Genomic DNA, 72089 nt, shown 5'->3' with positions numbered 1-72089 from the left:
TTATATCTTATAATTTTTGTATGTATTTGTGCACCAAAAAAAAAACAAATCTCTTCAGCACACCTGCAAGTAAATGATAAAGGTGGAATCTTTATATAACAGCTGTGAAGAATTGCAGGTAATGAATTCAGCTGGTGGATAGGAAGTCTTGTATGTCAGCCCTGGTTCACATTGGTGCGAATTGACATGTCAAATCAGTGGCAATTGCACCGTTCTAATTGGTATGGCACCACAATTTCCAAAAGTAGTTTCTGTTCTACTTTTTAGCAACTTCGGGTGTGATTTTTATTGATATCAGTGCAGAAACCTGCACAGATCTCTCTGAAATTCCCCCCGCAGTCTGGACTGAACTTGCATGATTTCTCCCGCTATTGGTGTGAACTAAGCCTCAAACTTGGCCTTTGTAATTTAGCTTCTGCTGCAGGGACACCATTTTCTATTGAACTCCCTTAAGTTTACCTTCAAATATCATTATATGTAGTAATACAGATTCGCATATCTGCAAATAAACAAAAATTAAACAATTCTAATCATGGTTGCAATCAAATATTCACAGCTGTGATCAAAAGAGAGTGGGTTCACCTTCTGACCCAGAAATTAGTCATTGTAATCACCCAAAAGTTCCTGTGCTAGTCAGGATCTCCATCTAGGTGGACATAGCGAGGCCCCCCTTTAGCAAAGAGGAGGTGCTGTTCATTTGCTGGGTAAGTGTGGGATATGTAATTGTGCTTACTCAATGTGGTAGTCAGATTTGGTGTGTGTGGGGTTCATTGATTTGTTTGGCATCACCACACATTTGTACACATCACTTCCTGAATTTGTTCTGCTGATGTTAATCAGTAAGGATGAGCTCTGGGGTGTTCGCACACTCCATGTGTAGAGCCCGCCAGGAAGTCGGCACGGCGCTGCGATAATCACAGGCAGTGAGACATTTTCCCAATGTGTGGCTGCAGAGATCGGGAAATGTCTCACTGCCTGTGATTAGCGCAGCCCCGTGCCGACTTCCTGGCGGGTTCTGCACGTGGAGTGTGCAAACATGCCGGAGCTCATCCCTATTAGTCAGTAAGGACTATGCAAATATAAATGAGAGCTCCTTTCTATTAAAATATATATATGACTTGTTTCACAGTTGGGCGACTTTTCCAGCAAGTTTGGACCTCCGAGTTGCATGACAAGTTGTACCCCATGATTCTCAATGATAACCATTCATATCTGTGCTACTTTAAGTTGCAACAACTTCAAAGTAGTCCCTATACTATGGTGTGACTTTCATGTGACTTGAAATACATAGGGCGCAATATTACACAGGCATTCCCAGAAGTTGGGGCCAGGTTGCAGCAGCAAAGTGGCAGCAAAATAGTGTGACTTTTAGGTTGCAGCAGTGTGAATGAAATTCATGGATAATACCTTTGAATTAGGCCTTATTCTCACTTGTGCATCCTGCAAGTGGGTCAAATTTGTCCCTGCACAACTTTGGTTTGACTTTGATGCGACTTGAGGTCCATATACTGTCAGATTACACAGGTATTGGTTGCACAAGTGCAAATGGGGCCTAATCAAAGGTGTTATCAATGAATCTTATTAGGTTCCTTTCACACTTGGCCGTCTTTTCATACAACTTAAGGTCCATAAGGTCCCTTTCACACTTATGCGACCTGAAAGTCCCGCGATTATGCAGCACTTTTTGCCACAAATTTGATGCAATTTGAAGCAATGCCAGTGTAATCTTGAGGTCCATGAATGCAGGAGTAACAGGACAAGTCGCACAAGTGTGAAAGGGGCCTTGTGGACCTCAAGTTGTATGAAAAGTCAGCCAAGTGTGAAAGGAACCTAATGAGATTCATTGATAACACCTTTGAATTAGGCCCCATTTGCACTTGTGCGACCAATGTCTGTGTAATCATGCGGTATATGGACCTCAAGTCGCATCAAAGTCAAACCAAGGAAGTTCAGGGATGAATTTGACCCACTTGCAGGATGCACAAGTGAGAATAGGGCCTAATTCAAACTAATTCACACTACTGTGACCTAAAAGCCACACTATTTTGCTGCCACTTTGCTGCTGCAACTTGGCCCCAACTTCTAGGAATGCCTGTGTAATCACACTGCTGTGCTGTCTGACACTGGATGTGATTTGCCCCGCACTGAAAATCACATGCGATGTCTGTGTGATGCAAACTCAGCCACACAGATTGTATGGTTGAATTTGCATCGCATTCGGACCAAACTCACACATGACCCTTTTTTTGGTCTGCAGCAGAATCAGATCACATGGGTGTTGTCTGAATTTGCAATTCACTCTGCGATATGCGAACTGATTTGGGGTGTCATTAGCTTTCTACTGACACTCCCAGCAGTTCTCATATGGCAGTGTGAACTGCCTGCGAGTTGTATGTGTTGCGGGAACCCGCACTGGATTCGCAGGGTACCCGCATCGATCCAGTGTGAACTGGCCCTGACCCTAGGTTCACACCTATGCATTTTTTAGTGCATTTTGCAGTTTGCGGAAATGCTCTACAGTCCATTTAACATGGTTTCCTATGGTACTAGTTCACATCTATGCATTTTGCGGCCAGTGCACTTTAAAAAATTGTAGAGGACTTTTTCTACAGCACCAGAAACACAACTGTTGCATTTGTGATGCAATTTTTTATGTGTTTTGTGGTTATTATTTTCACACTGTATATAGCTGGTTGATAACCGAGGGGGCGGGAAGCCAGCCACCGCGTCCTTAACAACCAATGAGTCATCAGCTGTCAGCGAGTTCCCCACTGAAAGTAAAAAAAATGGCAGCCCAAAAAACGCAAAAAAAGCATAGGGTCTAGTATGGATTAGGAGGGAACCCCCACACCAAAATTTTACAAAAATGGCATGAGGTTTCCCCCAGGTCTATACCAGGCCCTTTGGGTCTAGTATGGACCCAGAGGGGACCCCCTCACGCCAAAAGTTTAAAAAAATGGCATGGGGTCCAACCTGGCAGGCCACAGGAAAAGAGGGGGGACGAGAGAGCACCCCCTCCTGAACTGTACCAGGCCACATGCCCTCAACATGGGGAGGGTGCTTTGGGGTCCCCCAAAACACCTTGTCCCCATGTTGATGGGAACAAGGGCCTCATCCCCACAACCCTTGCTCGGTGGTTGTGGGGGTCTGCGTGTGGGGAGATCCCCAGATCCTGCCCCCCATGTGAATGGGTATCGGGTACATTGTACCCCTACCCATTCACCAAAAAAAGCAGTGCCGGTTTTTGACAGTTCCTTTATTGTAAAATAGCTCTGGGTGGTCTTCTGCCCCGGGCCATGTCTCTCGCCGTCATCTTCTCCTGGTGCTGTCTCTCCCACTGTCATCTTCTGCCGCCGTCTTCTCTCGACATCTTTCCCACTGCTGGGTTCTTCCTCCATGCTGCGTTCTTCCTTGCCACCGTCTTCCTCCGTTGTGTTGACCCCATTGTCTGGAGTCCCTTACACAGCCATTGGGCGTGATCATCCGTTGACGTCACATGGAAAGCTCGCCCCCTTTTTTCCAAAGATAAAGAGGGTTGGCTCTCCATGTGACATCAACAGATGGTCACGCCTTATGGCTGTGTAAGAGATGCCAGACAGCGGGGGACAACACAACAGAGGAAGACGGCAGTGAGGAAGAACAGAGTGGCGAGGAAGAACACAGCAGCGGGAGACGTAGGCGGTGGCGACAGTTAAAGGTGACAGAAGACAACGACAGAAGATGATGGCGGGAGTCACAGCACCAGGAGAAGGTGACAGAAAGAGACACGGCTTGGGGGAGAAGACCACACAGAGCTATTTTCCAATAAAGGAATTGTCAAAAACCGGCTACTGTCACGTTTCACTGCTTTTTTTTGGTGAATGGGTAGGGGTACAATGTACCTGATACCCATTCACATACGGGGGCTGGGATCTGGGGGACCCCTTGTTAAAGGAGGCTTCCACATTATGATAAGCCCCCCACCCGCAGACCCCCACAACCACTGGGCAAGGGTTGTGGGGATGAGGCCCTTGTCCCCATCAACATGGGGACAAGGTGTTCTGGGGAGGACCCCAAAGCACCCTCCCCATGTTGAGGGCATGTGGCCAGGTATGGTTCTTTTCCTGCAGGTTGCGTGCTCGGATAAGGGGCTGGCATGGATTTTGGGGGGACCCCCACGCCATTGTTTTTTAAAACTTGGGCGCAGGGTTCCCCTTAATATCCATACCAGACCTGAAGGGCCTGGAATGGATTTTCGGGGGGCCCCAATGCTTTTTTTTATTTTGATGTGGGGTCCCCTTAATATTCATATCAGAGCCAAAGAGCCTGGTAATGGACTGGAGAGGGAGACTCCGTTTTTTTCAATTATTTTTATCTATATTGCCAGGATCTGACAATACATTAAAGCCGCAAGCAGTTTTAAAAGACATTTTAAATTGGGAAAGATGCGCTACTTTACAGGCATGCTAAGGACACCCCCAGACACAATATTTAAAGGAATATTTCATTTTTATGGTTTCACTTTATGCATTATTACAATCACTGCTCCTGAAAATATGTCCATTTTTAGAACTTTTTTTTGCATTGATACCTGTCCCCTGGGGCAGGACCCAGGTCCCCATACACTTTTTATGGCAATAACTTGCATATAAGCCTTTAAAATGAACACTTTTGATTTTCATGTTCGTGTCCCATAGACTTTAAACTTTAAAGTTTTGGCCTGTTCGCAAGTTCTGGTGTGAACTAAACTGGTGGTGTTCGGCTCATCCCTACCCAATGGCACATGAGCATGGTTGGTACCATAATATTAATGCCTCAAATGCAAAACATTATTGTATAGAATGAAAAGAAACAAACATTAGTAATAGTATTTTCTATGTATGATTGTGCTCAGATCCATAGTGTAGTGATATGCCCTGCTACCTTCAAAGGTTCGAACCATGGGTTTGAATCCCACCAATGGTATCACCTCCTGAAAACATACATTGTACTCAACAGCATAATTAGCGAATGCACATCAGTTTGGTTTATTCCATCATTTTAACTCTTAAATGTATGCAATAGTATGTATTTATTCAATAATATTATTGTGTGGAAGTCCAGCTATTTGAAAATTAAGGAAAAAACTGTGTAGGGTCCCCCCAGTGCATACCAGGCCCTTCAGATGGATTTTAAGGGGAACCCTGCGCCAAAATAATAAAAAAATGGCATAGGGGTCCCCCCAAAATCCATACCAGACCCTTATCCGAGCACGCAACCTGGCAGATCAGGAAAGGGGGGGACAAGTAAGCGCCCCCCGAACCATACCAGGCCACATGCCCTCACCATAGGGAGGGTACCTTGGGGTCCCCCAAAAGCACCTTGTCCCCATTTTGATGGGGACAAGGGCCTCATCCCCACAACCCTTGCCCGGTGGTTGTGGGGGTCTGCGGGTGGGGGGCTTATCGGAATATGGATGCTCCCTTTAACAAGGGGCCCCCAAATCCTTCCCCCGTGTGAATGGGTATCAGGTACATTGTACCCCTACACATTCACCCAAAAAAACTGTGAAATGTGACAAAGGACAATATCTGTTTTTTGACAATTCCTTTATTAAAAAGTCTTCTTTCCCCCGCTTCTTCCTCCATCTTCCTCCGGTCTTCCTCCGGTCTTCTCCATCTTCCCCCGGCTTCTTCTTCCCCACTTCGTCCTCCGGTCTTTCTTCGCCGCTTCTGCCACCAACCTGCTGAACATGAAAACAAGGAACTTGCTCCGATGCTGTGGCCAGTCAAACTGTCCGCTTCCATAGCGCACATATCATATATAGCTATGGGGCGAGGCCACCGGATAACATCAGCAGGATACCCCGCCCCCTTGTGACATCACTGAACATCATGCCCTGGGCGGTGAAGTCACAAGGGGTGGGGTCTTGGAGTGACACCATCCGCCCCATCAGAGGAGGTTCCTTTTCTGAATGTTTAGCGGGAGCGGAGGAGGAGGAGAAGGACTGGAGGACGGACCGGGGGAAGAAGAATCCAGAGGAAGATGGAGAAGAACGGAGTAAGAAGAAGACAAAGATGGATGAAGAAGTGGGGAGAAGAAGCTTGGAAGGATGAGAAAACAAAAGGAAGACCGGAGGAAGATGGAGTAAGAAACGGGGGAAAGAAGACATCTTTAATACAGGAATTGTCAAAAACCGGCTATTGTCTTTTTGTCACATTTCACTGCTTTTTTTGGTGAATGTGTAGGGGTACATTGTACCCGTTACCCATTCACATTGGGGGGGCGGGATCTGTTAAAGGGGGCTTCCATTTTCCGATAAGCCCCCTGCCCACAGACCCCCACAACCACCGGGCAAGGGTTGTGGGGATGAGGCCCTTGTCCCCATCAACATGGGGACAAGGTGCTTTGGGACCCCAAAGCACCCTCCCCATGTTATAAATAAAACAATAATGATCTTAATTACCTAAATAATGAATATCCTAACATCCAAACATAAGTGGTAGGTAAGTGATAAAAATGGTAATAATAATAATACAAAAATTAGGAAGTGTTCTAAGACACCCAGAGTATAATATGATTATAAAGAAGTCCATGTAACAGTCTATTATTTCCTCTTCTAATCAGGCATCTTTCCAGGTGGTAATTTCTCAAAATGATGCTCTCATATATAAATCAAAGATATACTAAGTTGCCCATAAATCCTTATGAATAAGAGAAGAGATATGCACAATCCAAAAACAAGCTCACAGAACTCTCACCTAAACTCCTTGTATCATCAGCATAAATATGGTCTTTTCTCCTATTCCGATAACCGCCACCAGGGTGTTCTCCGTCCCAATATATGTTATAACTGTACGGATGTTCTGCATCCAGGTCTATACACCTCCGTGATATTCCAAGACTCACAGGGGGGGGGGAGGAAAGAAACCTCCGATAGTGTAGTAGGTCAAAGTAAACAGCGAATTTTATTAAATATAGTAGACTGGACTCTTACATCAATAACAAGATTTAAAAGCAGAAAAAAGCGTAACTATGTGGCGTTTTCTCGCCGTTCTCACGACACTTCCGGTATTCGATCTAAAGCCACTTCCGGCCACTCCCTACGCGTTACTTCATCCACGTGACTTCATCAGGGAAACCGGATTGGCTGCAGTGGATTTCCTGTCAGTATCCGGGTACCAAGAGCACGTGATGTCCCAATGGAGCGCTCAGTCTCCTCCCGCACAGACTTCTCCAATCCAAGCTGAACACTCAGACTGACCGGCAACACAAATCTCCCGGTACAGCACCGACCAGAACACAGCGGTCATCATACGGGACACGGAAGAACCCAAGCATACACAGTAGCCATGTTTACTCCCTATGTTGAGGGCATGTGGCCCTTTCCTGATCTGCCAGGCTGCTTGCTTGGATAAAGGTCTGGAATTGGATTTTGGGGGGCCCCTACGCCATTTTTAAAAAAAACTTGGTGTGGAGTTCCCCTTAATATCCATACCAGACTTGAAGGACCTGTTATAGACTGGTGGGGGGAACCTACGCTGTTTTTTATTTGATGTTTACTCTATATTGCCAGGAACCAGCAGTTCATTACAGCCGCGAGCAATTTTACATTTTTTTTCCCTTTAGAAATGTAATTTTACTGTTGTACTGTAATAAACATGGGAAAGGTGCGCTACTTTACAGGCATACTAAGGACACCCCCCAGGCATGATATTTAATGGAATTTTTAATTTTTATTGTTTCAATTTAACCATTATTAAAATCATTGCTCCTGAAAAAACTTGGAAACGTGGACATTTTTTCCAATTGATACATGTCCCTTGGGGCAGGACCCAGGTCCTTATACACGTTTTATGGCAAAGAACTTGCATATAACCCTTCAGTGAGAACTTTGGATTTTGCAGGTTCGAACTGCATTAGCGCCCAGTTTTTGAGAGTTAAAGGTTTAATTGGCCTTATTTGGGTGCTATTTTCTGGGACTGCAGGACCATTTTTCAGCGCTATAGTAAATGACCCCCATAGTCACTCACCACTCTTGTTTAACGTCCATGCCAAAAAATAGATATTATATACACACAGTAAGAATCCATAGATATATCTCTGATTTTAATGAAAATGTTAGCGTATTCCTGCACTTCCTCAATGAAAGATCTTGGGATTGATCCATTCAGAGCATGTGAAGGAGCAAAGCAACAAGGATGCAGGAATTAGTTGAAGCTATGGGATCTGACATGGGTTAGTTTAACCAGTTGCCGACCACCGCATGCCGATGTACGTCGGCACAATGGAACGGGCAGGCATAAGGGCTTGCCTGTACGTCCCTGCCTGCCCATGGGCAGGGGGTCCGATCAAACCCCCCTGGTGCCTGCAGTGGTCAGATTAGCTCCAGGAGTGATCTGTGCTGAGGGGGAGGCCATTGATTCATGGCCACCCCCTCACGATCGCTCCTGGCAAATGAGGAGCTTCCTCTGCTTCTGAACTGTAAACAGAAGCGGAGGAAGTGTTGTAATCGCTCCTCGTGAAACCTTTTCATTCTGGCTCCCAAGGAGAGAAGACATCAAGTAAGTTTGCACCAACACTACACATTACAGTAGAACACGCAGGCACACTATTCAGGTGGAAACAGTTGATTTGACGTCACTTGATTTTTATTTGCTGTTTTTCACAGAAGATCTCTATAGATCTATTGTGGACCAAAGCAATTTGTATGCTGGTCAATACATCGCCACTAATCCCCAGTCCTCCCTTGCCAGAGATTGGGAACTAATTATGGTTTCCGAATTTAAGATCTTTCTGGGCCTATCCCTCCTCATGGGCATAACCAAAAAGAGTGAGTTGCGGTCATATTGGTCCACTGACCCAATTCATCATATGTCCTTCTCTGCTTTCATGGCCAGGGCACGATACGACCAGATTTTGCGGTTCATGCACTTCAACAATTAACTCTGCCGTCTTCGTGGTAGACCCTGGATATGATCGGCTCTACAAAATTTGGCCCCTCGTAAACCACCACAACCAACGTTTTGCAGACTTGTTTACTCTCCATCAAGTTGTCAGCGTTGATGAGTCCCTGATTATGTTTTCTGGCCGCTTGTCATTCAAAAAGTATCTTCCCAGCAAGCGTGTCAGAAACGGGGTCAAGATGTATAAGCTCCGTGACAGAGCCACAGGCTATACATGTAGTTTTATGGTTTACGAGGGAAGAGATAGTCACGTAGAGCCGACAAACCACCCTGACTCTAAATGTTGTGCATAAAATGCCAGGACAGTTCAAAACCCCCCAAATGACCCCATTTTGGAAAGTAGACAGCCCAAGCTATTAGGCTCCCAAAAAGTCCCACACGTGTGATATCCCCGTACTCAGGAGAAGCAGCAGAATGTATTTTAGGGTGTAATTTCACATATGCCCATGGTATGTGTGAGCAATATATCATTTAGTAAAAAACTTTGTGCAAAAAAAAAAAGTTTTCATTTTCCCACAACTTGTGGGAAAATATAAAATATTCCATGGACTCAACATGCTTCTCAGCAAATAGCTTGGGGTGTCTACTTTCCAAAATGGGGTCATTTGGGGGGGTTGTGCCATCTTGGCATTTTATGGCCTTCAAAACCTTTGATAGGTAGTGAGGAGTGAAATCAAAAATCTACGCCCTTAGAAATCCTGAAGGCGGTTCTTGGTTTTTGGGGCCCCGTACGCAGCTAGGCTCCAAAAATGTCCCACACATGTGGTATCCCCATACTCAGGAGAAGCAGCTAAATGTTTTTTGGGGTGCAATTCCACATATAACCATGGCATGTGTGAGCAATATATCATTTAATGACAACTTTTTGTAAAAAATTTTTTTTTGTCATTATTCAATCACTTGGGACACAAAAATAAAATATTCAGTGAGCTCAACATGCCTCTTAGCAATTTCCTTAGAGTGTCTACTTTCCAAAATGGGGTCATTTTGGGGGGGGGTTGTACTGCCCTGCCATTTTAGCACCTCAAGAAATAAGATAGGCAGTCATAAACTAAAAGCTGCGTAAATTCCAGAAATACCCTAGTTTGTAGACGCTATAACTTTTATGCAAACCAATAAATATACGCTTATTGACATGTGGCTGAATACATTTTGGCCTAAATGTATGACTAAAATTGAGTTTATTGGATTTTTCTTATAACAAAAAGTAGAAAATATAATTTTATTTTCCAAATTTTCAGTCTTTTTCTGTTTATATCGCAAAAAATAAAAATCACAGAGGCAATCAAATACCATCAAAAGAAAGCTCTATTTGTGGGGAAAAAAAGGATGCAAATTTCGTTTGGGTACAACTTTGCATGACCACGCAATTACCAGTTAAAGCAGTGCAGTGCCAAATTGTAAAAAGTCCTCTGGTCTTTGGCCAGCCAAATGGTCCGGGGCTGATGTGGTTAAAAACAATCTTCACCATGAGTTTCTAGCTTTCAATGAAGGAAACAAGTTGAAGCTGTATGACATTTATTGACAGGAAATATCGTCACTGACATAGAGATTGCCTGTGTCCAGCTCAGGGTGCAAGAAAAGGATGTTTACAAAACTCGAGGGATCCCATAGTGAAAACACTAAAATCTGCAAGCTTCGGTAGCAATGTCGCAATACCCACCAGAGGAGGATAACAGCTGCCTGAGTCTACAGTCATTTTCCATGCACAGCATCACAGGGATGGGTGGGTGGTGACATATTTCAAGGGCTCTGCCCTCTTTGTCAAGCCTGACCAGGGAAGGATTCTGCTAGATATTTGAGCTCAGTGTGCAAGGGGAGGTAAGCCCTGCAACCAGGGCATAGAGATATGTATAAGGCAGACTACAAAGACATTGGTTGTTGAGAAGCAAGAAAAACAAACAATTAATTATGTTAAGTCTGTAATAAGGTACAATTGTACTGTTTACCTACTGGGTTCCATTCATGTAGAAATGCAGTAAAATACTGCTTAGCGTTTTTTAAAAAGTTTTTTGCCATTCCCTAAAAAACACTTCTAAAATACCATATGCAGTAATTTTCAGAAATGTGCAGTATTTATCTCATTTGATATCCAGTGGAAGAAGAATTATAACCACTGTCAGTTGTTATTGCTAATAAAGAACTAAAATGGTTTAAGCCAGTGTGATCCCTGCAGCATATGTATTAATATAAAAGAAAAAAGGTGACTACAATACCAGTCAAAGGCAAGCTTCTTTTACAGGATGCATGTGGTGTATCAAAAACAACAAAGTTAAATTAGTAAATACAAAATATTCTTATAAATGTTAAATATTGAATGAAAATTGTATCAAAAAATCACACACTTGTATAAATACCACTCTTCTACAATGTTGTTTTTTTTTTGGTGGAAGAAGGGTATTTGTATACAGTGCCTTGCAAAAGTATTCCCCCCTTGACTTTTTACCTATTTTGTTACATTACATCCTTCAGTTCAATGTTTTTTTAATCTGAATTATATGTGATGGATCAGAACACAATAGTTTAAGTTAGTGAAGTAAAATTAGAAAAATATATACATAAAACTATTTTTCAGAAATAAAAAACTGATAATTGACAAGTGTGTATGTATTCACTCCCTTTGTTATAAAGCCCACAAAAAGCTCTGGTGCAACCAATTACCTTCAGAAGTCACATAATTAGTGAAATGATGTCCACCTGTGTGCAATCTAAGTGTCACATGATCTGTCATTACAAACACCTATTTGAAAGGCCCCAGAGGCTGCAACAACTAAGTAAGAGGCACCACTAACCAAACACTGCCATGAAGACCAAGGAACTCTCCAAACAAGTAAGGGACAATGTTGTTGAGAAGTACAAGTCAGAATATAAACAAGGAAAAGGGTGCCTCTGAGTATGTATCATAAAACAATTTATTTAAACAACAATATCCACTTACATGAAAGAAAGAGGAGTTGCATTCAGGTCCATAATCTTGGCTGGGGAGATGGTGTGGGACTGAAGGTCACAGCAGATCCTGTATGGCTGGCACTCCATCAGATCCAGGCAGGAAAGGGTGAAAATGGCTGAGCACAGCGCAGTGCAGTCTCCTTCAGTGCTCCCAGCTAAAATGCCTATCACAGTCCGGTGGAGTCCATCAGATAAAGATAGGGGTTCCAGTGAGGGGAAGATGGATGTCAATATGAATGGCTGAGTCACGCTGTTTCTCCACAGCGTTCGTTCTGCCTCTATGGTGTAGAGAGAGACACGGGCATGTATCCAGATCGAAAACTAGGCTTGGGGAGCAAACACAGGATGGTGCCCAGCCGTGATGTCATTCACATGCGACGCGTTTCAGAACTAGCTGGCCATAGAGTATACAAGCACATGGGAGAACTTTTATAGGCAAACAGGGGGCGGGGCCAAAGCGTACATAGAAAAAAGGAGGGAGGGGAAAAAGGCCAGCAGTGCTATAAGGAAAGACAATATTAGGCAGACACAATGCTAGAGAAGTTAATACATAATGCATATTAAAGAGATATACATATAAAATTACTGCAATCAATCAATTAGAAGCAATGCAAATTAATTTAGCAGATATAAGCCACTATGCAACTATTACTGAGAAAAAATACAGTAGGATCATGGATCATGGGGGCTAGACGTGACATCACGCTACCTCCAGAGTTACCAATACTTACTGAAAACATGAAGAGCGAACCCGCCACCCCCATATATTAAAAAGAGAGATAAATATAAAGAAACCTGCAATAAAAATGACAAAGGTATGTAAATATAAATGGGTAAAAAGTAATAATAACATCAGAGTTCATAATATTAGCAATAATATAAGATATACTGTAGAGCATAACAAACTATAGTACTGTAGCTATCGCTATTCCTTCATTGAGGCCACCAGGTGAGAGAACATCAAGACAATATATCCAAAATGTCTCTCTCGTGCACAATTTTTTTAAATGTTCGGCCTCGGTCATTGATTTGGGAATTTCCTCAATGACCCAGACTTCAAGACCAATGGTAGATTTTTTATGGTGCTCAGCAAAGCGCCGAGGGACACTATCCATATCTTTGCCACCCTCGATAAGTCGTCGATGCTGGCCAAATCGTTGCCTTAAAGGGCAGATGGTTCACCCAACATAAATCAACCCACAAGGGCACGTAAGGCCATATACAACGAACTCAGATGAGCAGTTGTAGAAGTGATCTAGTGGGTATGTTTTGCCCTTAGAATAAAAGGATTTTCTACTATGCTGAACAAACGAACAGGTTTTGCAGCAGGTTTTTTTGCATTGGTACATGCTCACCAAGGGTATGAGGGTGGTGGGGTTGGAAGTGATGTGGTCAGTAGGAACGTATACAATAATAATTGAAGCGCTTCACTCAATGATCAGTAACAATTATAAAATAAAATGCACTGCTGTGCATCCCGCACATAAAATCCAAACCAGTGTAAAAATCCACTACTAATCCAAATGTTTCAAAAAACTCAGAAACTAATAAATAAAAAAATTATATAACGTGATCTTGCTCAGATAAATGCATAAAATTGGAAATCTATAATGTGTACATACAGGAACAATCATCCATCAAAGTGATATAAATAGTGAGAAAAAATATATAAGTAGGCAAGTGTTGGTAATAAATTAATGATGTGATTGAACAGGGAGAAAAACAATAAAAGACTATTATAGTAGAGATATAAAAATAGTCCCAATAATTGTGGTTCTTTGATTGCTTAATTGAAGTATCTGCTTGTACTTTTTTCATCAGCCTCCTTTTTCATCAGGTACAGCTTACCACACCGTTGATTATATGTAAACCAAAAAATGAACAAGGAAAAAATCATTGCGCAATGAACTCCATATAGTACACCAGCAAAACACACTCAGAGATTCACTCACGTGCTCCCAGTATTAGAGAAGCATATGAATCAACAATAGCAGTCAGCCGCTGTGGACGAGAGAAAGGATCGCTGCAGTACATCGCTCTGTGTCAGACTGCAGAGTGCGTCCTAGGCTCCTCCCACGCATTGCGTCACCGTCATGTGACTTTCTCAAGGATTGTTTGTATAATAAAATGTACTCAGAAAGAAACATATGAACATATGCAGCAAGCAGGATGATGACTTGAGCAAACAACGCTGTAGCCATGGTTACTTTGAAGCCAGTGTGCTTATAAACTGAGACCGTGGCACCTCGAGAGTATCCTTGAGAAAGTCACGTGACGGTGACGCAACGTGTGGGAGGAGCCTAGTCTGACACAGAGCGGTGTACTGCAGCGATCCTTTCTCTCGTCCACAGCGGCTGACTGCTATTGCTGATTCATATGCTTTTCTAATACTGGGAGGACGTGAGTGAATCTCTGAGTGTGTTTTGCTGGTGTACTATATGGAGTTCATTGCGCAATGATTTTTTCCTTGTTCATTTTTTGGTTTACATATAATAAACGGTGTGGTAAGCTGTACCTGATGAAAAAGGAGGCTGATGAAAAAAGTACAAGCAGATACTCCAATTAAGCAATCAAAGAACCACAATTATTGGGACTATTTTTATATCTCTACTATAATAGCCTTTTATTGTTTTTCTCCCTGTTGTATCACATCATTAATTTATTACCAACACTTGCCTACTTATATATTTTTTTCTCACTATTTATATCACTATGATGGATGATTGTTCCTGTATGTACACGTTATAGATTTCCAATTTTATGCATTTATCTGAGCAAGATCACGTTATATATTTTTTTTATTTATTAGTTTATAAGTTTTTTTAAACATTTGGATTAGTAGTGGATTTTTACACTGGTTTGGATTTTATGTGCAGGATGCACAGCAGTGAATTTTATTTTATAATTGTTACTGATCATTGAGTGAAGCACTTCAATTATTATTGTATACATTTTTATGAAGGGATATTGAGCACCTTATATTGATAGCAGCCTTTCTTATATATATGATTAGTTTCACTTTTGTTTTTTTGGTTTCATTTTAACCATCACAGCGCTTTGTTTTTTCACATTTTATCATTGGTCAGTAGGGAGTATACTCTGAGCGATTTTATTCTTAAGAGAGGGGGCTTTACGGTAAGTAATTTTAGGTACTGATGGAAGAATGGTAAGCCGTAGGGGTTGTGGTTGCAGTGATCAACAAATGAGGGAATCAAGTCAGAAGAGCCATCCCAGATTACAATTAGGTCATCGATTTAATAGCCAAAAAATACAATATTCACAGAGTAGGGATTGTTTTGTGAGATATAGTTCTTTCCCCAGTATCCCATGGCTAAATTGGCATAAGATGGAGCGAAGTTAGCTCCCATGGCGGTCCTTTGTGTTTGTAAGTAGAATTTGCCATCAAAGTCTAAGTAATTATGGGTCAGGCAGAAGTTGGTAGCCTCCAGAATAAATGTGGCTTGTCTGGGGTTGATAAGGGGGTCCTGTGCAAGGAAAAATTCCAAAGCTAACAAGCCAAATTGATGCGGAATAGAGGTATAAAGCGAAGTGCAAGTAGTTCCAAGAAATATGTGCCATCTCTAAAATAGGATGGTAGTTGTTGGACAATCGGTTGTAGGTATTGGTCAATGTACTGACTGAAACCAGTAGTATCCATGGCAGCCACAATGGGCCTGCCAGGAGGGGAAGTAAGGTTTTTATGGACTTTGGGCAAATGATAAAAATATGGGGTCTGATAAAAACTTTTTGCTAATCAATCCACGTTTTAGAGCTGATTTAACTAAAACATTAACCTCAGTAGCAAAATCAGTGGTGGGATCTTTCTTAAGCTTGTTGTATGTGGCCTTATCAGAGAGTCTATGAGCTTCTTTAATATAGTCTGCCTTATTTTGCAAAACTATACCTCCCCCTTTTCAGCGGATTTAATAATAATATACGACGTGTGGATTAGGGAGTCTAAAGCATACGTTTCGGAGAGATAGAGATTATATTTATGTGGTAGTACATGGGAAGATGTCTGGCAAAGCTTGAGGAAATCAGCATAAATTACTCTGTAAAAACTTTCAAGGTTAGGGCCTTTAGACTGAGCGGGATAAAAAACTGACTTAGGTTTAAAAGATGAGTGTACTATTGGTGGTGAGGTGACAAGGTGCTGTGTGAAGAGACTTAAGGTGTCTTCTTCATCAGTAAAATATTTTAAGACGCCAATTATGTCACCATCATATTCAAATATATCTTGAGGTGGGATGACTGGAGGGAAATCCATGCTATCTGTAGTGAGTGTTTAGCAAGGAAAAACCTTTTGAGGGTCAGGTTGCGAATATACCTGTTCAGATCTTTAAACAAAAAAAAGGGGTTGGGCTTATTTATTGGAGCAAAATTGAGTCCTCTGCTAAGTAAACTAATATCTGCAGTGGAAAGCTGGAGGGATGATAGGTCAAGGTTAGGTTATAAAAAAATATCCAAATCTTTGATGATCCCTAGGAGCACCCTCAAATCTCTCATAACCAAATGGAAAGAACATGGCACAACAGCAAATCTGCCAAGAGATGGCCACACACCAAAACTGACAGACCTGACAAGGAGGGCATTAATCAGAGAGTCAGCACAGAGACCTAAGGTAACCCTGGAAGAGCTTCAGAGTTCCACAGCAGAGACTGGAGTATCTGCATAGGATGACAATAAGCCGTACACTCCATAGAGTTTGGCTTTATGGCAGAGTGGCCAGAAGAAAGCCATTACTTTCAGCAAAAAACAAAATTCGCTCATTTTAAGTTTGCGAAAAAACATGTTGGAGACTCCCAAAATGTATGGAGGAAGGTGCTCTCGTCTGAGGAGACTAAAATAGAACTTTTTGGCCATCAAAGAAAACGCTATGTCTTGCGCAAACCCAACACATCACATCACCTAAAGAACACTATCCCCACCGTGAAACATGGTGGTGGCAGTATCATGCTGTGGGGATGTTTTTCAGCAGTCGGGACTGGGAAACTGGTCAGGGTTGAGGGAAAGATGGATGGTGCAAAATACAGGGATATTCTTGAGCAAAACCTGTACCACTCTGTGTGTGATTTGAGGCTAGGACGGAAGTTCATCTTCGAGCAGGACAATGACCCCAAACACACTGCTAAAGAAACACTTGAGTGGTTTAAGGGGAAACATGTAAATGTGTTGGAATGACCTAGTCAAAGCCCAGACCTTAATCCAATAGAAAATCTGTGGTCAGACTTAAAGATTGCTGTTCACAAGCGCAAACCATCAAACTTGAAGGAGCTGGAGTAGTTTTGCAGGGAGGAAAGGGCAAAAATCACAGTGGTAAGCTCATAGAGACCTATCCAAAGTGACTTGGAGCTGTGATAGCCGCAAAAGGTGGCTCTACAAAGTATTGACTTTAAGGGGGTGAATAGTTATGCACATTGGCTTTTTCTGTTATTTTGTCCTATTTGTTGTTTGCTTCAGAATAAAAAAAAATAAAAATCTTCAAAATTGTGGGCATGTTCTGTAATTTAAATTATGCAAATCCTCAAACAATCCATGTTAATTCCAGGTTGTGAAGCAACAAAACACGAAAAATGCCAAGGGGGGTGGATTCTTTTGCAAGGCACTGTATGTGTTTAATACTGTTTAATACTATTTTCAATATTTTCAATATTTGAAATTTATAAATATATTTTGCATTTACTTAAAGTATGACTAAAGGAAAAACTTTTTTTGTTTTAGTTTTGGATAGGGTGGAGAGGTATTAGAACACCTATTAGGTCTTTACTGCTGTCTGTGCCATCATTAGGGAGATTCACCCTCTCTATTTGTCCTGTTTACCATTATCATTGAAAGTGAAATAAAAAGAAAATCCCAAATGTTGGGTTGTCCCCAGAAAATTAATAGAGAGGGATTTTCCAATGGGGACACTAGCTCTGGTGACCTGGGGATCCAACGGGATTCCCTTAATTGCAGGAATTTACTCTCACTTCCAGTTTTGGCAATGGGACAGGGAGTGAAGGTAGATCTCCCCAGTTGAAAAAAACTGACAGGGGTTCTAACCCTCCATTACACTATCCAAAATGAAAAAGAAAGTTTTGCCTTTAGTTACACTTTCAAGCAGCCTTTCTCAACCATTTTAACAAAGAACCCCCACTAAAAATTATTATATCTACAACTCATGATACATTAGTGTGATGGTTAGTGGGAAGAATGCTCCTCATACTTGTTGTCACTGGGAAGAATTACCTCCTTATAGAAGGCTAAAATGATCAATGATGTCAGTGGGGAGATAACTCTAAAAATAATTCTAAAAAAGAAACGTATCCCCATTACATATGACATAGGTTCTAAGAAGAGATTAGACCATTGTGTTATGCATGTACATTGTATTATGTTTGGAGTGATTGGGAGATTTTTTTGCAGAAAATGGTGTACATGCTTGCAAATACACAAAAAATGTCTCTGAAAATCTGGAGAAATTACAAGAGAAAATAGATTTTCCTACATGTAATGGGATGGATTTACTAAAAGTATTGGGGTGTATCTGCTAAAGGAACATAGGCTGAGCACTGCAATTTAAGTTATTCCAGAGCTTACTAAATGAATGGGAGTTCTACTGACTTCCATCATCCAATCATGTGCAAGCAAAAATGCTGTGTATTTTTTTCCTTGCATGTGTTTGTGTATTCTTTGTAAAGTGAAGCTTTACCTCATTTACTACATTCTAGAGCAACTTGCAAAGTGCATTGTCTATTTGCTCTAAGGCTGGGTTTACACTATTGCAAATTGGATGCGGGTTTCCTCACAGCAAATTTGCATGATAGGAGAGTGTGACTGGCTCTCAATGGAGCCGATTCACACATCTCCGGGGCAGCCGTGGAATGCACAGCAGAAGAGTCCTGTGCATCTTTGGCATAGATTCAGGTCCAAATATTTGGACCTAAAAACGGTGAATGTGGACACACTGGACCCCCTGCTGCAAGCTGCTCTGCACACAGTGTGAACCCAGCCTTAAGTACAATTATAAGCAAAACTTTTTTTTTTTTCATTTTGGATAGAGTAATAGAGTGTTAATATCCCTGTAAGGTTTATAAAAATTAATTAAAGATAATGTCACTGCCCCACCTCTCCACCTTATCCAATCAGAGAATGCTTTGCTTTCATTCAGAAAATGCTAAGAATTCTCCAAATGGTGTCCATACTTAGTGACTGACCTCCTGTGTTCACAATGCATCAGGCCAGCCACTCAGCACAGGACCCAAAAGCAAGTGGATGTCACTGAAATAGCAGTATCTGCTTCAGTGGTCCAGCTCCCAGGAGCATCAGACAAGTATGGTATATACATAGTTACATTGGTCCAAGGTAGACCAAATGCGACTATGTAAAAATATACCCTGTCTGGAATTCTTAAATGATTTTAGCATACCTCAAATAAATGGTTGATAAAACCCATGTCTTAGCCATGTTTCATAGTAAATAATAATTAATATATAAATATCTAAGATCGGTGGTGGCCAGCATAAGAATTATAGCGGGCCTCCATCACTTCCACCAATACAATGGCAAAGCTTTTTTGTGTGCTGAGGTGCTATGAATCAAGTTAGGCAGCCTAATCAACATTAATGGTCTGTAATGCACTTGAAAATGTTGGTCCTGCAGCATTTTTTGCACCATACACCAATGTACACAGAAGAGAAAATGGTAGTAAAATAAGCCCCTGTGGCAGTGGCAGTATTAGTAACCCCCAGCAATATTATCAGTGGCTGCAATAATAACCCTCAACAGATTTAGTAATATTACTGTAACTTCCATCATTATGCCAAAGGCAGAAAAAGTGTTGGTGGCTGGTTTAATAAATCCCAGCACTGGTGTCAGTGTCTGCACTAATAACCTACTGTATTGTAGTAAGAAAATGTAATCAAAACCCCCAGCATTAGTGTCAAAGGTTGCAATAATAATCCTCAACATTTGTGTTAATGGCCACAATAATAACCTCCCCCCAGCATTGGTTTCATACCCTCCAGGACTAATGTCAGGGGTGGCAACAATATCACCATCATCAGTGTCAGTGATGCAATGATAACCCTTAGCATTTGTGTCAGTGGCAGTTATAATTATCCCCTGCATTGGTGTTAGTGACTCTATATATGAACCCCAGCATTTATGTACTTGTCAGTACTATTAAACCTGACTATTGCATTTATAGTCAGGGCCAGTATTATTTAACCCCCACCCCCACTTTGGTGGCCAGTGGAAGTATTATTTAACCCCCCAATTAGTGGTCAATATCAGTATTATGTTATGTCCCTTATTAGTGTAAAGTAAAAATGTTTTTGAAAGCAGTATTAAACCCAAAATTAAAAATAAAATATATATTGCAGCTTACCAATTATTAAATGTGGTGACAGCACCAGTTTTCTTTTTTTGGGCATTTGTTCCTCTGTTTTCACCCAGTGATCTGGTCAGTAACACACCTCACAGCACAGCATTGTCAGTTTGGGGGAGGATATTGTTAAATGTATTAGCAGATTTAGATACACTAACAAATTGAAGCCAAACTTCAGCTCACACATTATAAGCAGTTGCAACAAAACATTTTTTTCCTTTTGGGTTAATGGTTTTGCATGAATAAATAAAAGGTGATCATTTTAATCACCCATGCCAGTGTTAAGTAGTTTGTCTCACCCATGTAAATGGATACATTCTGCTGGAAAGTGTGTGCTTTTGAAAAACAACAGACTTGCTGGTTGGATCACCAGATGAAAATAGAAGAAAGAAATTCTAAAATCGGAAACAAATCCAGTCATCACATCTAAGAATAGGTAAGCTGCAATATATTAAATGTTTTCTTTTGGGTTTAATACTACCTTAACTACCCCCTACCCTTGCATTAATGGTCAGTGGTTGTATAATCTAAAAATATATCCCAAAATGATTCAGTAATAATTAATGCACAGTGCTATGAGTCAATCAACTTTATAACTGATGATTTTTTATTGATAACTTTATCCCAACGTATGTTTTAAATTAACTTTTAAATTAATGTTTAGTTGTACTTATATTAAATTCAGGCTTTGATTTACTATCAAATATATATGATTATAAATATAAATTATTGCCTAATAATTAATATATTTCCCCCCCTAATGGTTTTACACCATTAAAATAATAATTTAAATGAATATTTACATGCTATTACTAAAAATAATATTTACATGCTATCATTAAAAATACTGATGATATGCTCCTCTTCCTCTCAGAACCCCATATTTCTTTACCCAATATTATACAAGACCTAGAACATTTCCAATTACTATCAAATTTAAAAATCAACCACTCAAAATCTAATGCCCTCAACATCACATTACCCCCAAGTTCAGTAGAATTATGTAAGAAAAACATATCTTGGAATTGAAATCCCTACAAATTTACATTAACTATTTAAAATTAACTTCTTACCCATCTTAAAATAAACTTACGAAAATATAAAAAGATGGAACTCTCTAAATGTATCTTGGTTTGGAAAAGTTTCCCGATTTTTATGTCATGCAAACAATTACTGTTCGATTGCCATCATCATTCTTTGCTTCCTTCCGCAAAGCATGCTCTAGCTTTATTTGGAGGGGTAAACCTCCCAGAGTCAAATTCACTAAACTAAATCTACCCAAAAATAAAGTGGGGATAGCATTATCTGATTTATGAAAATATCATCAAGGAGCTCTCCTAGCACGAATTGTAGACTGGAACATCCACCATACAGTTAAGGACTGGGTATCCCTAGAGCAAATAAAAATCTTCACCATGGATAAATCCAAAACATCACCCTAAAAATATTAAATCTCACCCCTTCATAGGTCCTACACTAGAAATCTTTCAAAACACCTTCAAAAACTCTAATCCATCTCATTGTCTTAGCCCTCTCACACCACTAAGAGATAAACCAGATTTCACCCCAGGTCAGAGCAACATTTTCTGACTAATACCTGGCCACACAAAGAAATCCTGGTCAAACATTTCTTTAAAAATGGGAAACTTTTATCGAGAAATGAAATAAATAAGGAAACTAACCCAAACCTGTTCCCACAATGGAATTATATACAAATCAGACACTTTCTGACTAGAAGTGAGACAGCTCAATATTGGATAAGACCCCTTACAACATTGGAAGATCTTTGTACAAAAAAAACCTCACAAAGACACATAATATCTACTTTTTACAATTCGCTATTTGGGGGCAAAACGGAGTTCTCCAGTGCATCATGCCAAGCATGGGAGAAAGAAACCTAACAGAAGAGAACTGGGAAACAATCTACGTGTACACACATAAACGGTCTCTAAATGTAGCCACCCAAGAGTGTGGCTTCAAAGTAATCACTAGGTGGTACAGAACCCCTACTCTATTACATAAATTTTCTCTCCAGATCTCTGACAGATGTTGGAGATTAGGGATGAGCCGAACACCCCCCGGTTCGGTTCGCACCAGAACCCGCGAACGGACCGAAAGTTCGCACGAACGTTAGAACCCCATTGACGTCTATGGGACTCGAACGTTCGAAATCAAAAGTGCTCATTTTAAAGGCTAATTTGCATGGTATTGTCCTAAAAAGGGTTTGGGGACCCGGGTCCTACCCCAGGGGACATGTATCAATGCAAAAAAAACTTTTAAAAACGGCCGTTTTTTCGGGAGCAGTGATTTTAATGATGCTTAAAGTAAAAAAAAAAAGTGAAATATTCCTTTAAATATCGTACCTGGGGGGTGTCTATAGTATGCCTGTAAAGTGACGCGTGTTTCCCATGTTTAGAACAGTCCCTGCACCAAATGTCATTTTTAAAGGAAAAAATCTCATTTAAAACTGCTTGCGGGTTTAATGTCATGTCGGGTCATGGCAATATGGATGAAAATCAGTGAGACAAACGGCATGGGTACCCCCCAGTCCATTACCAGGCCCTTTGGGTCTTGTATGGATATTAAGGGGAACCCCGCACCCAAATTAAAATAAGGAAAGGTGTGGGGCCACCAGGCCCTATATACTCTGAACAGCAGTATACAGGCGGTGCAAACAAGACAGGGACTGTAGGTTTGTTGTTAAGTAGAATCTGTTTGTAATTTTGAACATTTTTAACGTGTTTAGCTCCAGCCAAAAAATCTTTTCTAAGCTTTTTGGAAAACATAGGGAAGGGTTATCACCCCTGTGACATTTGTTTTGCTGTCTTTCCTCCTCTTCAGAAGATTTCACCTCACTTTTTTGTCCCAATGAAAAATGTTTTTTGAAAATTTGGGTTTTTTTGTGGAACAAGGATTGGAAAGCATCAGTGGAAAGGAGAAATTGTTTTCCCATATTAACTCTTACAGGAGAGAATTTCCCTTCCTAGGGGTAGATTTCATCTCACTTCCTGTTGTCTCCTTCCGTTTGCAAGTAGGAGTCGTTTGTAAGTTAGATGTTTGAAAGTAGGGTCCTGCCCTATATACTCAGCAGAAATTTGGGCCTTAGGTGTTGCTGTGGCCACAACACTGTAAGCCCTCACAGGGCCCTGCTGTGAAATATTAGATCAAGAATTGTAATTACATGCCCCTGTTGAACAGGAGCTGAAAAATTAGGCCTTAGGCACTGGTGCTGGTGCCACAACACTGCAACCCCTCACAGACACTCTAGTTGGAACGCAGGAACGAGCCCTGCTGCAAAGTATTGCTTCAAAAATTGTACTTACACGCCCCTGTTAGACAGGGGCAGAAAAATTGGGCCTTAGGCACTGGTGCTGGTGCCACAACACTGCAACCCCTCACAGACACTCTAGTTGGAATGCAGGAACGAGCCCTGCTGCAAAGTATTACATCAAAAATTGTTATTACACGCCCCTGTTAAACAGGGGCTGAAAAATTGTGCCTTAGGCACTGGTGGTGGCGCCCAGAACCAAAAATGTTCTTACAAGCTATCAGCGTGATGATTGAGGAGGAAGAGGATAATTACTCAGGGATAGTCACTCAGCATCAGCATAGGCAGTCTTTGAAGGGATCTGAGATTTCAAAAAAAATTATTCGGTTACATCAGCATCAGGTGCTTGGTAGCTGGTGGTGATCCAAGACTCATTCATTTTTATGAAGGTCAGCCGATCGACCGAGTCGGTGGACAGACGCACCCTGTGATCGGTTACCACGCCTCCAGCAGCACTGAATGTGCGTTCCGAAAGAACGCTGGATGCAGGACAGGCCAGTAGCTCAATTGCATACTGTGCAAGCTCTGGCCAGTGATCCATCCTCAAGACCCAGTAACCCAGAGGATTTTCGGTGGGAAAGGTGTCCAAGTCTGATCTTGCCCCTAGGTATTCCTGCACCATGTAAAACAGACGCTGGCGATGGTTGCTGGAACCGATCATACCTTGGGGCTGCGGACCAAAAAATTGTCTGAACGCATCGGTCAGATGGCCACCTTCTCCACCGCTCCTTCTTTGACTGACCGAAGCCTCAGCAACACGTTGTCCAGAAACAGGAGTTTGTAACCTCCCAGTCTCTGGGAACGCGTTGCACAGACCTTTCTGCAAGGCCTCCCGAAGATGTTTCATCCTCTGCTCCCTCTGCGATGGCAAGATAAGGTCCGCAACCTTACCCTTGTAACGTGGATCAAGGAGGGTTGCCAGCCAGTATTGGTCCTTCTCCTTGATACCACGAATACGAGGATCCTTACGCAGGCTTTGCAGGATCAGGGAGGCCATGCAGCGTAGGTTTGCTGAGGCATTCGGTCCGGAGTCCTCTGGGTCACTAAGAACGACATGGTCCGCAGCCACCTCCTCCCAGCCACGTACAAGTCCATGTGTTTCTTGGGACTGATCCCTTAAAGACTGCTGCTGATGCTGAGTGCCAGGCTCCACCTCCATACTGACACAATCTTCCTCCTCCTCCTCCTCCTCTTCCTCCTCGTCCTCTTCCTGTGTGATCGGCGGGCACGCAGGAACACTGTCTGGATAAAGGGGGCTTTGAGAGCTAAGGAAGTCCTCCTCTTCCTGCCTCTGTTCTGCCTCAAGTGCCCTGTCCATTATTCCACGCAGCGTGTGCTCCAACAGGTGGACAAGGGGGACAGTGTCACTGATGCATGCACTGTCACTGCTCACCATCCTCGTGGCCTCCTCGAATGGTGACAGGACAGTGCATGCATCCCTGATCATGGCCCACTGGCGTGGGGAAAAAAAACCAAGCTCCCCTGACCCTGTCCTGGTGCCATAGTCACACAGGTACTCATTGATGGCCCTCTGCTGCGTGTGCAGCCGCTGCAGCATGGCCAACGTTGAGTTCCACCTGGTGGGCATGTCACAGATTAGGCGGTTCTTGGGCAGGTTAAACTCCTTTTGGAGGTCCGTCAGCCGAGCACTGGCATTATATGACCGGCGGAAATGCACACAGACTTTCCTGGCCTGCCTCAGGACATCCTGTAAGCCCGGGTACCTGCCCAAGAACCGCTGCACCACCAAGTTAAGGACGTGAGCCAAACAGGGCACATGGGTCATTTGTCCCTGTCGGAGGGCAGAGAGGAGGTTGGTGCCATTGTCGCAAACCACCATTCCTGCCTTAAGTTGGCGTGGCGTCAACCACCTCTGAACCTGCCCCTGCAGAGCTGACAGAACCTCTGCCCCAGTGTGGCTCCTGTCCCCCAAGCACACCAGCTCAAGCACCGCATGGCATCTTTTGGCCTGCGTATTTGCGTAGCCCCTTGAACGCCTACGGAGCACCGCTGGTTCCGAGGAAGAGGCCATGGAGGAAGAAGAAGAGGAGGGGGTGGAGGAGAGAGGTGTGTCACAATCAACATTTTGGAGGCGTGGTGGCGGAACAACCTCCAACACTACTGCACCTTGTCCTGCATCCTTCCCAGCTGCCAGCAGAGTCACCCAATGCGCCGTGAAACTTAGGTAACGTCCCTGTCCATGCCTGCTGGACCATGAGTCAGCGGTAATATGCACCTTACCGCTGACCGCCCTGTCCAGCGAGGCATGGACATTGCCTTCCACATGCCGGTAGAGAGCCGGAATCGCCTTCCGTGAGAAAAAGTGGCGTTTGGGTACCTGCCACTGAGGAACCGCACATTCCACAAACTCACGGAAGGGGGCAGAGTCTACCAACTGAAAAGGCAGCAGTTGAAGTGCTAGCAATTTTGCCAAGCTAGCATTCAACCGCTGGGCATGTGGATGGCTGGGAGCAAACTTCTTTCGGCGGTGCAGCAGCTGGGGCAGGGAAATTTGCCTGGTACAATCTGACGTCGGTGTACCAAAAGCAGATTGCCCACAAGTACTTGGCTGTGACACACCTAATTCTACACCTTCATTCCTCTCACTGCAGGTCTCAGAGAGGACTGAAGGTCTAGTGGGGTTGGAAATCTCAGCTGATGAGGAGCAAGGAGAGATCCTCTTTGTTCTTTGGTGTGGGTCTTTTAGATACGCTTGCCAACGAACTGCATGGCAGGTCAACATATGTCTGGTCAAGCATGTGGTACCCAAGCGGGAGATGTTTTGGCCACGCGAGATACGCTTGAGACATATGTTGCAAATAGCAGCGGTGCGATCTGATGCACTCGTCTCAAAAAAGGCCCACACCAAAGAACTTTTTGAATAACGCGCAGAGACTGCAGCGCCCTGCACATGTGGAGCTTTGGGGTGTGATGCAGTCAATGTGCTGCCCTTAGGCTGGCCCCTGGAGGGCATCCTGCCTCGTTGGTGATGTGCCGCCGCCTCCTCCTCCTCCTCCTCCTCCTCCTCCTCTCTCCTATCAGGCACCCACGTTGAGTCAGTGACCTCATCATCCCCTCCCTCCTCATCACTGGAGCAAACCTGGCAGTATGCTGCAGCAGGGGGAGCATGACTGCCAGATTGCTGTCCTTCTTGGGCACCCCCTCTGTCCGTGCTCATGTTACTGCCTTCATCGAGCTCAGTATCGTCATCAGAGCCTTCCAAACGCTGGGCATCCTCCTGGAGCATGTACCCAACACTGTGGTCAAACAGTTCGAGGGAATCCTCATGAGGACATGGTGGAGCTAGGGAAGGAGTCACTGATGACATTGAGCTGAGGGAAGAGGCCGCTGCTTTGCCAGACAAAGCACCCTGGGCATGGGTGAGAGAGGATGAGGAGGATGAGGACGGCTTGGTCATCCACTCGACCAAGTCTTCCGCATGTTGCGGCTCAACACGGCCAGCTGCCGAAAAAAAGGCCAAGCGTGTCCCATGGCCACGTGCTGATGAGGATGCACCGTCTCCACGACCAGCACTAGACACAGAGCCTGCTTGCCCTCTCTTATTGGCTTGTGACTGTCTGCCTCTCCTTCTTGGCCTTCCAGACATACTAATGGCCTGTAGCTGCACTAAGCTGGGATAGAACACCTGTAATTTTCTTCAGGTAGCTTTATATACTGTAACCAGACAAGCCTGCCTGTCAGTAGGAAGATAACAGGAACGGATCTAGCTGAACACTGTGAGCAGGACGCACTGTACTAAATGTAAATAGTCTAGCTGCCTGACCGTGGTACTAATAGGATCAAATAGAACACCTGTAATTTTCTTCAGGTAGCTTTATATACTGTAACCAGACAAGCCTGCCTGTCAGTAGGAAGATAACAGGAACGGATCTAGCTGTACACTGTGAGAAGGACGCACTGTACTAAATGTAAATAGTCTAGCTGCCTGACTGTGGTACTAATAGGATCAAATAGAACACCTGTAATTTTCTTCAGGTAGCTTTATATACTGTAACCAGACAAGCCTGCCTGTCAGTAGGAAGATAACAGGAACGGATCTAGCTGAACACTGTGAGCAGGACGCACTGTACTAAATGTAAATAGTCTAGCTGCCTGACCGTGGTACTAATAGGATCAAATAGAACACCTGTAATTTTCTTCAGGTAGCTTTATATACTGTAACCAGACAAGCCTGCCTGTCAGTAGGAAGATAACAGGAACGGATCTAGCTGAACACTGTGAGCAGGACGCACTGCACTAAATGTAAATAGTCTAGAAGATAACAGGAACGGATCTAGCTGAACACTGTGAGCAGGACGCACTGCACTAAATGTAAATAGTCTAGAAGATAACAGGAACGGATCTAGCTGAACACTGTGAGCAGGACGCACTGCACTAAATGTAAATAGTCTAGAAGATAACAGGTACGGATCTAGCTGAACACTGTGAGCAGGACGCACTGCACTAAATGTAAATAGTCTAGAAGATAACAGGAACGGATCTAGCTGAACACTGTGAGCAGGACGCACTGCACTAAATGTAAATAGCAGGAACGGATCTAGCTGAACACTGTGAGCAGGACGCACTGCACTAAATGTAAATAGTCTAGAAGATAACAGGAACGGATCTAGCTGAACACTGTGAGCAGGACGCACTGCACTAAATGTAAATAGCAGGAACGGCTCTAGCTGAACACTGTGAGCAGGACGCACTGCACTAAATGTAAATAGCAGGAACGGATCTAGCTGAACACTGTGAGCAGGACGCACTGCACTAAATGTAAATAACAGGAACGGATCTAGCTGAACACTGTGAGCAGGACGCACTGCACTAAATGTAAATAGCAGGAACGGATCTAGCTGAACACTGTGAGCAGGACGCACTGCACTAAATGTAAATAACAGGAACGGATCTAGCTGAACACTGTGAGCAGGACGCACTGCACTAAATGTAAATAGCAGGAACGGATCTAGCTGAACACTGTGAGCAGGACGCACTGCACTAAATGTAAATAGCAGGAACGGATCTAGCTGAACACTGTGAGCAGGACGCACTGCACTAAATCTAAATTGCAGGAATGGATCTAGCTGAACACTGTGAGCAGGACGCACTGCACTAAATGTAAATAGTCTAGAAGATAACAGGAACGGATCTAGCTGAACACTGTGAGCAGGACGCACTGCACTAAATGTAAATAGCAGGAACGGATCTAGCTGAACACTGTGAGCAGGACGCACTGCATTAAATGTAAATAGTCTAGATAGAAGATAACAGGAACGGATCTAGCTAAACTGAATACAGTGTATATATATATATATGCAACACCTGGGATGCATATATATACACAATACACTGTAAGTGCAGCTAACTGACTGACTGTTCTGCCTAATCTATCTAACTCAAATCAAATGACACTGTCTCTCTCTCTCTCTCTCTATCTCTCAGCACACCGGAACACACACTACACAGGGCCGCCGTGCAGGCGGCCTTATATAGTGTGGGGTGTGTACAAAATCCCCTGAGCCATAATTGGCCAAAGCCACCCTGGCTTTGGCCAATTACAGCTCTCTCTACTGACGGCGCTGTGATTGGCCAAGCATGCGGGTCATAGTGCATGCTTGGCCAATCATCAGCCAGCAATGCACTGCGATGCCGCAGTGAATTATGGGCCGTGACGCGCCACACGAATTTAGCGCGAACGGCCCATATCGTTCGCAATTCGGCGAACGGGCGAACAGCCGATGTTCGAGTCGAACATGGGTTCGACTCGAACACGAAGCTCATCCCTATTGGAGATGCAAACGTGAGGAAGGCTCGATGATACATATTTGGTGGTCTTGCTCTCTAATCCAGAATTTCTTGAAAATAGTTCACGAAACCATACTCTCAATCACCTCAGAAAATCTAAGATTTAATCCAGCACAATACCTGCTACATTACAATTCAAGCCCCAAAAAACAATATCTAAAATCATTATCTATGTTCATGGTAAATGCAGCAAGACACTGTATCCCATGTCACTGGTGTTAGAAGAAAAATAGAAGAACTCATAAGCATTTCACAGGAGAAAATAACCAAATTTGCATCAATATGGTACAACTGGATAGAATTCAAAAACTCTCAGGCTTATAAAGCAACCTTTACATAATAAAGAATCCATTTGCAAGAAATTAACTTCATAGAAATATCTGAGAAACTACTACAATAACCGCATCTTATCTTTACGCTTTCCCTACCCATTCCATTTTTTTTTCCCCCTCATCCTCAATGTGTTACATTCCACTCTAAAAATCACCACTTCCATACAAGAATGTCTATATATTGAATAAATGTATGCATAAAATCAAAACTTAGACAAAGTGTTAAATGTAATTTGTTTACATGTTCATACCAACATTACGTTGTAATATATTTTTATGTTCATTCAATAAAAACTTTGGGAAACAAAAAAATAAAAATCCCCCTATCTCCAGTGTTTGAGTTGCTTCTATACGTATATGTGCATGTTGTTTACACCCGATAATATGTATATATATATATATATATATATATATATATATATATATATATATATACCCTCATTGTGATTTTAAATACTATCTGATAAGTTTGCTAATATATACATTTTTATATATTTTAATTTAATGGTTATAGAATGTTTTATATTACGTCCTTTTTAATCATTGTTCATGCAATTGTTGTTTCTTTGAATTGAGAGTATTGACATAATTTGCTTGTATGCGGCCGCCATTTCTGGCTGGTAAATTACACTTAAATTACACTTAGCAAAGTCACGTTAAAATAAACATCTCAAATAGTAAAATAATATGAGAAGTTGAAGTGTACATTATCTTCCAGAAACCCCTTTCTTTGCCCCTGAAATCAGGCTTGACTGTTCTGTATCCTGACAACCACACACATAATTAGTAATTTTTTTTTTTTAATAATAAAACAAATTTTATAATTATATAAAAAAAATTTTTTGCCGGGGGTCCCAGGGCAATTATCCCATTTTCCCCCCTTATAAATCTGGCACTGGGTTCACTTCTATCCAAAACTGAAAAAAATTGTAAAGTTAGGCTTTAACTCCCTGTTATGAGCTGAACAATAGAAGCATTGTCTAATGTTAATATTCATTATTCAACAAATAAATACAAGTTAACCATTTGTAAGCCTACAGTATACAGTCACAGTCACTATATTGCTGAACGTGTATCTTTTTTTATTCAACCTATATTTATTCTATACGTCTAGTGCTATGCGTTTCCTAACATCATTAAAAGGTATGATTTAATGTTCACCAGCTAGATAAATGCACACTGCATCTAAAAAATGAGTACTGTGGTAGCCTTTGATCTCCAGGCTACTCTGGTTCTCAGTAGCTGTAAAGATGAATTATGAGGCAATTGAACAGGTAAAAATTTAGATGGTACATCTAGATTATCTCATACTGAATTAACCCTCTACATTTGTTGATGGCAGATAGCAAAAGCAAACCAATTAACTTATATAGTACAGAAAATGTTTTTTGCTCCCAGGTGCTATAGAAGAAAGTGCTTAAATATAGAGCTATTTATATACAGGCATGGGTTACTCGAGTCTGCAAATAACCTTTAACTTATTATTGTATTGCATGCTGTTCTTCTAATAAGGACTGTGGGCCATTTTTATGATGATTTAAGTAAAGTACAGATAATAATGAATCATGCAAAGTATGTTTAATGCAAAAGGAGACAGCATATATTAAAGCAAGGTGGGATACAAATAAAAATGGTGGCAAAGTAATAGCGATAAAGGAAAGCAATGCCATGCAAGGTAACACCTATGACCCATCCCCACCCGGCAAACAGAGGAACTTAAACAAAGGAATGGGAATAGTGTGTTAAAAAATAGCATGAGATTCCCTCTATTATTCATACTAGACCCTTCAGGGTTGGTTTGGAGTTTAAAAGGAATCTCACACAATAAAAAACATTTAAAAAAATGTGTGGGGCCAAAAAGCATACGATCCTCTCAAAAATCCATACTGAACCCTTATGCGAGCATGCGGCCTGGAAGGGCAGGAAATAGGGGAGAGTTTGTGGTCCCCCTCTCAAAGGTCTCATGACCACAAGTTATCAATATGGGGGGTAGCTTGCCAGAGGTAACCCCCTCTGGCAAAGCACAATTTCCCCATGTTGGTGAAGACAAGGGCCTCTTCCCCAAACTTTGGATTGATGGTTATGGGATTATGTGGGCAGGAGGCTTATCATAATCTTGTAGCCCATTTAATAAGAAGATTGTCCCCAGGTACTGCTTCTCTCATGTAAATGAGTACATGATACCCTTACTCATTCACAAAAAAATGCAAATAGTAAACAAAGACAGACCAATTTTTTCAACAAAATAAATATATACAAATGGTGCGCCTAATAAGAAAGAAGCTGCTTCCTATTCAATGAAAAAAGAAGATAAGAGCAATTAAAAATAAGTGTCAGTAAATCAGTCCAAAAAAAACATATGAAGTCCATACTTGGGGGAAAAATATTCCATGTACATAAGAAGAGCAAGGCAGTAATCCAAGGAGAAAAATGAAATGCATCAAGGGGTAAACTTCCTGCAACTCCTTTGAAGGGATCAATCTTGCTGATACAAACGATATAAGAAAAAAGCTTGGTACATGAAATGTATCAGTAAAAGTGTAACTTTAACCACTTCAGCTCCGTAATTTTTTACCCCCTGTTTTTGGTAAAAAAAAATCCCAATAAACATATATTGATTGGTTTGCGCAAAAGTTATAGCATCTACAAACTATGGGACAGATTTATGGACTTTATATTGTTGTTTATTGTTTTTACTAGTAATGGCTGCAATCAGAGATTTTTAGCAGGACTGCGACCTTGCAGCAGACAAATTTGACACTAAGTGACACTTTTTGGGGACCAGTGACACCAATACAGTGATCAGTGCTAAAAAAAATGCACTGTCTCTGTATAGATAACACTGGCAGGGAAGGGGTTAACATCAGGGGTGATCAAAGGGTTAAGTTTGCTTCTAGGGAGTGTTTTCTAACTGTCGGGGGAATGCTGTGACTGGGGGAAAACAGAGATCCATGTTTCTGCTTAGCAGAAACACAAGATCTCCATCTTCCTCCCACACAGAACGGTGGTCTGCCTTGTTTACATAGGCAGACCGCTGTTCTGCCTCTCCTGTTAATGATCGGTGGCTTCAGATGGCCAAGATGAACCCACTGATTGGCTCCCACTGTGTCCAATCGGCCCAGAGCCGAAGAGAGGAATCACGTACAGGTATGTGATTTTGTGCTTAAGGGCCGCTCTGCCACAGTATATGTACGTTGGGTGGTCTTTAAGAGTTAATAAATCACAGAACACATATCCACTTATATGTCAACAAAAAGAGATCAGCACAGTGTGCACAGCACTGAAGCCAGGATTAGCACAGGACACAGACCAAAGTTTGAATCCCTGGCTCCCTGCAGTTACTCAAATGCCTTTAATGGACTGAGTGGGAATCAGTTTGCAGCAACACAGTACAGACTGCAATGCTTGATAAACAGAGGAGGAACAGAAATGGGCCGGTCTAATGGCAGAGAACACATTTCAGGTTATCTCAAGCCAGTCAAATTTCGATTCACGGTTGTCTTAAACACATCAGTGTGGGGGACTATAAGATTCCGCAAATCCCAGGGATTTGTGCAGCTCATGAGGTACAGACTTTTGACTGAAAGTTGGTATGGAAATATATTGTGTTTTGTTTTTGTTGTTGTTTTTTGTAAATACTGTTTTTTTTTTTTGTTTTTTTATTGTGGTATATATCCCCCATGACAGTGCCCCAACATTTGTTTGAAAATATTTGTTTTTTAGCCCTAAATATGTCCAGCAATAAATAACAGATTAATCCCCGTAGACTTTAATGTGGTTTGCCACCAATTTTGTGAACTTTACATTTCAAGCAAGATTTAAAAAAATTAAACCAGGCATATTTGCTCCTTCTTACCTATTTGTTTACTATATTATAATCTATATGAATATTTTCCATCTGAAAGAAGTTTTTCAGAATATAAGTAGCCATTGAGATTGTTGGAAAATGCCAATGTTCAGCCATGCAACAAGTTTGCCTTACTTTACTTCTGGTGAGATTACCTGCCTCTGCTCATTGCTATACTACTGGTTGTAATGTGTGCTGAACATGTATAGAAAAAGTGTTTAGTAGTAAAAAGATGTGGGGTGCTGGATCTCCTAAATCAGTAGGTGTTCTCATTCAGGCCTTAAAGCGGTAGTAAACCGCAGAAAAAAGAAAGAAAAAAAAAATTGCAAGACAATGGCATAATATGCTAGTATGCATCGCATACTAACACATTATGAAATACTTACCTTAGTAGGAAGCCCTTCCAGTGGTGCACAGCCACCACTGAGAGGGCTGACATGTTCCCCCGGCCTTTCTTCCAGGTTTGAGGGCTCTGACGCTGTGAGTGGCCAGAGCCGCGATGATGTCACTCCCGCACATGTGCACGTGAGCCCTCGGTTCTGACAAGAACCTCTGAAAGTCTGGCACAGTATGCTGGACATTCAGAGCGCATGCATGGCTGTCAGCAGCTGCATTCAGGGTGAATATCTTCTAAACGGTGCATGTTTAGGAGATATTCATTTTACCTACAGGTAAGCCTTATTATAGGCTTACCTTTAGTTAAAACAACAAATCTGGGGTTTACAAACACTTTAAGCTATACAGAGGGAATCATTTTTCTTAGGTATCTCTCCCAGGAGTGGTGGCCAAAAATTGACTCTTTGCTTGAGTAGAGACTTGGCGTGCAAAAAGGAAAGCACCAACATCAAAACTTCTAGATCCTACTGTTTTTAGAATCTTAAAGGGGAACTGCAGTCAGCTCACATAATTTGGAATAAAAACATCTTTGCCATTCTGAAGCTTCCCTCCAACCACTTTGCATATTATTTTATATATACTGTGATTCTGTACTTGCCAAATATGCTGCAGAAATCTCCCTCCATTAAGTCTGGCTGAATCCACTTTAACTGTGGGCAGCTGAAGCTGCTGCCTGTTCACTTCCTGGATTTACACAGAGACTCAGAGGCACACCTCTAGCTCTGCAGCAAGGCAGCTCTCATTGGCCCACTGTGCCATCAAACGTAGCCATTGTGCCCTCAAATGCAGCCACTGTGCTCATCAATTGCAGCCACTGTGCTCCATCAAATGCTGCCACTGTGCCCATCAAACGCAGCCAATGTGCCATCAAACGCAGCCACTGTGCCCATCAAACGCAGCCACTGTGCCCATCAAACGCAGCCACTGTGCCCATCAAACGCAGCCACTGTGCCATCAAATGCTGCCACTGTGCCCATCAAATTCTGCCAGTGCCCATCAAATGCTGCCAGTGCCCATAACACTGATATACTTTATTCAATCATTGTACCTGCTGTCCTGGGGGTTTCCCTCATGCTCCTCTCTCTCCTCCTGACATCACAGCTAGATCCCACCCCAGGGCCGAGGAGAAGATTCACTGCAGGAAAGCAGTGCAGGGGAGGGTAAGCGGAGCTTAAGGCTCCACCTGTCACCTGCTGCTTATGGGGGCGCGAGTGACACATGCCGCCCCCCCGCATGAGATAAAGCCCCCCCACCCTTCTTGCCGTTTCCCGGCTCCCGCTGCCGCCTCTCGCACACTTGCAGCCCACGGCGGCCGGCTTTCTGTAGCGGCGCTGTGGTGTATGGGCGTGCTCGTCAGAGTAGGGGGGCGTGAGATACACGCCTCCACCCTCTGCCAAGCACGCCTATACACAGTGGCGCCGCTACAGAAAGCCGGCCGCCGTGGGCTGCAAGTGTGCGGGAGGTGGCAGCGGGAGCCGGGAATCGGCAAGATGGGTGGGGGGGGCTTTATCTCATGCAGGAGGGCGGCCCTTTTTGCCCCCCCCCGCAAAGTGCCGCCCTAGGCCTAGGCCTTGTTGGCCTAGGCCAAAACACAGCCCTGGAGAGAGATACAGTATAATTTTGCCCTTGTACAAATCTTTAGGAACACCTCATCTAGAATAGGCAGTTCAGTTTTGGGCACCAGTTCACAAAAAGGATATTGGGAAACTGAAGAGAAGGGCAACCAAACTGATAAGAGGCACAAATTATCTCAGCTATTAGGTAAGATTAGCAAAACTGAATTTATTCTCTCTTGAGAAGAGGAGATTAAGGGGGAATATGATCAACATGTATAAATATATAAGTGGTCCATATAGTGAATTTGCTGTTATTCACTATAACCACTTATGGACCGCCCGTTTACGTCGGATGTTTGAAGGAGGATATCATTGTTATGGCAGCAGCTAGCTGCCATAACCCTGGTATCCCCTTCTTCAGCGGGCAGTCCGCTACAAGATAAAAGTGGTCTCTGTGGCGGATTCACTGCAAGATCACTTTTATTGGTGGCAGAAAAGGGCCCCCCTCCCACCCGCGATCCGGTGCCCTCTGCTGCTTACCAGAGCCGTCGGCAGCTGTGCATGGAGATGAGTGAAGGTAAGATGGCCCCCACCTGTCTCCATACAATTAAAGGGCCATTTTTAAAAGAAAAAAAAATTTAAATGCCAATTTTTTTTTTATTGCATTTTAGTCTAAATAAGAGATTGGAGGTCTTTTTGACCCCGGATCTCATATTTAAGAGGACCTGTTATGCTTTTTTCTATTACAAGGGATGTTTACATTCCTTGTAATAGGAATAAAAGTGACAATTTAATTAAAAAACAGTGTAAAAATAAAAAATAAAAGGTAAAATAAATAATAAAAAAAGAAGAGAAAGCATACGTGAGTAGCGCCCGCATATGAAAACGGTGTTCAAACCACACATGTGAGGTATTGCCGCAATCAGTAGAGTGAGAGCAATAATTATAGCCCTAGACCTCTTCTGTAACTTAAAACATGCAACCTGTAGAATTTTTTTAAATGTCGCCTATGGAGATTTTTAAGGGTAAAAGTTTGTTGCCATTCCACGTGCGGGCACAATTTTGAAGCGTGACATGTTGGGTATCAATTTACTCAGCGTAACATTATCTTTCACAGTATAAAAAAATTGGGCTAACCTTACTGTTGTCTTATTTTTTAATTAAAAAAGTGTATTTTATCTGAAAAAAGTGCGCTTGTAAGACCGCTGCGCAAATACATTGTGACAGAAAGTATTGCATAGACCGCCATTTTATTCTCTAGAGTGTTAGAAAAAAAATGTATAATGTTTGGGGGTTCTAAGTAATTTTCTAGCAAAAAAAACTGTTTTTAACTTGTATACAACAAATCTCAGAAAGAGGCTCGGTCCTTAAGTGGTTAAGGTCATCACAGAGAACAAGGGGGCATTTGTGTGTGTATTTTTTTTTCTGGGGGGGGGTTGAACTGGATGGATTTGTGTCTTTTTTTCAACTGGATTACCTATGCAACTATGGGGTTGATTTACTAGTACAGGAGAGAACAAAAATAGGATTTTTTCATACTTACCTGTAAAATCCTTTTCTTTGAGTACATCATGGGACACAGAGTCGGGCTAATATTCATTACCTACTGGTTATACTCTATCTCCAGGTGAACGGACACTGGTAGACCAAAGGTTCTCAGACAGGAAGTGATCCTCTATATAACCCCCCACACAGGAAGCACTTCAGTTTGTAGCAAGCACTGAATCCTCAAAAAAGAGGGGAGGGATCTCTGTGTCTCATGGTGTACTCAAATAAAAGGATTTTACAGGTAAGTATGACGAAAATAGTCTATTTTCTTTTTCATACATCATGGGACACCTAGTCAGGCTAATATTCATTACCTACTGTAACATCCCAGAGCAATAGCCTTGAGAAGAGGGAGACACCCTGCCAAACAATAGCCATCAGAACTTATACGGCAGCCCGCAGTACACCGAAAGCCGAAATCTTGGCTGCTCGAACATCCACTTGATAAAATTTTGTGAAAGCATGCACTGAAGACTAGGTAGCAGCCTCACAAATCTGAGCCACAGATACCTGATGGCGAAAAGCCTAGGAGGTTCCTACCACCTCTTGTAAAATGAGCTCTCACCCTAAAGGGAGGAGCTTTACATTTCAGACCGTAGGCCTGAATGACCAATTGATGGACCCAATTGGCAATGGAAGCTTTGGAAGCTGCCTGCCCTTTCTTGGGTCCTTTTGGTAAAACAAAAAAGGAGTCTGAGATCCTTGGATCTCCGCAGATCTAGACAAATAAACCTTGACTGCCCAGACAACGTCCAAAGAATGCTGTCGTCTCTCTTCCGTCGAACGAGGCTGAGAGAAAAAAGAAGGCAAAATAATGTCCTGATTTAAATGAAAGACACCACTTTCGTCAAAAAGGATGGATGTCAAGAAGGATGGAACAGGTCGTAACACGTGTCCTGGTGAAGGATCAAGTACGGTTCCCTGCATGAAAGGGCCACCAACTCCGACACCCTTCTAACCGAGGTAATAGCCATCAGGAAGGCTAGCTTGCGTGACCGCAAGTCTAATGAAGTTTCCTTACATAGGTTCAAATGGTTGTTTCTGTAACACAGACAGCACCAAGTTCAAGTCCCAAGGACACATAGGTGACCTAACGGGGGGAAGCAAACAAGTTGCCCCCTGCATAAAGATTTGGATCAGTAAATGGGATGCTAAAGGCCTTTGGAAGATTTGATTTCCTCAGGTGACTGTAGAAAAGAGAGAATTCTCCCAATCACGTATTTCCAAGGATGCCATTTTTTGGCTTCACACTAAGCAATATAAGTTTTCCAGATCTCATGATAAATTTTCCTAGTGACAGCTTTTCTAGCATTTACTAGGGTAGACACTGCTGATCCCAAGCTGCCATGATCCTTTAACACCCTGGCTTCAATAGCCATGCCATCATATTTAGAGACTGTAAATTGGGGTGGAATATAGGACCTTGATATAGTATTTTATCTATATTGCTGAAACCCGACAATTCATTACAGCCACAATCAGTTTTAACCATTTCAGCCCTGGACCATTTGGCTGCCCAAAGACCAGAGCGTTTTTTACGATTCAGCACTGCGTTGCTTTAACTGACAATAGCGTGGTCACGCGATGCTGTACCCAAACAAAATTGACATCCTTTTTTTCACACAAATAGAGCTTTCTTTTGGTGGTATTTGATCGCCTCTGGGGTTTTTATCTTTTGTGCTATAAACAAAAAAAGAGCGACAATTTTGAAAAAAATGCAGCATTTTTTACTTTTTGCTATAATAAATATCCCCCAAAAATATATAAAAAAAACATTTTTTTTCCCTCAGTTTAGGTCGATGTGTATTCTTCTACATATTTTTGGTAAAAAAAATGCATTAAGCGTATATTGATTAGTTTGCGCAAAATTTATAGCGTCTACAAAATAGGGGATAGTTTTATTGCATATTTATTTTTAATTTTTTTTTTAATTAGTAATGGCGGTGATCTGCGATTTTTATCAGGATTGCAACATTATGGCAGAAACATCAGACATTTTTGACACATTTTTTGGGACCATTGTCATTTATACAGCGATCAGTGCGATTAAAAATGCATTGATTACTGTGTAAATGACACTGGCAGTGAAAGGGTTAACCACTAGGGGCAGTGAAGGGGTTAAGTGTGTCCTAGGGAGTGATTCTAATGATCGCTGCTCTCGATCACAGAGAGCAGTAGATCACTGTCCTATCACTAGGCAGAACAGGGAATGCTTTGTTTACATAAGCATCTCCCCGCTCTTCCTCTTCGTGACATGATCGCGGGCACCCGGCGGCCATCGAGTCCACAAGAACTGCGGTCACAGAGACCGCAGTGGGCGCACACACACGCTCACGACACCTGCTTCTTAAAGGGGACGTACCTGTACGCCCTTTTGCCTGCCAGTGCCATCCTGCTGATGTACATCGGCATGCGCTGGTCAGCAAGCAGTTAAATTACTTTTTTTCCTTTAGAAATTTAATTTTGCTGTGGTATTGTTCTAAACACAGGAAAACTGCACCACTTTACAGATATTCTATAGACACCCCCCAGACACGATATTTAAAGGATTTTTATTGTTTCACTTCCAGCATTATTAAAATCACTGCTCCCAAAAAACCGGAAGTTTTTAAAACTTTTTTTGCATTGATACATACTTTGGTTTTTCATGTTAGTGTCCCATAGACTTTAACAGGGGGTTCCGCGGCTTTCAAATTTGCCGCGAACACTGCATAATGTTCGTTGTTCGCTGAAGGTACAAACAACCAAAGTTCGTCCCAAACTTATGCTTGGGCTGAACCGTGCACTCATCCCTACCTGGGAGAACTGTCTCCATGGAACTATCAGAGCATCTGCTCCGATTACCAGAGGATCTCTTGTTCGGGACACAAATTGCTGTAGTTTGTTGTTGAACCTGGATGCCAATAGGTCGACCTCTGGCCATCCCCAACGTTGGCAAATTTCCTGGAGCACCCTTGGGTGTAGGGACCATTCCCCTGGGCAGATCTGCTGGCGGCTGAGATAATCTGCCTTCCAGTTCTCTACTCCCAGGATATGGACTGACAATATAATCGGCACATGTCCCTCTGCCCAGGCTAGTATGTGTTTCACCTCTCTCAGAGATGAACGGCTCCTGGTACTGCCTTGGTGGTTTATATAGGCCACTGCAGTGGCATTGTTGGACTGAACCCTCATAGGGCAGTCTTGAACCTCCACCGTCCAGGACCGTTGGGCCAGACGTACTGCCAGTAATTCCAGGATGTTGATAGGCAGGATCTGTTCTGTCCCTGACCATTTCCCCTGAGTTGTGAGCCCTTCTAGGGACCTGATCCTTTACGGACTGGTAGATACCAATTGCTGCAACAGCTGGCTGAATAGCTGAACTGGCCAAAGAAAAGGAAGCCTTTAATAATGACTCCAATTTCTTGTCAACAGGGTCTTTCAAGCCCTGTGCCTTATCTACCGGACATGTTATTATCTTGTTTAAGGAAGAGGCTGCTGCATCTACTGCTGGCATGCTCCATTTTTTAATGAACTTTTCGTCCATGGGATATAAAAGGGAAAACCTCTTAGGAGGAACAAAAATCCTGTCAGGATGTTCCCAATCAGCATACACTGCCTGTTCCAACAGGGGGTGTAGAGGGAAAGCCTGTGTGGTCTGAAGAGGCCTCAGGGACCTCAAAGAGGACCAGGGGGGCTCAGTCACCTCTGCAAGAGGCAACTTAAAGGCAGAACGAACCATTTCGATCAGAGTCAGGATCAAAAGCCTCTGCGACTGAGAGGCAGACATCAACTGGATATCTTCTTGTCCAGATTGCTCGGAAGCAGACTCATCTTCCGGGCCCTCCACAGAGTCCTGAGCTTTAAGCTCTTCCCCATCCTCAACCCATTCCTGCTCCAGACTAGGAGACTCCGGGAAGGGGGATCTGTCACACTTCCTGCTACCCTGCAATATGGAGGCAATCATGCCAGTAATCCTGTGCTCTAAAAAATATAGTAAAGGTCTTGTGAGCTACCAAATCAATGACAGCCGCTAGCACTAATCATGTCCCATACTAACGTGTGAGAATCACAGATAAATAAATAAATCATGTGCTGCGCTATCCCTCATGTTAGACAGCACCACCCTGTTGAAGATACAATATTTCCCTTGTATCGACACTCATAGCAGAGGGGACTGGATGGCGCAGGAGACAGCTGGTCTACCTTATGGAGTAGGAGCACACAATCTCATTCATGGCTTGGCGCTATTAACCTCCCTGGCGGTATTATTATTTCTGATTTTAGGTGCTGAAAGTGGTATAATTATTTTGCATGGAAATTTGGCGTTTTATATTGTAGGCCTGTAATTCTTAGGAATAATTCACTTAAATCTGTCAAAACCAGAGTCTAGTAGACATCCCGGGTATGATAAAGTTTGAAAAACAAAATCATAAATTATTATCAAAAATATAATCAAATCAAAAGCACTGAAATTTGCTCAGTTGCAGAATTGTCACTGTCATTACTTTTCAGTGTTTGATGACGAATCTCCCCACAAATCACTATCGCTCAATTCTGCAAGTGATTCTAATTTATTATTGCTGTTTTCTAGCTGGTCTAAAACTGCTTTTGATGTAAAGGGACAGTTTTGGTTGCTATGGACAATCTCCAGTTTCCAGGCAAAAAGAACAGTTTTTATAATATAAAACTGCATGCAGGACACTGGGCAGACCACTAGGGACAAAGGGGATGTGTAATTATTTGATACAGTACTGTAAACTGTATCTATACTGTGTGTTTTACTTTTTGAATTTGGCGCCGAACTCCGTCCACGTGCGTCACAACGCTCGCAGGGAACGGAGCTCGGCACTGTGAATCGAGCAAGACACAGCGGCTCACAGATCACAGTGGGGAGACATCGCAGGATCCAGGGAACAAGGTAAGTAACCTCTACAAGGATCCTGAGTCTGGCTCGGGGTTACCGCTTTTGGTATTGAAAATCCACCCCGAGCCAGACTCGGGAATACCGCTAGGGGGTTAAGGAATGCTATAGAGTGGTGCACTAACGCACCAGACCCATGTGAGTACCCTATAATAGGGCTTTGTTTGCAGTAAATAAAATCTTTTAAAACGGTATCACACTATGTAGTTTCTTTTTGATATTTATATGTGAGGAGGCTTCATCTTTGAGCAGTGTTTGGACCTTGCAACCTGACCTGGAATCCGTTTTGATGATTTAAAAGTGTGTATTGACCAAATTTAATTGTGAGGTCACGTGTTCTGAGGTGAGCGGCCATTACCATGGGGTAGGGAGCACCTGAGTGTAATCACTGCTGCAGATCGCTATATTCACAGTCACCTATCAGGTCACGTTTATTATTGCTGTATTAACCTCCCTGGTGCTTTTCCCGAGTGTGGCTCGGGGTTAAATTTCAGTACCATTAATAGTAACCCCGATCCTGGTGCGGTATACTTACTTTGACCCCAGGATCCTGCGATGTCCCCCCTCTGTGTCCGCAGGCTCTGTCCTCCGCACGAAACCTCTGTGTGCCGGGCTTCATTCCCTGTGAGCGTCGCGATGCACGGGGGGGGGAGCCCGGCTGAAAATTCAAAAAAGTAAAAATCACACAGATTACAATCTTACAGATAACATTAATGTATGAAATTATTTCACATCCCTTTTGTCCCTAGTGGTTTGTTCAGTGCCCTGCATGCAGTTTTATATTATATATACTGTTCTTTCCGCCTGGAAACTAGAGATTGTCCATAGCAACCAAAAAGTTTCCCTTTACATCAAAAGTGGTTTTAGACCAGCTAGAAAACAGTGATAGTAAATTAATACACTTGCATAATTGAGCGATAGTGAATCGTGGGGAAATTAATTTTATTATGATTATATTATTGTTTTTTAAAATTATTTATATTTATTTATTATATTATAATTTATGATTTTGTGTTTCAAACTTTATCATACCCGGAATATCTACTAGGCTCTTGTTTGGACAGATTTAAGTGTGTTATTGCTAAGAATTACAGGCCCTACAATATAAAACGCCCAATTTCTATGCAAAATAATTGTACCGCTTTGAGACGCAAAAATCTGATATAATCATACCGACAGGGAGGCTACGGACACTGAAAACTGATCCTGGGTGGTCAAAGTATCACAGACTTATATGCACTTGAGCACTTTATGGATCACTTTTTTATCAATATTTATATTTTATGAAATGTGGGTATATTCACGTTATATGATGTTGAAAGCTGAATGACGACTTTAGTCGCTTACATATTATTATTATATTCTTAAATTAGATTTATAGGCACATCACTTTAATTAACAAGTTTGTTTTTTAGGTTTTTGCTGCAGGTTCAGGAGAGCATTAACGGGATAGTGCAGCACATGATTTAATCCTGTGCTCTAACCCGGCTAGGCCCAAGGACAGTTCATCCTTAGTGATAAAGTGGGAAGCAGCAGCATTGACTGTAGGCACAATACCAGATAGGCGCAGCGGCTTAGATTGCCCTGAAGCCTTTGGTCTTTCAGGGGATACAACACTAAGGATATGACTAAGTTCATCAGGAACTACTGATGACATCGGTGTGCCCTTCCCTGCTCCCTACTTCCCTTCTTCCCTACACCCTACTTGGGTGTAGTATTAAAACACCTCAGAAGGGAGACCCTTTAATAGGGCTCCCAAGCCCCTATGTAACAATCCTGCTAAGTACCTTTAGCCTGTTAAGCAACACTTGGTGACTCACGTGACCTGGTAAGGAAAGAATGAACCGCAGCAAGTGTCTGTTCAGAGCCTGCTCTGTGTCCCACAGCTGCCTTCTGGAAGCACCGCACACTTGGCCTATGCAGCTTAACCCCTTCAGCCCCGGACCATTGGGCTGCCCAAAGACCAGAGCGTTTTTTGCGATTCGGCGCTGCGTCACTTTAACAGACAATAACGCGGTTGTGCAAAGCTGTACCCAAACAAAATTGATGTCCTTTTTTTCCCCATAAATAGAGCTTTCTTTTGGTTGTATAAACAAAAAAAGAGCGACAATTTTGAAAAAAACGCAATATTTTTTACTTTTTGCTATAAAAAATATCCCCCAAAAATATATAAAAAAACAATTTTTTTCCTCAGTTTAGGCCAATATATATTCTTCTACATATTTTTGTTAAAAAAAAAAAAAAAATCGCAATAAGCAATAATGATTGGTTTGCGCAAAATTTATAGCGTCTACAAAATAGGGGATAGTTTTATGGCATTTTTATTTTTAATTTTTTTTTTAATTAGTAATGGCGGTGATCTGAGATTTTTATCGGGGCTGCAACATTATGGCAGACACATTGGACATTTTTGACACATTTTTGGGACCATTGTCATTTATACAGCGATCAGTGCGATTAAAAATGTATTGATTACTGTGTAAATTATACTGGCAGTGAAGGGGTTAACCACTAGGGGTCAGTGAAGGGGTTAAGTGTGTCCTAGGAAGCGATTCTAACTGGGGGGGGGGTGGCTTCAACACATAGGACAGTGATTACTGCTCTCGATCACAGAGAGCAGTAGATCACTGTCCTGTCACTAGGCAGAATGGGGAATGTCTTGTTTACATAAGCATCTCCCCATTCTTTCTCTCCGTGACATGATCGCAGGTACCCAGTGGACATCGAGTTCACGGTCACAGGGACTGCGTTGGGCGCTCGCGACACAGCATCTTAAAGGGGACGTACCTGTACCCCCTTTTGCCTGCCAGTGCCATTCTGCCAATGTACAACAGCGTGTGCTGGTCGGCAAGTGGTTAAATAAGCTGAGTGTACACCGGAACGTTCTGTGCATGCATGCGCATGCACGTGCGTGGTCCTGGTGAATGGGCGTGGCTATATTCACATATGTGCACCCAGATAAAGGCCACTGCACATGTGTGGCAAAGCCACATGTGCCATGGCCGCCAAACAAACAACTGCTAAGTCCAGTAGTGCTTTTGCGAATGCACGTGCACCATGGCCACCAAACAACAACTGCTAAACACAGCGGCGCTCTTGTGAACGCACGTGCGCCATGGTGAACCAAGGCGAAATGGCGCACTGTCGAGCGCCATCATATAGGTAAGAAACAGCCACATACAAGCAAAAAAGGTACACTTTGCAAAGACCCACAGCTAGCCCAAAAGTCCCCCGTATGGTCACCACACATAGGTGTCCAGCCTCTAGCTAGCTTGACTGATTGTTACAATCACTGGGACACTCCACAATAATAGTAAAGGGGTTTTACTTACTCGTCCAGGTGCAGGGCAGCTTAGAAACTAAAAGCCCAAACTTCACCCATCATGATGGATTTCTGTCACTTGAGGACCTTCAAGGACTGGGTACCCTTCATGTTTAGCATCCACTCCCTTGGACCTGTACAGCACCCTGCAGGAATTCCTTAGCGCTGTGGTGTCCAAGTTTCCACTTTGCAGGGTCCAGCGCCTGGAGGCCCCATTACAGGCAAAACCTTGCAGGGTCTGGAGTCTTCTTTGCGAGGCTCGGGTACCATTTATCTAAGCATATAAAGCCTGTGTCAAATGGATTTGATCGTCAATCCCTTGATTCATTTAAGAACTGTTTGTAAGACTAGAGTCCTGGAGCTCAGAGAGCTCAAACAAACCGTGCCATCCACCTTGCAGACACTGGTAAAAAACTGAAGTGGTTCCTGTGTGGGAGGGGTTATATAGGGGATCACTTCCTGTCTGAAGACCTTTGGTCTACCAGTGTCCATTCACCTGGTAATGAATATTAGCCTAATGCCGCGTACACACGGTCGGACTTTTCGTCTACAAAAGTCCGACAGCCTGTCCGACATACTTCCGACGTACCTTCGGCGGACTTGCGGCAGACTTTCTTACGAACGGACTTGCCTACACACGACCACACAAAAGTCCGACGGATTCGTACGTGATGACGTACACCGGACTAAAATAAGGAAGTTCATAGCCAGTAGCCAATAGCTGCCCTAGCATGGGTTTTTGTCCGTCGGACTAGCACACAGACGAGCGGATTTCGGGGTCCGTCGTACTTACGACGTAAAGATTTGAAGCATGTTTCAAATCTAAAGTCCGTCGGATTTGAGGCTAAAAAAGTCAGTTGAAAGTCCGGAGAAGCCCACACACGATCGGATTACCAGCCAGCTTTAGTCCGTCAGCGTCCGTTGGACTTTTGTAGACGAAAAGTCCGACCGTGTGTACGCGGCATAACTCTGGGGGTTATTTACGAAAGGCAAATCCACTTTGCACTACAAGTGCACTGCGAGTGCACTTGGAAGTGCAGTCGCTGTAAATCTAAGGGGTAGATCTGAAATTAGGGGAAGCTCTGCTGATTTTATAATCCAATCATGTGTAAGCTAAAATGCTGTGTTTTATTTTTTTATTTTTATTTACAGGGACTGCACTTCCAAGTGCACTTGCAGTGCACTTGTAGTGCAAAGTGGAGTTGCCTTTCATAAATAACCCCCTCTGTGTCCCATGATGTATGAATAAGAAATCTGGTGCAACTCTGCATGGAAACCAATCAGCTTCCAGTTTTTTGTCAAAGCGTAATTGAACAAGCTGAAGTTATAAGCTGATTGGCCACAGCTGAACAAGATTTTGCACTCTCTAGTTTTAATAAATCAACCTCACTGTGTCTTGGCCCTAAAAATGCAAAACACTTTAAAAATTATGTCCCAAAAGGCAAAATACATGTCATTGCCGTTGACATATATACTATAAATAACATAATGTACTGACTAATGCATAAAAGGTGGAAAAAAAAGTTCTTGAGCAGCAATGATTGATGTGCAGGAGAGCAAGCTTATACCTTGTTATAAAATCATATAAGCAAACAAGGTATGCAAATTATAAGTTTGGATTTACTAGATTTATAGCAGAATGGCATATCCAAGCTTGGAGAACAGAGCCATGGGAATAAATTGGATGGACTGCCACTGGACAAGATTGTCAAAAGTTTCTATTCCTCATGTAAGACACAATGAATACAAATTTCAATGACTTGCCATTTTGTGAAAATAAAGCATAAACATATCCACGTCACATATCATTCAACAATAACCCTATGAGTTTCCATTGTGGTTGTTCCTAATTTATATGCAGTTCTGTGTTCATAAGAATCCTGTTTAAACTCGGGCTTTAGAACATCTCTCCTCCCCAGTTCTTGGCAGAATAAATACAGCATATTAATTATGGCTGGATACGAAGTGTGTAAATGTTGCTTCATTGAAGGTGTGATGACACTATTCATAGACAGAAGACAGAAGACATCATCTTGGAACTGTGAAGTACCATACACTTACAGAACACAAACCCAAAATTCTTGCAGATTAGAAATGATCATTTCCTTCTGCACACACAAACACACACACACACACACACACGGCTAAAGATGTAAATGCTATTTCCCAAAGAAGTTGTAACACTTAGGAAAAACACAATATTGTAAAGTAGTTTATAGTGCCAGAGTAAATCTCTTTAAAAACTTTACCATACCCTTAAAGTGACACAGTGAAAGGCATGGTGTTCGGTATAATGCTCCCATAAAAATTAAAACATACCTGTTTGGTTCTTTCAGCCAGAATTATTCAGAGTGAAAATGAGGCATGATGAATGAATTTAATTTAGTGCAGGTAATTCTGGACCTCAGCAAGGACCAATATTGTCTCCTATACAAATAATTTATAGACATTAATTGGAGGAAAGACAGAAGCCTTTTGCTTCAAAGAGCCCATCAGCAAGCTGTCCTTCCTGTTTTATCAGTAAGCAAAGCTGAAAACAAATAACAGATGGGACTGTCCCTCAGCGCTACCACAGAATATTTATGAAATATAGTACAATCTCTCTTCAGTGTGAGATGCCTCCAGTAGGTAAAGATCTGAAGGAGAGATGTGTGAGGAGAGATGAATGACTGTCTGAGTTCAAAGATTGCTTGCTTTCAGTAAATTCAGTGCAGTAGATTAGGATCTGACCATTTATACTGTGTTTTATAAACCGCACAGCAGTGCAGGAAAACTGCTATGAAGTAGGATACTCAGTACAGAATAAAAGTATTACATACCAATATATATATATGTCTTCTAGACTGTAACGAGCAGGGGTCTCTGATCCCTCCTGTATTGAATTGTATTGTAACTGTACTGTTTGCCCTCATGTTGTAAAGCAATACACAAACTGTTGGCGCTATATAAACCCTGTATAATAACAATAATAATAATAATAATAATAATAATAATAATATATAATACGTTTACTATATTTTAGCTAGGAACTAGATGGCAGCCCTTTTAAAGAAACCCCATCAGCTTTTATATTTATCTATTTATTTATTTATTTATTTATTTATTTGTTTGTATGCTACATCCAAAATGCTGCAGGACTCTTCCATATCTTAGCCATTCGTCAGCCTACAAGAAAAAAATGTCGACATACGCCAGGGAAGTCAAGAAGAGTGATGACAAGGGTGTTTGGAAATACTTGAATGCAATTTTAGTCCATTTTAATCACTTCAATGTACATTTTATTTAGCGATTGATCTATTATTTGAGTAGCAGATCTTGCAAACTTTTCATTTGAAGCGTGGGTGAACCATTTCCAACAGTTTTTATTTTATTTATCTACTGATTGAGTGGGGTTAATTAACTAAGGGCTAATAGACTGTTCACTTTGCAAGGGAAGTTGCACTTTGCATGGGACCTCTGCCCAAAGCTTAGTGAATGTGGTGAAGTCCTGCTGATTTTTATCATCTAAGACCTCTTTCACATGAAGGGTTTTTCAGGTGTTTTAGTGCTAGAAATAGCACCTGTAAAGTGCCTGAAAACTGCCTCCCATTCATTTTAGTGTGACATTTCAGTGTGACTTTTCACAATGGGGCGGTATCTAGCATTCCTAGAAATGCCCTGCCCATTGAAATGAATGGGCAGCGCTTCCAAAGCTCTTGAAAAGCATGTTAGAAGCGCCGCAACATGGGCACTTTTAACCCCTTCTTTAGGGTTAAAAGCACCACCTAAACAGTGCTAAAGCGCCACTAAAAGGAGCAGCACTTTAATGCTAACGCGGCTGTGGCCCCAGTGTGAAAGGGGTCTTATAAGCGCTTAGTGAATGTGGTGAAATTTACCATCCTCCCTTAATGACTCCATTATATATTCTGTAACTAGACATGTGTGGTTTGTTTTGTCCTGAATTAATATCCGGACACATTTTTCATTATTCGGAGATTCAGCTATATCCAAATACTCGAATTACAATATAAATAAATTTTACCGAATGGTCCGAATAACAAAACAAAATTCATCTGAATTTCAGAAACTTCGGACTGAAATTCAAATCTAATTTTACATCAAACTCCAGTCAAATTCTAACTGTACATATATTGCTGGAATCAAAGACTGTGTGTGTTATTAGAGTACCATTTCAAACTAGTGCTGTTTTAGTTAAGCCAAAGGTGATTTAAAGAGTGATTGTAATCATTTAAAGAAGATTTTTCTTTTGTTTGCTCAGTTTGCCATATTCGAATAAAAAAAAAATCCATCCAAATCAAAAATTATCGATTTGAAAAAATAGGTAAATTTGAAGAAAATGTAAAAAATTCTGAATACGAATTTTGAATATAAATTCCGTATGATTTGAACAAATCAACCAAATTTAACTAAACAAAGTAACTAGATTAACGAATCGAAACAAAATTAATTTTATCGCCATGCACACGTCTGTCTGTACCTGTCTATTCTAGATGGGTCCCCTAGTTCATAATTGTAATTATTATATCATATAATAATTGTAATTACGACATCTTTTAAGCAGAAGCATATGAATTAAACCATAGTAAATAATCATTCATATTGACAAGTAAGAATGTGTCTATTGGGGGCTCACCAGCAATCGATCATAATAGGTCCGGTGAGTAGATTTATATCTATTTTTCTCTTGCCGTGCTTTTTATTTAGAGATCGATTCCTTTAAAGGGACCTGTAATTAATTTTTAGACCTTGATAAGTTTACCTGCTCTGAGAAGCAGTAATAAGGCTGTTCTGAGTTAACAGTGACATAAGCCCTGGGAGGGCTTCAAAGACTGCTCTGTGTAGCAGCGGCGACTGTTTTGGATAAACAGTGAGAAACTCCGGGAGAGTTTTTAAGGGCTTTGTGAAGTCCGTAGATTCTGAGAAATCTATGAATTATACAGTACTGTAATTATAAAAAGTCTGATAAGGTATGCTGGACAAAACTGATCTCTTTGCTTATCTTCGCTATAGCGTAGAAGTTAAGATAATTTGTAAACTGTCTGTGTGGAATTTGTAAGCGTAGTAAGGTAAGACGACGCCTTCCACTGCACTGTATTATAACGGGATTTAAATAAAAGGCATCAGACATGTCTTGCGGTGAATTCCCGGCTCCTTTTTGTGATTGATGGAAGTCCCCCAATCGAAACTTATGCCCCGTACACACGGTCGGATTTTCCAACGGAAAATGTGCGATCGGAGCATGTTGTCGGAAATTCCGACCGTGTGTGGGCTCCATCAGACTTTTTCCATCGGATTTTCTGACACACAAAGTTTGAGAGCAGGCTATAAAATTTTCCGATAACAAAATCCGATCGCGTCAATTCCGGACGTGTGTGGACAATTCCGACGCACAAAGTGCCACGCATGCTCAGAAGAAACTTCCGAGACGGAACAGCTTGGTCTGGTAAAATTAGCGTTCGAAATGGATAGAGCACTTTCGTCACGCTGCAATGTAAAAAATGGTTTAATACAGCGCACTCTCTTCTTCTTTATAATGTGAGAAGAATGAAGTACTTTTGCTGCTCATATTCACACAGAGTTCTCACAAACTTCTTTCTTTATTATTTATTGTGATTGGCTCAATATATTTTGATTTGTCACATCTGACCAAATTTGTTTTTTGTATTTTTTGGGGGGTTTTGTATTTTTTTCAAGGCTGATGTTTTTGTTTGTTTTTTTATTGGTTTTACTCCATAATATTTTTGGGTGTGTTTTGTGTGTCAAGTTACCACAACACCATTATTATCTTGTATTATTTAATCTCAAGAAGGTTGCTTGGTGTTAGTGTCCCTTGTTAATTTCACATTATATTTTTGAAATGTACCTGAATCCTCACAAACTGTCCTTTTTGAAGGAAAACACACATAGGCGAGTATAATTGAACCAAAAATTCCTTTATTAAGGGCTCAGAACCAAACAAAAAGGGAGGCAATGCTGTATAAACTTCATAATTGGAGAAGCCTTGGACCCCCAGGGCACACATCAATTATTTTACAGCAAAATTGGTGGCCTGAGGAGTCCATATGTAAGGGAGTACAGTCTGGTCCAGAAGTCCCAGAGATCCTGAAAGCAGCAGATGACATCTGTGTCCCCAGGCTGTAGTACTACAAGAGGTTGCATATTTTGCCAGACCAGACTGAACCCAGGGCCATCACTCTCTGGTCTTCCTTCCACGCTTCCTTCGCGGCTGTGGCTCTGGTGTTGGAGATGTGGCAGGAGGAGGAGTATGACCTGGAGGAGGAGGAGGAGGATTAGGACCTGGAGGAGGAGGAGTAGGACCTGGGGGAGGGGCAGGACCTGGAGGAGGAGGATGACTATGTGTGAGGTCACAAATGTGGGTAGCACATGTTATTTGGCCCCTCAACCCCTTATTGAGAGCTTCCAAAATTAAGAACTGACACAGGAGTCATTGGCCCTCCTCCATCTGCATCATTTTGCAGGCAGTTAGGCCAGCAAAGTCCTCCACCACAGTGTGGGGGGTTCCCAGGGCCTCTGTAGCCTTCCAAAAGAGGCCTATGGCAGCCTCCTCCAGGTTACTCCTCTTCTTGCCACTTTTTCTTTGAAGGTGGAGGGTAGGGACCTGGGTATCAGGCAGCCTGCTTGGCCCGGCCACCTCCTGGCTGAGACTTCCCTGTGTATGAAAAGGGACATGGTTTAATTTTTGCTTCATCAATCACAATCATAAATTAGCAATCCTAACTAACATATATTTAATATCATTGATTGGACAACCAGAAATATTTAGAAGAATGCTATACCTGGCTCAAGCTGGGCTCCTCCGCATGTTGCTGCCTGGAAGGCCCAGGTTGGGCATCAGAAGCCTCAGCTGGGGGGGAAGGAAGCGTGGAAGGAAGAGTGGAGAGTGCTGGCCTGGGTTCAGTCTGACCTACCAGAAAATGCAGTCTGTCATAGTACCACAGCCTGGGGAGATAAATGTCATCTGCAGCTCCTGATCTCTGGGAATCCTGGACCTTCTTGTGCTCCCTAGGCCACCAATTAGGATCTTCAAATAGGTGATGTCTGCCGTGGGGATCACCGTCTTCACAAATTCCAACAAATTATCCAGCGCTGCCTTCCTCTTTGTTTGGTTCTTATAATCAGGGTGGTTTATCTGCCATAGACAGGGCAGCTCCCTGAACATATCAATGAAGATTGGCATAAAGTCCTTATCTTTCAAGATATCCATTTTCACTGCAAGACATAACACAAGACAAACCCTAATGTCAGCCTAAAGTCTTCTAAACTTGTGCAAATACGGGCCTCAGTCTAGAAGCAGTATAGGCCCAATGTTAAATCTTACCTTCGTAATCACAATCGGTGCCTCCGTTACTCCTTCCTCCTCTCACAGATCATACGTACTATGCACTCATGTTATGCTTTATGGACACTGCGCATGCGTGAAACTCTGCCCGCCCCTGACGTTCTTTCTAATCTATTCCCTGCCCCTTCTCATTCGGCGCAGTGGGGGAAGAGCACATGGTGGAGTCAGAGCAGGTGTCTGTTAACTACAGCAACGAGGAGGAGGAGGAGGAAAGCTCAGAGCCTGAAACGTCCCGATCCAGAAGGAGACGATTTAAGGCCTCAAATATGTCCTTTGGGGAGATGTTGGAGAAGGTCGACATCCTGAAGAGGGACGACTATGACGGGAAGTATGGACCTTACCCCAACCCCAATGTCAGAAAGGCCAAGATAATGACGAAAGTGGTCAAGAGTCTGCACCGGAATTTCAGGGTACGACAATCGAAAGATCAGCTCAGGAAGCGGTGGTCGGACCTCAAATTAAGAGAGCACGAGCAGTACAGAAAGATCCGGAGAGTGCTGCAAAAAAGTAAGTAGTTGTGCTGTGTTCCTATTCTTTATGTTTATTACATTCATGCTACATGTGCTTTTCTTAACTGTTATCCAGGTTAAAATGGCAACTTTCATGTTCATGGGCACATTATTCGTTCGTATCAAACATTGTTTGTTCGGCCTAGAAAACACCATTGTTTTGGCCATATGCATTTGCCCACATTTTTTATGGCCTACTTGTCTGCAAATAATTTTGTTGTGTAGATGGGTTTGTAACTAGAATGAAATGCAAACTAGATTCTGTGTAAGGAGAGAACACTCAGCAGCAGTTTTCACATCTGGACGCTGGAGCTCTAGTGTGGGACACAAGAACACCCTTTTTATTAGGGGGTCCCACACAGGTGCTCCAGTGTATACTATAGGGGTGTCTCCATCTGTGAAGCTTGTACAAAACAGGTAAAGTATTTAAGCTTGACAAAGGACACTAAAAATTCTACATCTTGGAACTCTGCCAAAATAGACAATTGTATCCCACTTCCAAGCAATGTTTCATATTCCTATTTCTGCCATGAAATATCTGTGTGCTAAGTATACTTATTTTTTTTACATAGGGGAGAAAAGATTTGGAGGACACCCCTCATCCGAGGAGACCACAGACCCCCCACCTCTGGAAGAAGGGGAAATCCACTCAAGCCAAGCAGAGCAGGAGGAGGAAGACGTGATGAAAATTGTCACCACAACAGGTGATTGTCTGCGACCACAGGCTCAGGTAATAGATGGATGCCGGCATATTTATAATACATGGCGTGTTTTTGTTTCTATCTTTTTAGGTGATCGTGATGTTGTGGATCCAGGGCATTTCACCTCGGAAAGTGCAAGGATCCTGATCGGGGAGATCATGGGGTGTAATAGGGACTTGGAAACCATCCTTAAAAACATCAATGATGTTCAACAAAAAATGAAGAACATCATTGATGTTTTAGGGAGAGTTTAAAACCCCTCGAAATCCCTATTTTTTGGGGGCCTTTTTGTGACCTAAAAATTTTTAGCATTTTTTGACATATTTGAGAAAAGCCAAATTTTGAAGAGGCACACAGTGTGTCAACATGTGCTCATGTGCTATCTGCCATCATGGGAGATCAATGGACGCGTTTTGGGGGTGCACCCCTTCCTCAATAATAAAATAGCTGTAAGGATGGGGTTGCACCCACAAAACACATCCCTTGATCCCCCGTGATGGCAGCTAGCACATGTTGACATTCGGCAAGTGGTGTGCATCTTTAAAATTTGGCTTTTCTAGGGGTGACTTCACCCCATCTGAACGCAATATCAAACAGAGTTTGTAAATACTCATCTCTGACATTGCCTTCAAGTTCTACCAAATGTGAACTTTGTAAGTTCAAGATTTGTGTCTTTCTTGTTGGTTTTAAACATGCCTGTTTTATCTTAAATGGACATTTCTACTTTTTCTAATGTGACCCCAAAAATTGTTATACAACAAACATGTTGGTTTGTTTTAAAAACCTTTTCTAAATGCACATGTGATTGTGCTGGTATTAAAAAGATTGTTAATCAAGAATGTGTGGATTATTGTTTCAACGCTCCAACACTTTTGTTGTGCTCTAATTGGTGTTTTCACTGACAATGGGGGTTATTTCCTAAGGGAAAATCCACTTTGCACTACAAGTGCAGTTTCAAGTGCACTTGTAGTGCAAAGTGTCTTTGCCTTTAATAAATAACACCCAACAGTGCTTTGTAAGGTTACACAATCACGCCATTTTCAGGACTCACCACATTTCTGTCAGGGTCAGCTAAAAGAAAAACAAGCAGTAAATGTCAACAAAGATTTTAGTAGGTAATTTTTTTTTTTATTTGAAAAAGGTTTCAGGCATTGTCTGGCATATTGATAGCCCCCCTACCCGCAAAGTATTCAAAGTATCTTAGACAAACATCGTGGGCACTCGGGGGGGCAAGCCAGGACGGCCACTTTCAAGCGCCGTCAGGGTTGGTTCATTTTGAATTCCAGCCTCAGGCCCAACTGAGCCAGCATAGTTGGCAGAATGTTTCCGTAAAAAGTTGTGTAGAACACAGCACGCCAGGAAGTTATGATTCAGTTTATACTCCACCATGTGCATGGGTGTAAGAAATAGGCGGAACCGGCTGGCCATGATTCCAAACGTGTTCTCCACCACTCTTCTGGCTCTGGCCAGCCAGTAATTAAAAACCCTCTGGTCCGGGGTGAGGGTCCTCATTGGGAATGGCCGCATAAGATGGTCCCCCAGCGCAAACGCTTCATCCGTAACGAAGGTGAATGGGAGTCCTTCCACATTGTCTTCTGGAGGTTGCAAATCCAAGCTGCCATTCTGGAGACTCCGTCTGGGCGATGACTCCACCATCGGACATCCGGCCATTCTTCCCCACGTCCACATACAGGAACTCGTAAGTAGCCGACACCACTGCCAACATCACAATACTATTGAACCCCTTATAGTTGGAATAGTATGACCCCGAGTTGGGTGGTGGGACGATGTGGACATGTTTCCCATCAATTGCCCCTCCGCAGTTAGGAAAGTCCCACCGCTGGGCAAAGTGGGAGGCCACAGTCTGCCATTCCTGTGGCATGGAAAGAAACTGTGGAGTCAAACAAGAAAAAAAAAATTGTCATTTTGCACATAAACAGGGAAAACAGATTAGACACAAACAATCTTGGCCAACATCAAGATAACATTTATTTGAGGGAGTTTTTAAAGACCAAAGTATAAGGTACACCTATCAGATTCCCCCTCCCCCACCCCCTCTCATGGGCCATTTCTAACATTATAGGGGGGGAACTCTTGGACAGGTAACCCTCTCCACTTCATTGAGAGATGAATGCCTAAATAATGGGTATTACTTTGGCCAGCCCCTCCTTAGTTACACTATTGGCAGCCCACTGGACAGGTAAGAAGTGTCATAATACAAAGATATAAATGCACATTGTACACATTTGAGCACATTTGGACATTCTGCTATTACCTATCAAGATAATAATAGTATACAAAAACTTTTAACAGTACCATTTAAAGTATACAGGCAGGCCCTTGTACTACATGCTTCATCTACATCTACATCTACATTCATCCATAAATCTGACCACAAAAGAGATGGCTATAGTGTGTATGAGTTTGGCAAAGTCAGCAATTAGATGATTGAGGATAGATAGAGAATTGGTATCAGCTGACTTAGCAGTTGGGGGAGGGAGGGTTCCAAATGATTTGGGGACCCAAAAAAAGTGCCTCTGGCACTCTGCCTGAATTTAAAGCACAAATCACATTTAAAAACATTTTATAGGGTGTTTGGGGTAAAGCACTACTATGGAGCTGATAAAATACATTGTTAAGTGACTACATGAGGTGAATATAGGGCCAGGAGACCATGCTGGGGAGGTAAGTGAAGGCAAATATGTATGAAGGACAAAAAGAATAATTACATTAACCAGTTGCCGACCGCCGCACGATGATTTATGTCGGCAGAATGGCAGAATGGCAGAATGGCAAAAGGACTTACAGGTACGTCCTTGTCTGCCCGCGAGTGGGGGGGTCCGATCGGACCCCCCCGGTGCCTGCGGCGGTCGGCAAATCCTCCCCGGCGATCAGTGGTGAGGGGGAGGCCATCCATTCGTGGCCCCCCCTCGCGATCGCTCCTGGCCAATCAAATCATTTCCCTGCCTCTGTATTGTACACAGAGGCAGAGGAAATGATGTCATCTCTCATCGGCTCGGCATTTTCCGTTCCGGCGCTGAGGAGAGAAGACTGTAATGTGAGTGCGCAACACACACGCACACACAGTAGAACATGCCAGGCATACATTACACCCCCGATCCCCCCCGATCCCCCCCGATCACCCCTCCCCCCCTGTCACACTGACACCAAGCAGTTTTTTTTTTTTCTCTGATTACTGCATTGGTGTCAGTTTGTAACAGTTAGTGTGTTAGGGCAGTTAGGGTTAGCCCCCTTTAGGTCTAGGGTACCCCCCTAACCCCCCCCAATAAAGTTTTAACCCCTTGATCACCCCCCGTCGCCAGTTTCGCTAAGCGATCATTTTTCTGATCGCTGTATTAGTGTCGCTGGTGACGCTAGTTAGGGAGGAAAATATTTAGGTTCGCTGTCAGTGTTTTATAGCGACAGGGACCCCCATATACTACCTAATAAATGTTTTAACCCCTTGATTGACCCCTAGTTAACCCTTTCACCACTGATCACCGTATAACTGTTACGGGTGACGCTGGTTAGTTTGTTTATTTTTTATAGTGTCAGGGCACCCACCGTTTATTACCGAATAAAGGTTTAGCCCCCTGATCGCCCGGCAGTGATATGCGTCACCCCAGGCAGCGTCAGGTTAGCGCCAGTCCAGCTAACACCCACGCACGCAGCATAGTCAGGCCTGATCCCTGCGATCGCTAACAGTTTTTTTGGTAGTGTTTTGGTGAACTGGCAAGCACCAGCCCCAGGCAGCGTCAGGTTAGCGCCAATACCGCTAACACCCACGCACGCAGCATACGCGGGGATCCGATCAGATCTATACTAGCGTCCCCAGCAGTTTAGGGTTCCCAAAAATGCAGTGTTAGCGGGATCAGCCCAGATACCTGCTAGCACCAGCGTTTTGCCCCTCCGCCCGGCCCAGCCCACCCAAGTGCAGTATCGATCGATCACTGTCACGTACAAAACACTAAACGCATAACTGCAGCATTTGCAGAGTCAGGCCTGATCCCTGCGATCGCTAACAGTTTTTTTGGTAGCGTTTTGGTGAACTGGCAAGCACCAGCCCCAAGCAGTGTCAGGTTAGCGCCAGTACCGCTAACACCCACGCACGCACCGTACACCTCTCTTAGTGGTATAGTATCTGAACGGATCAATATCTGATCCGATCAGATCTATACTAGCGTCCCCAGCAGTTTAGGGTTCCCAAAAACACAGTGTTAACAGGATCAGCCAGATACCTGCTAGCATCTGCGTTTTGCCCCTCCGCCCGGCCCAGCCCAGCCCACCCAAGTGCAGTATCGATCGATCACTGTCACTTACAAAACACTAAACACATAACTGCAGCGTTCGCAGAGTCAGGCCTGATCCCTGTGATCGCTAACAGTTTTTTTGGTAGCATTTTGGTGAACTGGCAAGCACCAGCGGCCTAGTACACCCCGGTCGTAGTCAAACCAGCACTGCAGTAACACTTGGTGATGTGGCGAGTCCCATAAGTGCAGTTCAAGCTGGTGAGGTGGCAAGCACAAGTAGTTTCCCGCTGCCACCAAGAAGACAAACACAGGCCCATCGTGCCCATAGTGCCCTTTTTGCAGCATTCACCAATCCTAATTGGGAACCCACCACTTCTGCAGCGCCCGTACTTCCCCCATTCACATCCCCAACCAAATGCAGTCGGCTGCATGAGAGGCATTTTCTTTATGTCCTCCTGAGTACCCCTACCCAAGGAACCCCCCAAAAAAGATGTTGTGTCTACAGCAAGCGCGGATATAGGCGTGACACCCGCTATTATTGTCCCTCCTGTCCTGACAATCCTGGTCTTTGCATTGGTGAATGTTTTGAACGCTACCATGCACTAGTTGAGTATTAGCGTAGGGTACAGCATTGCACAGACTAGGCACACTTTCACAGGGTCTCCCAAGATGCCATCGCATTTTGAGAGACCAGAACCTGGAACCGGTTACAGTTATAAAAGTTAGTTACAAAAAAAGTGTAAAAAAAAAAATATATGAAATAAAAAAAAGTTGTCATTTTATTGTTCTCTCTCTCTCTATTCTCTCTCTATTGTTCTGCTCTTTTTTACTGTATTCTATTCTGCAAGGTTTTATTGTTATTATGTTTTGTCATGTTTGCTTTCCAGGTATGCAATTTTTTATACTTTACCGTTTACTGTGTTTTATTGTTAACCATTTTTATGTCTTCAGGTACGCCATTCACGACTTTGAGTGGTTATACCAGAATGATGCCTGCAGGTTTAGGTATCATCTTGGTATCATTCTTTTCAGCCAGCGGTCGGCTTTCATGTAAAAGCAATCCTAGCGGCTAATTAGCCTCTAGACTGCTTTTACAAGCAGTGGGAGGGAATGCCCCCCCCACCGTCTTCCGTGCTTTTCTCTGGCTCTCCTGTCTCAACAGGGAACCTGAGAATGCAGCCGGTGATTCAGCCAGCTGACCATAGAGCTGATCAGAGACCAGAGTGGCTCCAAACATCTCTATGGCCTAAGAAACCGGAAGCTAAGAGCATTTCATGACTTAGATTTCGCCGGATGTAAACAGCGCCATTGGGAAATTGGGAAAGCATTTTATCACACCGATCTTGGTGTGGTCAGATGCTTTGAGGGCAGAGGAGAGATTTAAGGTCTAATAGACCCCAATTTAAAAAAAAAAAATACCTGTCACTACCTATTGCTATCATAGGGGATATTTACATTCCCTGAGATAACAATAAAAATTATTAAAAAAAAAATGAAAGGAACAGTTTAAAACTAAGATAAAAAAGCAAAAAAATAATAAAGAAAAAAAAAAAAAAAAAGCACCCCTGTCCCCCCTGCTCTCGCGCTAAGGCGAACGCAAGCGTTGGTCTGGCGTCAAATGTAAACAGCAATTGCACCATGCATGTGAGGTATCACCGCAAAGGTCAGATTGAGGGCAGTAATTTTAGCAGTAGACCTCCTCTGTAAATCTAAAGTGGTAACCTGTAAAGGCTTTTAAAGGCTTTTAAAAATGTATTTAGTTTGTCGCTACTGCACGTTTGTGCGCAGTTTTAAAGCATGTCATGTTTGGTATCCATGTACTCGGCCTAAGATCATCTTTTTTTTTTCATCAAACATTTGGGCAATATAGTGTGTTTTAGTGCATTAAAATTTAAAAAAGTGTGTTTTTTCCCCAAAAAATGCGTTTGAAAAATCGCTGCGCAAATACTGTGTGAAAAAAAAAATGAAACACCCACCATTTTAATCTGTAGGGCATTTGCTTTAAAAAAATATATAATGTTTGGGGGTTCAAAGTAATTTTCTTGCAAAAAAAAATAATTGTTTCATGTAAACAAAAAGTGTCAGAAAGGGCTTTGTCTTCAAGTGGTTAGAAGAGTGGGTGATGTGTGACATAAGCTTCTAAATGTTGTGCATAAAATGGCAGGACAGTTCAAACCCCCCCCAAATGACCCCATTTTGGAAAGTAGACACCCCAAGCTATTTGCTGAGAGGCATGTCGAGTCCATGGAATATTTTTTATTGTGACACAAGTTGCGGGAAAGAGACAAATTTTTTTTTTTTTTTGCACAAAGTTGTCACTAAATGATATATTGCTCAAACATGCCATGGGAATATGTGAAATTACACCCCAAAATACATTCTGTTGCTTCTCCTGAGTACGGGGATACCACATGTGTGAGACTTTTTGGGAGCCTAGCCGCGTATGGGACCCCGAAAACCAAGCACCGCCTTCAGGCTTTCTAAGGGCGTAAATTTTTGATTTCACTCTTCACTGCCTATCACAGTTTCGGAGGCAATGGAATGCCCAGGTGGCACAAACCCCCCCAAATGACCCTATTTTGGAAAGTAGACACCCCAAGCTATTTGCTGAGAAGTATAGTGAGTATTTTGAAAACCTTACTTTTTGTCACAAAGTTTTGAAAATTGAAAAAAGAAAAAAATTTTTTTTTTTCTTGTCTTTCTTCATTTTCAAAAACAAATGAGAGCTGCAAAATACTCACCATGCCTCTCAGCAAATAGCTTGGGGTGTCTACTTTCCAAAATGGGGTCATTTGGGGGGGTTTGTGCCACCTGGGCATTCCATGGCCTCTGAAACTGTGATAGGCAGTGAAGAGTGAAATCAAAAATTTACACCCTTAGAAATCCTGAAGGCGGTGATTGGTTTTCGGGGCCCCGTACACGGCTAGGCTCCCAAAAAGTCCCACACATGTGGTATCCCCGTACTCAGGAGAAGCAGCTGAATGTATTTTGGGGTGCAATTCCACATATGCCCATGGCCTGTGTGAGCAATATATCATTTAGTGACAACTTTTTGTAATTTTTTTTTTTTTTGTCATTATTCAATCACTTGGGACAAAAAAAATAATATTTAATGAGCTCAACATGCCTCTCAGCAATTTCCTTGGGGTGTCTACTTTCCAAAATGGGGTCATTTGGGGGGTTTTGTACTGCCCTGCCATTTTAGCACCTCAAGAAATGACATAGGCAGTCATAAACTAAAAGCTGTGTAAATTCCAGAAAATGTACCCTAGCTTGTAGACGCTATAACTTTTGCGCAAACCAATAAATATACACGTATTGACATTTTTTTTACCAAAGACATGTGGCCGAATACATTTTGGCCTAAATGTATGACTAAAATTAAGTTTATTGGATTTTTTTATAACAAAAAGTAGAAAATATCATTTTTTTTCAAAATTTTCGGTATTTTTCTGTTTATAGCGCAAAAAATAAAAATGGCAGAGGTGATCAAATACCATCAAAAGAAAGCTCTATTTGTGGGAAGAAAAGGACGCAAATTTCGTTTGGGTACAGCATTGCATGAACGTGCAATTAGCAGTTAAAGCGACGCAGTGCCAAATTGTAAAAAGTGCTCTGGTCAGGAAGGGGGTAAATCCTTCTGGGGCTGAAGTGGTTAAAATCCAGCATGCATGAGGACAAAGGGGACATTCACAGCATATTCCAATCATGGTAATTAGGGAATGAGGAAAGAAATACAATATATTATCAAACATTAAATACAATAAAATGTGAGATTAAAGGATAAAAATCTTACCTTAATATACTCCTTCTGCAGGACTTAGATGATGGCAGAACAGGTCTCTGGGATAATGATCCCCAGAGCCTGGGGGGAGATGCCTGTCGAGAACTTGAGGTCCTGCAGGCTTCTCCCTGTCACCAAGTACCGCAGGGTGGCAACGAGCCTCTGCTCCGGAGTGATGGCTTGCCTCATGCAGGTATCCTGCCTGCTAATATAAGGGGTCAGCAAAGCCAACAAACGGTAAAATACGGTGTCCACCATCCGGAGAAAGTTCCTGAAATCATCAGGATTATTCTCACGGATCTCATGGAGCAAAGGCATATGACAGAACCGGTCACGCTGAAGCAACCAATTCTTGGTCCATGAACTCCTCCTGAAGAGCAGATACAAACCCACAAGCACAAACTGAACAGCAGAAAACGATCTGAAAACCACGAGTCTGAAAAAGCGCGAATCGTCTCTCACCAAACTTTTACTAACACAAGATTAGCAAAAGGAGCCCAAAGGGTGCCGCGCTTGGTTCTGAACTGGCCTTTTCTAGTCTCGTCGTACGTGGTGTACGTCACCGCGTTCTTGGCGATCGGAAATTCTGACAACTTTGTGCGACCGTGTGTACACAAAACAAGTTTGAGCCAATATCCGTTGGAAAAAATCCATGGATTTTGTTGTTGGAATGTCCGATCAATGTCCGATCGTGTGTACGGGCATTAGAGTGATGCTACAATATCCGCTGATGCATTGATGCTTATTGATTTACATATGAATGCTTTGACTCTAAAGTATAAGATATAACCTGTATCGTATTGTAGTTGGCAGGATATTCTGAGGCTAACTTTTGACCAAAACATGCTATTTGAATAATTCTTTTTGCTACTGACATCTCTTGCGAAGGGGAAGTCAGGTGCAAAATTTGGATATTTGGCTTTTTTTGCCAACAGGGTTCAAGTGCTAATATCTCACTGACCATAATAGATAGTGGGGAATTGTTTGCAGCATTAGTACAACCTCAATTGAAGGCACTGTTTGAACCAGTTGGCACTCTGCCAAAAAATTTGAAATGTAAATAAAAATTGTTTGGTTATAAACATAAGAAAAGTAATAATGTACAAAGCTTGCTTGTGATCAGGGGAACCTCTGGCCATAAGGAGTGCTTATTGACATTTTGCCAAAAAAAAAAAAAAAAAAAGACTCAGTATCTACAAGAATCTAATCATAATGTTTAAAAAGAAAAATAAAGATGAAAATAAAAATGCATGCTGTGGAGATCCCCGGCTGGACCGAGGCTCTCTATAGCATCCTAGCCCAACTATTGTCCATGATGGGTTTAGCAGAGTCATGGGATGGTAAATTTAAGGGTTAAATCAACCTGCTCTATGCCTGTACCACGTGCCCTGCCTCCTCCCCCTTTCATTCCACAACCAGGTAAGGACCTCATCACATGAGGACACGCAGCAACAAATCTTCCCTACCAGCTTGCAAACAAAAGCCAGCAGTGGAGCTACATGCAGTACAATTAGCAAGGATTTTTATAGAGGAGAGGTCACAAATGCTGAGCCTTCAATGAGAATAAATGAGATACTGACCAAAACTTTTAAAACACCACCCCTTACAATCATTGACCCGACTGGAATGGGATCAGTGATTCAACACTGTTTCAGAATAATACCTGGCTGTCCGGTGAATCTCTTGGGCAGAGATTTACTAGGAAAACTGGGAATTACAATGAAAGTCACAAAGCAAGGAGGTTTATATGTGGAATCTGATAGGATAAACATCCTCACCCTTTTTCCATCCATCTCCTTGGCAGAAGATGTGATTGAAGGAGGAATAGAGGAGGCAGTTTGGGCAGAAAATTCACTGGATTCACTGGATGTAGCATTTATCCCTTGTATACCTTACAAAGCCACTTTAAAACCAGGGGCCCAACCTGTATATCACAGACAATACCCCATAGCTAGAGAAAAAGGAGGATGGCTTACAGCCAATAGTCGAGGATTTCTTAAAGAAAGGAATCTTAAGGGAAATTTTCTCACCCTACAATACTTCCAGTAACCCAGTAAAGAAGGCAAATGGTGACTATAGGTTTGTACAAGACCTAAGGGCCATCAATAGCCTAGTGGTACCGATTGTGCCTGCTGTGCCATCAATACTTACCGCCATACCATCTGATGCAGAGTATTTTTCAGTGATTAATTTATCAAACGCATTTTTTTTCTGTCCCTGTGGATGAGGAGACACAGCCAATATTTGCATTTTGCTTTAAAAAACATCAGTTTACCTGGTGTAGAATGCCCCAGGGTTACACCTGTGGTCTATTCTATAGTACTCCAAGCCACCCTCAGGCCTTGGACTGCCCCTCATGGTTCTGTACTGTTGCAGTATGTTAATGATCTTTTGATTTGTAGTTCTTCGGAGGACTGCCGAGCTGATAGCCTATCTTTATTGAAATGGTTACATGTATGTGGTCACAAAGTGTCTAAGAAAAAGTTACAATGGTGTAAACGGGAGGTTGAGTACTTAGGGTTTGTGCTGTCTCCAGGAGTTAGGAAAGTCAGTCACAAAAGAGCTGCTGCTGCCCACTTACCAAGAAAGACATGCTCATCTTTCTTGGAATGATTGGTTACTGCCGCCAATGGATACCTGACTGTTCTTTCTATGACAATATATTGAGACAAGCAACCCTCTCTGAGTGTCTGATATTGTAAAGTGGTCTGATGAAATGTTAAATGTTTTTGCCATGTTGAAATGTGCAATGGTTACCAGCCCGAGCCTTGGCCTCCCTGAATATGGCAAAATGTTTCACTTGTTTGTCAGGGAAATTGTAGAACCATGGCGGGAGTACTGGCCTAGGAACACGGTGGGAGACTGCGCCCTGTAGTTTTTTTTTCTCAAAGGTGGTTCCAGTACAGGTGCAAGGCATGCTTGCGTATCTCAGAGCTCTAGTGTCCTGTGCGATGGTGGTTGAGATGGCCACTTCTTTCACTCTGGGATACGACACCACACTTCACACCACTCACAATGTGTCAATCCTGTTGAAAAATGTATATACACAGCACATGTCTGCTCAGAGGTTGAGCAGCTATGAGGTGATTTTGCTGTCTAATCCAAAATTGCACATCAAATATGCTTCTCCTACTGCAGGCCCAGCACCAATCTTAAATGCCCTTTTAGGATTAAAAGTAGAGCAGGATGAGGTTGTGCCACAACATGACTGCATAAACCTCATTCACCAAGGCACATCACCTAGGTCTGATTTATCTTCCACAGCACTGCCAGACACACAGAATGTTTTTGTAGATGGTTCTTGCTCTAGGCCAAATTATCACACATACCATGCAGGGTATGCAGTTGCGCAGCTTCCAGATGTTATACTTGAGGCCAAGCCTATCCCGTATCAATCAGCACAAGCTGCTGAATTAATTGCACTCACTAGAGCAGTGGTTCTCAACTCCTGTCCTCAGGACCCACTAACAGGCCAGGTTTGCAAGATAACTGAACTACATTACAGGTGATATCATTTGCTGCTCAGTGATTGCAGTATTCTAGTCTGCATCTCCCCAAGGTAATACTTAACCTGTTAGTGGGTCCTGAGGACAGGAGTTGAGAACCACTGCACTAGAGCATGCCAGCTCTTTGAAGGTCAAGACGTAAACATTTACACTGACTCGAAGTATGGGTACGGCGTGGTACATGACTTCAGTGTGATATGGAGCAGGCGTGGCTTCGTGGCAGCAGATGGAAAGAACATATCACATTGTTCTTTGGTAATGTCACTGCTAAAAGCTATCCAGTTACCTAAAACACTGGCTATAGTACACTGCAGAGCACATACAGGCCAACAGACAGAGATAGCCAGGGGAAATGCTCTGGCTGACCTTGCTGCTAAACAAGCTGCTATCTCACAGACAGCAGATATCCAAATGGCTATTCTGATACCTGACCTATCCCCATTTGAACAGTCATTTGCAGATCTTCAGGATTATGCATCAAATTATGAGTTAAGGGACTGGGATAAATAGGGTGTGCAGAAAGATCCAAAAACTGGACTTCTCTGCAAAGAGGGGAAACCATGTATACCAGCGGCAAGTGCATCACTCTTCATCTCACAGTATCATGGAATAGGTCATGTAGGTATACAGGTCACGGCTGATCTTCTGAGTAGAGATTTTTATATCAAAGAATGCATCTTGCTGGTAAAGGATTATGTATCAAGATGCATTACATGTATCAGGAACAATCCAAACATCACACACAAGGCCAAACATGAACACCTGATATATGCAACAACTCCCTTTACACATTTGCAGATTGACTTCACACACATGCCCAAACTAGGCAAAAGACAGGAATATATTTTGGTAATTGTGGACATGTTCTCAAGATGGGTTGAACTTTTTGTAACCACAAAAGAAGATGCACAAACATTAGTGAGGATCCTCACTCAGGAAATCATTCCTCGATGGGGATGCCCACTTCAAAAAAACTCAGACAATGGTCCAGCTTTCATGGCCAGGGTCTGCCAGGACCTGGTAAAAACTCTCAAGATAGAATGGAAATTTCACATTCCCTACCACCCTCAAAGCTCAGGGATAGTAGAAAGAATGAACAGAACAATAAAAGACAAGATAAGAAAGGCCACAGGAGGAACCTTTGCCAACTGGAAAAAGGTCCTCCCACCAGTCCTGGCAGAAATAAGAACAACCCCTTCCAAAACAACAGGGTATTCACCTTTTAAAGTTTTGATGGGTAGACCTTTCCCCACCCCATGGGCAAGAGCACCTTTAATGATAGAAAAGGGAGATTTAGACTTAATACAGGAAGAATATGTAAGAAAACTGGTTGAAACATTGAAAACAGTCGAAAGAAATGTTGCTCGCACCTTTCCTTTTTCTTCCCAGGAAGCACTCACCCCTTCAAGGTGGGAGACACCGTGGTGGTCCAACAGCTGAACAGAAATAAGCAAGAGTATCCCTTTGGACCTCCTACTACAGTGGTTGCAGTGACCAGAACGGCCATCCTAGTGGAAAACTGCCAGTCCTGGATCCATGCCAGCCGAGTAAAAAAGGTTGCCCAAAGCCCTAGGAGCAGGAAGGAGACCTTGGATAAAGGAGGCCCTCAAGCAGACGAAGGAGGAGTTCCTGGGAAAGCAGGTCCGGCCAGAGAAGATGACCTTGCTTATTTCACCACAGACTTCTGGCAAAGCATTTTGCCTCCTGATCTCTCTGATAGTGTTCCTCCCCACCTGGATCATCACTAACTGTATCTACCACTCTGAAGATCTGGGTGCAATTAAACGTATCTGTGGGAACACACACACACAAGAGAACACTACAGTGACACAAGCTAGAATAAAGAGAGAAATTGCAGATAGTTTTACTGATAAGATGCTTTTGCTAAAATTTAAGTATGCTTATGCTCAAAAATCAGGGTATGAAGAATGTTGGATATGTAGCAAATTACATCCTAGCACTGCCCAAATTCCCCTTTTGGCTGTACCTTTAAATATTTCCTCCTTTCCAAACGAGACTCCTCCTGTCTTCTTAACTAACATATCCACTCTGTACATAAACAACACTGTTACCTTTCCATTAGCAGGTAAAAGTCATTCCTCTGATTGGTGTTTTAATTTGTGGAATGAGACGCAAACTAACCCCCCCACTTGCAGAAGGTCAATATTTAACATCTGCATGTGCGAATATAGAGGCTCTGCCCCTGTCTGCTCACTGTTTCAAGTATCTGTCCCAAAGCTAAACCATATTTTGCACAACTTTTCCTCCCTCTCTGATAATGTATGTGATATATTCCACCAATTTATAATCGCAACACAGGACAAGTACACTCACTAGATTGTCGCTAAGAAGCCATTTGCATTAGGACAAAGTATCTATGTATGTTGTGGGAAAGTGTTTTATCCCTGGGTGCCTCTCCATGTTAAGGGATGGTGTTATCTTGCATCCTTGGTACCTGTCATGGGAGTGGTAGGGGATGATAAAAGGGGACATCCCCTAGAGGCCAGTATACACCCCAGATACCCCCTCAAACACAGCAACAAAAGGAAATTGTTCTATAAACAAGATATGGCCTGGGCATGGTTTCCTTCTTGGACAGGATGGGGTATAGACATGATGAAAAGGTTGAACAATTATTCAAGTATATTGGATGAGATAATGGAGAGGAGTTCAGATAACATTGCTATGTTAAACATAGAAACTAGAGCAATTAGAAAACAACTAGAACTACATGAGTTGGCTATAGAAAGCATGAGTGCAGCTCTCACAGGTTTATGTGAAATGACTGAGGACTACGAGTGCTGTACTTGGATCTCTAACACAAGTGCTAAGGTGCCTGACTACTATGATATTTATCCTTGCTCTGATTCTTTACCTCTGTTTTAAGTGTTGTACTTGCATAATTGCACGCATTCAATCTCCTGAATATAAGGTTCTATCCTACATGACATATGTAACGAGCCCCTGCTCGCTCTGTTCCACTCTCCCGACACTACTCTGCTGCTATAGAATCAGATCGCAACATCTGATGGTTCCGTCATCCAATGCTCCGGGACTAGAACTACAGCTATGTGCCGTTCTAATCCAGTTGTGTAGCTCAGAACAAACACCAGGCAGGCTGTATGTAAGTTCAACCAGGAATCTCTTTTATTGAAAGGAATACAGGCTCTTTTATACAGTAAAAGAGGAGGTGTATACCTCCTGCTCATATTACCCTGAACATACACCTGTGACCAGAAACCTAATTAACATGGGCTAATTAACTAATCCCATTAGACAGCCTAGATGACTCAGTCATGACCTTTAGGCCAGACTGGCCGTCTTTTAGCACAGAAAACCCAATCAACATTATCACAGATCAACACCAAACTCTTCTTCACACAATAGCAGAGTTAATTAACACAAACAACAATGGGGATCTAATGACTGTTAGATCCCATACAAGACTTATTTACAATACACATTCTAGCAGGGAAAAGACAGACGGGTGGCTGGAATTGACATCAGCATCTCCTAACAGTATTTGTCCCAGCATTATGAATCAGTCTTATCAGCAGGGGGGCTGCTGGAGGAATCCCCCCTCCCTCTACAGGGACACACATCCCAAATGACCACAGCAAAGAGTCCACAACAGAATGGGGCCACATACAATATATACATATATACACGATTGAGTCTGATTAGTACAGATCAGACTGGGTTTCTAATTCACCTTGCAGAGTATTGTTCCCTTAAAATCCAGGGCCCATAATCTGTTGGCAAGGGGCTCACATTCAGTCCCCTCCAATAGCCTCTGTCCTGGGTGAGTCTGTCACAACATACATAAAGAATCATCAGGCAATCTATGCCACAATCCCAAAGAAGTACTAGAACACTGGATAGAATGTAGAGATCATCTTATATGATCGAAGAGGGGATTGAAGGCATATTTAGCTTAACTACATCTATTTTAGAATAATCAGTTTCCATTTTGTGTTTTATCCTGTACTCCATTTTACAAACAGCTGTGTGCATGTACTTTTCATTGTTCTTGTTATCTACTTTCCATTTCTTGTAAAGCATGTGATTTCCCAGAAATGACGCTTTTGCTTAGATTCGGTTCGTTATAAATTTTGCTTCTGTTTGATTGGACAATCTGTAATGATGTAAAAAGGGCTGTACCCTCTGAAATCCCCCCTTTATATTCATAGAGACAAAATAAAGATTTAGATTTGCTCGGAGAGACTTTGTCATTGTTTTTTTTCATTGTCTCAATGGGCTAATCTCACAGGCCTGTGGGGATTGTAAGGTACACCTTATGCAGAGTTATCGAAGGTCTAAAAATACCCCTAGACAATCTACATTTCTAACAGTGTCAAATAGTCGTTTTCAGTAGATTTTTTCAACAAATATTGCATACAAAAGGCACAAAAATCACATAAGTCCCCAACCCTTTTCACAAAATAAGCCACACATAAATAACGCTACAGGCTATACAGATGTAAGTTTGAATACCTTCTTATTTGTTTTCAGCAAAGTGGGCTATAAATGTGCAGGTCCTGCACATACTACACCTTTCACATGTCTTATTGGAAGACAACAACATCATGGAACAAAGGACAACATAAGATAATGGAAAAGACTGCGTGGTTATAAAAGCAGCATTCCTGTTAGCAGAATTAGCTGTGCCAATTTGAAAATAGCTTTTTGTGTAATTTATAATAAGGGAATAAACTTTAACTTTGTCAGATTTTCAAATATTCTGTCTACTCAAAGCATTAGATAAGCATCAGTTTACATACAAGTCTAATGACCACTGTATATGTCATCTTACTATCACACCTATTTTAAGATTTCTCTTAACTTCTTGACATGTATCTTTTTATTATTATTATTATTATTATTATTATCATTATTATTATACAGGTTTTATATAGCGCCAACAGTTTACACAGCACTTTACAATATAAAAGGGAGGCAATACGGTTATAATACAATAAAATACAAGAGGATGAAGAGGGCCCTGCTCAGAAGAGCTTACAATCTAATAGGGTGGGGCAGGTGGTACAAAAGGTTGTAACTGTGGGGAATGAGCTGATGGAAGTGGTAAAAGATTAGTTAGATTAGATTAGAGACGTGATAGGCTTTCCTGAAGAGATGAGTTTTCAGTGATCGCTTGAAGGTAGCAAGAGTAGGGGATAGCCGGACAGGTGGAGGTAGCTAGTTCCAGAGGTTGGGAGAGGCTCTAGAGAAATCCTGGAGATGAGCTTAAGAGGAGGAGAAGAAGAGAGCTTGAGAGTAGGAGGTCTTGAGAAGAGCAGAGAGGACGATTTGGGTGATATTTGGAGACAAGATTGGTGATATAGCTTGGGGGAGAGTTGTGAATGACTTTGTATGTTGTGGTTAGTATTTTTTTTTATTTAATTTGCTGAGTGGTTGGGAGCCAGTGTAGGGATTGGAGGAGAGGGTTAGCAGACACTGAGCACATGGTAAGGTGTATAAGTCTGGCAGCAGCATTGATGATAGATTGAAGAGGGGATAGCTTATGGAGAGGCAGGCCAATGAGAAGGGAATTGCAATAGTCAAGGCAAGAGATAACAAGGGAGTAAATGAGGAGCTTGGTGGTTTCATTTGTTAAAAAGGGACGAATTTTAGAGATGTTACAGAGGTGAATTCTACAAACTTTTGACACTGATTGGATTTGAGGCTGAAATGACAAGTCTGAGTCTAGGATTACACCTAGTACCCTGGCGTGAGGGGAGGGACTGATAGTTGCATTGTTGATTTTGATGGAAAAGTCATGGAGGGGGGCATGGGTGGGGGGGAATATTAATAGCTCAGTTTTAGAGAGATTTAGTTTAAGGAAGTGGTGCCACATCCATGCTGATATGTCAGTTAGTAAGTTAGTAATACGAGAGGAGATTGAAGGAGTGAGGTGAGGAGTAGACAGATAGATTTGGGTGTCATCGGCGTATAAGTGGTATTGGAAGATGTGGGAGGTTATCAAGTGACCAGGGGAGGAGGTGTAGATGGATAAGAGAAGGGGTCCAAGAACAGAGCCTTGGGGGACCCCACAGAAAGGGGCAATGGAGAGGAGGAGATAGAGTTGTAGGTGACACTGAAGGAGCGCTGTGATAGATAGGCAGAGAACCAGGATAGAGCAGAATCTTGGAGGCCAAGGGAATGTAGTTTATTGAGAAGGAGCAGGTGGTCAACAGTATCAGGCCGCATAGAGGTCAGTAGTAGAAGCATGGAGTACTGGCTGTTGGTTTTAGCAGTTAGTAAATCATTAGTGAGTTTTAGTAAGGCAGTTTCCGTGGAGTGCTGCGAGCAAAAGCCAGATTGTAAGGGGTCAAGAAGGTTATTTTTACTGAGGTAGGAGCTAAGACAGCTGTAGACTAAGCATTCTAGAAGTTTAGAGGTGAATGGGAGTGATGAGATGGGTCTTAAGTTGTTCAGGTTGGTGGGGACCAGTGAGGGCTTATGGGAGTGATCTGCGCATGTTTTAGAGGGGAGAGGATGGTGCCACTAGAGAGGGAGAAGGTGTTTGGAGATTGAAGATGTGAGTGAGGGAGCATAGGATAGAAGAAGAGGGTGACCGTAATAGTTGTGAGGGAACAGGATCCAAGGGACAATTGGTTAGGTGGGCATCTGAGAAAAGTTTTGTAACCTCTTCAGTAATAGCCAATTCAAAAGAGGAGAGTGTTGAATGTGCTGTT

Source organism: Aquarana catesbeiana, linkage group LG01 (genome assembly GCF_042186555.1).
Source record: "Aquarana catesbeiana isolate 2022-GZ linkage group LG01, ASM4218655v1, whole genome shotgun sequence".
NCBI classification, from domain to species: domain Eukaryota; kingdom Metazoa; phylum Chordata; class Amphibia; order Anura; family Ranidae; genus Aquarana; species Aquarana catesbeiana.
This window is presented reverse-complemented; position numbering follows the sequence as displayed.